A 70,988-nucleotide genomic window follows, 5' to 3' on the forward strand; every position below is an offset into this window, starting at 1 on the left:
GGACTGGAGTAGGAGTGAAATGGGATTAGGTTGGCGTGGCCTGCGTGTAAAGCAGAATTCCAGGCGGGGACTTGGCCCCGTCTAGCCCCACTCTAGCACACGTAGCGATGTGGGAGGGGCGAGGGCACAGCCCCCCCCCCCCCGTGTTAAGAGCCCCAGGTTTAGGGAATTGGCTCAGGGGTGACGCTGCAACGTGCTGACTTGGTGAGCCCGGCCTGGGTTGGCATGGCTGGCGCTGCGCTGGTTTCAGTGCTCTCGGCCTGGCGTGTACGGGATTGGAATGATGTGCATTGGCTGGGACGCATGTCCAATAGCCGGCTCATTGGTGTTGGACCCCCCCCCCCCTCGTTTGCTCTGTCTCTGTCCAGGCTGGGTTGATCCGTTGGTGGAGGAAGAAAAGCTGTTAGAGAATCAAAAACCAGCTCCCCCACGGCCCCCCGTTGTGCAGCAGGGCGAGGGAGTCTAAAGGCTGAGCTGGTCGAAGGACTCGGCGGGAGTTCGATGCCCAGGTGTGATGGGCTTTGGGCACCAAAAGCCATTTGGGGTTTACAAATCCCAGCATCCGTAGGAGCCCCTGTTACTGCATTCTTGTGCTGCTGGGCAGGACCACGCCCGGGGTGTTTAATGAAGACAGATGGGCTGATATTTGTCTAGATGTCAGAAAGGGTCCCAGGCTCTAACCCAGGGCTCTAAGCACAAACGCCAGCCTGTGCTCTCAGCATTTGGCTGACTCACCGGTGCCTCTGCCAGCCACCAAGGAGCGGGAAACCAGTCATTCATTCATTCGATCCAGAGCACTATGCCGTAGTGTTACTGATTCCAATGGGAATCAATTTCCCTGCTCACAGCAGAAACTGTGGGTGGATGTCCGGGGTTGAGGACTGGTGGGGGAAGGGAGGGATTGTGCCTGTGTGTAAAATGAGAGAAACAAATACGAGGCTGCAAGCGTTACAAGACTATAAATATATTCCATCTGGGCTTTAGCTCTGGGGGGTGCAGTGTGGTCTAATGGTTAGGGCAGTGACCTCTGGCTATCAGGCATCTGTTCCTGGGTCTGCCATTGATGATCTTGGGCAATTCTCCGTTCCTTGGCTTTCCCCCACCCCATAAAATGAGGGGTAATGATACTGACCTGTCCTTGTAAAGTGCTCTGTGATCTGCAGGAGAAACGTATGAGACTGTGAGCTGCTCGGAACAGGGGCTAGCTCCTTGTTAAGTCTGGACAGCGCCTAGCGCAGATGGCCTGTTCCTAGCCACCCCAACCTCATAAACGTTATTTTGTCCCCTCACTAGGCTGCTGCGTCACCGGTACAAACAGCAGCGTGTGTGAGCACGGCCGGCTGCATGTCTGTAAACCAAAAAAAGGGGCTCCTTAACACGGAGGGCTCGGTCTAAGGCCCACCCATCACCACAGTGTCCGAGCATCTCACCACACCCTCTGAGATCGGGCAGCATCATTTGTCCCCGTTTAGAGATGGGGAAACTGAGGCACAGCGAGGCTAAAGAGGAAGTGACTGGCGGATCAGGGACCTGAACCCAGCTCTCCTAAGTCCCAGGAACGAGCCTGCACCACCGGCCCTTCATGGACACAGCTCCTTCAATCAGCTGCAATAGCAGCCCGGGCCGACTCCTTGACATGGGGAGCAGGGTTGATCTGGCTGCTGCTGTCCAGGGGAGGGCGGGGAGAGGTTTCCGCTTTGGAATTATCCAGCAAACCCCAGAGTTAGTCGTACTCCAGCTTGTTACGGGATATGGGAACAAATTGGCTTATTCTGGAGGCAGGAGCGTGATGGGCTCAGGGAAGCTGGTTTCCTTTCTCACCAGTGCTCAGGCCTGGCCCACGGGCTGTGGACATCCAGTCCTCCAAATCCTTTTAGGTGTACATGCACTGACCACACCTGGCCACTGGGGGGAGCCTGAAGCTCACACTTCAGAGCACCTCTGCGCCCAGAGGTATAATAGCATCGCCCAGGAATGCAGCCGTGATTTAGACCTGGGCCGGTGCGCTGACTCTGCCACACTTCACAACATGGGCCGAGCCCTGACATTTCCACTTGGATCTGTCTCGGCACATCCTCCAGATTCCTTTCCACATGGTGCTTTGCAGAGGCAAATATTTTCCTGATGAGCCCTTCCAAGAGGAGTGGAGTTTTATTTGTTCTCAGTTCAGCCACAGCATCCTGCCCGGTCCAGCTTCCCTGGCCTTGGATGTTCCCATCCCCGGCCTTGGGCAGATTCTACGAGTCCTGCCTTGGCCTCCAGCCAAGGAATTCAGGGAGAGAAAAACCTTTCCCAACTGAAGCGGCTTCTGCAGAGAAGCAGCGGGGTTTGAAATGTCAGTAAATGGAAGCTTGCAGTGCACGTCAGCGGTCCCCGGGTATTAAAGAGACACGGTGGGGGAGGTAATAGCTTTGATTGGACCCACTTCTGGGGAGTGAGAGAGAGCCGCTTTCAAATGTACACAGAGCTCTTTGTCGGCGCCACAGCATGTCTCTTTCAGCAAGAGAAAAGGGTCCAATACCAGGCGTTATTGCCTCGCCCACCTCGCCTCTTTAGGAAATAAAAGGCAGTTTACAGACGCCAGCCGGTCAAACAACCTCCCGTGCTAGGCGTTAGACCTGTTAGATCAGTGGTTCGCGAGCTGTGGGCCACGGCCCCCCGGGCGTCTGCAGCCTACGCTGAAGATTTCCACCTCCCCTTGACATTTTTTAGAGGGGCGCAGTTCAAAGAAGGTTGAAAAGCGCCGCGTTAGCGCACAGGCCGGCTGCGCCTGGTAACCCAAACAGGGTTGATCCTGCTGTCTGCTCTCCAGAGTCTTGTCAAGAGCCCAATTTATTGTTTCCGCAGAGCCCCCAAGGCAGTGACGTGCGCTTGATTGGACAATGAAAAAGATCTAGGCATTAGGCACCTAACGCCCGTCGAAATTAATTGGATCTAGGCACCTACATACCATTGAGGATCTGGGCCCTAGCATGGAGAGCTTAAGCGCTCAATTTAAGGCCAAATCCTCAGCTAGTGTAATGCGGATTTACCCCAGCTGAGGCTCTGGCCTTTAGAGTTGCCATAAGACGTGGGGATACCAGCAGAGAGGGGGAAGGGTGAGAAGTCAAATCAACAAGTGAGTCCCTCTAGGCTAGGGCACATCACCGTGGTGCCGTCAGCTGTTATTCCTTCCCCCGAGGATGTCAAAACATTAATTAAACTGCCTAATATTTGCCCCTGTCTCCCCCCCATCAGGTGTGTCAGTATTATTCTTCCCAGTGCAGATGGGGAAACTGAGGGCACAGAGCGGTGATGAGCTCTGCCTAAGGGCACCTGTCAAGTCAATGGCAGAAGTGGGAAACCAGAATTCCTGATGTCCAGGCCCCTCTTCTAACCATTAGCTCCCACGCCCCTGCCAGACCTAAGAATGGAACCTAGGAGTCCTGACTTCCCTGTTCAAACCACTAGACATCACTCCCCTCCCAGATCTAGGAATAAAACACAGAAATCCTGTTGCCCAGTCCTATTTCAACCACTAGACCCTGCTCCCTGCCCACAGCTGGGACTAGAACCCACATAGCTTGCCTCCCCCCCTCCCCTATTCTCACCACTAGCCCTCACTCTCCTCCATCCAATCGCCCAAGAGGCCGATACACAAAAGCGAGGAGAAGTGCTTTAGCAAGGGACGCCAGCCTCAGGACCAGCTCCTGTCTTACCACACAGAGCCCCGGCTGCTGGCAGAGACAGTGAGGCTTACAACCCTCCCGTGATCTCATTTCTCAAACTGCCCCTGGCTGCCAGTCCTCTAGGGTCAAATGTGCCAATCCCCCACCCCAAACAACTCGCTGTTTAGTTTTTGGAAATACAACCCTTTTCATTCCCTCTCTCTGTCTCTGAGCTCTGCCGCCCCACTCTGCTATTCAGAGCGTGGTCATTAATCCTCCTGGGTTCATGCACCCTTCATTTCAGAGAGCTTCACACAAACCCTGCTTTGTTCTTCGCTGGCTGGGCAGGAGGCCAAGGGCTTTGCCTGATCCCACCTCAAGGGGGAGCCCTGCACCCAGGTACAGGCTCCCTCCTGTATGTTTGCAAAGCCGGAGGGACTCCACCCCAGTCAGTGATGTGTCAGCAGCGGAGAATGTGGGGCGTTGCTTCTCCCCGCCAGGATTTTCTCCCTCCATCCCTGGTCACGGCAGGGTTGGAGCTCAGAGGGTGCTGGGGTGCGGCAGAGGCAACGATTCACCCAGAACTATGCAGGTGCTTCCGCTGCCTCCATCTCCATAGCCAGATAGGCCCCCTCACACTTGCTGATGGGCCTGATTCTGAAGTCACTTACACCCGTGTAAACCCTGGAATCAGAGAATCGTGGGACTGGAAGGGACCTCGAAAGATCTTCTAGTCCAGTCCCCAGCACTCAAGGCAGGACCCAGCATTATCTAGACCATCCCTGTCAAGTGTCTGCCCCGCCTGCTCTTAAAAATCTCCAATGATCGAGATTCCACAACCTCCCTCGGCGATTTATTCCAGTGCGTAACTCCCCTGCCATTTCCTCATGTCCAAGCTAAACCTTCCTTGCTGCAGTCTAAGCCCATTGCCTCTTGTCCTAGCCTTGGAGGTTAATGAGAACAATTACTTCTCTCTCCTTGTAACAAGCTTTCATGGACTTGAAAACTCTTATCATGCCCCCGGGCCTCAGTCGTCTCTTCTCCAGACGAAACAAACGCAACTTTTTCAATCTTCCCTCCTAGGGCACGTTTTTCTTCATTGTTGTTACTCTTCTCTGGACTCTCTCCGTTTTGTCCACATCTTTCCTGCAATGTGGTGCCCAGAACTGGACCCAGTATTAATCAGCCTCAACTGGAGTTGTCAATCGGGCGAAGTTTCATTCGTCTCCTAGGGAGGGACCTAGTGGACCCAGCACTGAGCTGCGACTCAGGAGAGCTGGGTTCCTTTCCTAGCTCTGTTGCCGGGTGACCTTGGGCAAGTCATGTCCCCTTTCTTGGCCTCAGTTTCCCCTGCTGCAAAATGGGGATAATGAGACTGACCTGCTTTATAAAGTACTTGGAGATCAACAGATGAATCAGTGAATCCCTGGGATGAAACGGTGAATCCCTGGGAGATCAGGAAATATGATTGTGCTACCCCATCTACCAGGGTCCATCTGGTGTCCCTTCTCTTATACTTAGCCTGTAAGCTCTTTGGTTCAGGGACCGCCTTTCTGTTCTGTGTTCGTACAGTGCCTACAGAGAAGAGGCAACAAAAATGATTCGGGGTATGGAACAGCTTCTGTAAGAGGAGAGATTCAAAAAGATTGGGGGTCTGTTCATCTTAGAAAAGAGAGACAATTAAGGGGAGATGCTAGAGGTCTATAAACCATGACTGGTGTGGAGAAAGTGAATAAGGAAGTGTCATGTGCCCCTTCACCTAACGCAAGAATCAGGGGTCACTCAATGAAATGAATAGGCTGCAGGTTTAACACAAACAAAAGGCAGTGCTTCTTCACACAGTGCACAGTCAGCCTGTGGAGCTCATTGCCCGAGGATGCTGTGACGGCCAAAAGCATAACTGGGTTAAAAAAAGACTTAGCCATTGAAGGACCTGTCCTCCATGACCTTATCTATCAGCCAAGATGGGCAGGGATGCAACCCCGTGCTCCGGCTGTCCCTAAACCTCCAGCTGCCAGAGGGATCACTCGATAATTGCCCTGTTCTGTCCATTCCCCCTGAAACATTTGGCACCAGCTACTGTCCAGAGACGGTACTGGCCTAACTGGACCATTGGTCTGACACAGTATGGCTGTTCTTATGGCTGTTGCTGGTATACCGTGGCCAGTTTTGGAGTATGTGGTTCAGGCAGGAGGTTGATAAACAGGAGATGGTTCAGAGAAGATCCACGAGCACGAGGAAAGGATTTGAAAACATGTGTTATAGTCACTGAGTCAAGGAGCTCAGTCTAGTTAGCTTAACATAGAGAAGGTGAAAGGGCAACTTGATGACAGCCTATGAGTGCCTACAAATATTTAATAACGGGTTCTTCAATCTAGCAGAGAAAGGTGTAACGCGATCCAATGGCCAGAAGTTGAAGTTAGACAAATTCAGACCAGGAATCAAGTGTACATTTTGAATGGTGAGAGAAATTAACCCCTGGAACAGTTTCCCAAGGGTCGTGGTGGATTCTCCATCCCCGATCGTTTTAAAATCAGAGGGGCTGTTTTTCAAATACGTCGGCTCTAGGAACTATCAGAGGGCAGGCCTGTGGCCTGTGTTGTGCAGGAGGTTAGACCAGAGGATCGTTGTGCTCACGTCTGGCCTTGGAGTCGATGAAATTTGGGAGTTTTCCCCCCTAAAAATTTCAGCCAATAAATATAACCCAACTCTAGTAAGGCTCAATCCTGCAACCCTCCTTCCCTCTGGACGGCACGCACTCAGGCACGACTTCGGTACAAAATTAAGTGCAACTGACCCCGAGTAAGAGTTGCAGAATTACACCTGTGCTGTTCAGGCAGCACAAGGGCAATACAGGTGTCTGATTTGACCAGAGAGCTAACACCATTGACCAGGGTAGCATGGAACTGGCAATCAGGAGTGCGGGTTCTGCTACTATTTCCAGCTCTGCTACTGACTCATGGGGTGACCTCACGGTTGAGCCATGCGACCTCTGTGCCTCATTTCCCCATAGGCAAAACAGGTATGATAATAACTAGCTTCCAGGGACATTGCTGGTTAGTTAATGCTAGTAAAGTGCTTTGAGATCCTTCCTTGAAAGGAGCTATATATAAATGCCAGGTGTCTGTTAACAACACCCTGATGTAATCACTGGTGACAAAGGAAAATCCAGGGCAGAGGCCTCTGCCCTCCAGGAACTGCAAGGCGATTTTAATGTGTCACATCTGAGTTTTGCATGTGTCACAGGCTTCTCTCGGTCCTACGCGTGCAGAGCTGCAATGAGGACCTTACTCTGGATCCTATGACTCTATATCCCATGTACCTTCCCAGGTACGTCCTGCCAGCCCTGAGAGAGGAGAGCAAAGAATCTGGAGCAACCCTAAGCCAGAGACTGGATGGGGAGATGAAGCCTTTTCAGTAGCGACGGAGAAAGGAAGCTTGGAAGGAAAGTTGGGTTGGCGAGTTGATCCAGTTAGGAGGATATCCCCGGAGGAGACAGGGGAAAGAAGCTCAGACTGTGTGAGTGAGCAGATGGAAGGAATTTAGTGATGGGGAGGTAGATTTGGGAGTCATCTGCATGGAGATGGCAGAGGAAGCCACAAAACGTTACCCAGGTAGAGGGGCCAGGGTAGGGGCTCAGGGCCTGAACCCTGAGGGTGGCTGGGAGACAGAAGGAAGAGCTCAAGAGGAAGGATGTGCTGAAGGCAGGAGAAGAATCAGCAGAGAGGGAATCATGAAAACCAGAACCATGCGGGGGGCGGGACAGGGGAGGCAGCAAATGTGAGAGAAAAAAAAAATGGAGCAGCCCAAGTTAAAACAGAAAGGTGAAAATTTCACAAAGCTCTCCGTGAAGAATGTTCTCCTGCCCATTCTTCTGAAATGAAACCAGAAGGCAGAGGGAGTGATGGACAGTGGCAGGTAGATCGAAGGCGGAGGACAGCCACGGCACCCCTGGACAATAGCACACTTTGGCCTAGATGCTGGTTTCCCTTACCTTGGTGTAAATCAGGTGAGGACAAAGGAGACTCCTAGGTGTTCAGGGGCCACTGGATGAGCTGATCTGATCTGATCTCCTGTATGCCACGGGCCCGAAAAGCTTGCTCAGTAATTCCTGCATCCAGTCCTCCAGGGTGATACAGGTGTGCGAGCAGCATTTGACCCTGCGTCTGCAAGGAGCCCAGCAGTCCGGACAGCTGGGGATGTTCCAACCCGTAAATACAAATTGCTGAAATTCTGGAGAGACCGGCAGAGGGGCTGAGCTCAGGAATGTGTCTTTGTGCCTGCCTTTCAGTCTAATTGCAGCACTACCAGCTCATTAATTCCTGGCTTATTGTTAGCATCTGAGGCAGGGAGACAGCCTGACCCGCCAGCAGCTTGCAACTCCTCACCCATGAATGATCTCAGCCCTCGTTAAGCTTAAACTTCCAGCTGCACTTGCCTAGGCTCTGGGACCTCCCCACTTCCCCCATCTACATTGTAATTAAATGGTCCCATAGCCGGAGCTCGAGTCAGCTGACACGGGTCAGCCACGGGGGTTTCATTGCACTGTAGAGCTACCCTCAGTGCCCTGTCTGTAAAATAGGGACAATGGCATTGCTTTGCCTTGCGACTCTCTCCAGACCGTCTGCTCATCGGGGCAGGGATTGTCTCTCTCGCTCCCCATTGCTGTGTTTAAACGCCATTGCTGTGTTTAAACCTTCCCTCCAAAGCACAGAGCTCCAAAACAGTTCTGGCAAATGCAATTTATACTAAAGACGAAGCAATGTATAAGGACGATCCTGCATTTGCAGAGGGATGGGGGCAGGTGATCCGTTTTTTTTGGTCCATCCTCTTACGGTGATGAGACAGAATGTAAACCTAACATTTTTGGAAGTGGCTAGTGATTTTGGGAGGCCCAGCTGGAGAGTCCTGAAAAGGGACTGAGCTCTGAGGGTGGGTGCTCTGCACTTTCTGAAAATCTGCCCCCGTTGAGGTGTCCCAAATCGTAACCTACTAGATCTGAACGAATAAGTCATTTTTCACCTTCGGGGCTGAACCAAAAGAACCTGGAAAAAAATCAGTTTGGTTCGAACCAAAGCCAATTTTTTTCTTTTTCTCACCAAAACAAACAAAACAACACAGGCAGCAACAACGATGACAACAACAACAAAAGAAGAGAAACAATTTATTTTTGGATCAAATGAAACATTTCATTCAGCCTACCCCTTTTTCTTTGTTTCAAAAAACAGCCACATTTCAAAACCCAAACAATTCCAAACGATGGAAAAGAAACCTTTCGAAGCGAAGTCAAGTTGTTTTGTTTCTGAAGGACTGAAATGAAGCATTGTGACTTTTTTCATTTTTTTCTTCAGCCAAAACTATTTGCCAAATTCAACTTGAATTTGTGAATCATTTGAGTACCCCCAAAATTTTTATTGCATTTTTTGAGGGGGCGAATTTACTATTTACCAAAATTTTCTTGCCTCACTTTATTAGTTACTTTGGAAAATGGAGGCCTAGCAGCAATACGGGAATTGGTTCCAAACTTTTCCAAAGTTCTGGGGAGTTGGGATCTCTGTTTCCTGCATCTCAATGCAACCCCCGTGAGTCCTGAAAACCCAGACACAACAGCCTTTTACTAGGAATGCCACTCACCGTCAATAGGAAATAAAACTGACCCATCTAGCTTTACTGTCCAACTGAGAATAGTGCATGTGTCACCCCAAAATTCAGGAGAAATGGTAGAAAAATAACAGATTTCTAAACTATGTTCAGTTTCAATATACTGGGCTATTATCTGGCAATACAGAGAGGGACATTTACAAACACATGGGGTTATTTTAAGATCTATATTACCCTGGTATAACCTGCTGTGTAAATTATTGGAGTCATTCTGAGTTTAGGCTAGTGTAAATGAGATTAAAGCCAGGCCCTAACTCCGCTGAACCTGATGAAGTAAACCTGTAACTGAGATCAGAATGTGGGTCAGATTCCTTTGTAGTCAGTGGAGTTGCTCTGGATTTACACCACTGTTATTGAGATCAGAATCTGGGTCATGATTTTTTATTTTATTTTTAAAGGTAGAGTCCACTCTGGCAGTAGGAAAAAGCCTATGATTGAGGATTCTGGGACAACTAAGCGATTTCCCCGGAGCAGCCAGAGCACCAGTGGTGAAACATCACCAAACACATTTGGCTGAAAACATCTGCATGCACCACATCACCAGCTCGTTAAAGAGACCCCGGGCACCAGCTGCATGTTAAAACCAGAGGACACGGACACAAATCCACACAAACCAGAGAACGAAAACAAGAAGGAAAGGCAGAAACCTTTCTGCAATACTGGTAAAAATAACTAATAATACTTTGCTCTGATCTAGCACTTTTCATCCATAGATCTCAAACCGCTCGACGAAGGAGGTCAATATCATTATCCTCATTTCACAGATGGGGAAACTGAGACACAGGGAGGGACGTGGTCTGTCCAGAAAAGTCAGGAATAGAACCCACGTTACCTGAGTCCAGTGCTGTATCCATTAGGCCACAGTGCCTCCCCCCATGTGACCTACCATTGTGCCGCCACTATCCTTCAGTTTACCATCATTGAAGCGTAAGTAATGACGCTTTTCCCTTCTGCAGAGCTTTCTAGCTGAAGATCTCAAAGCACATTCATGAATAAAGCACATTAATGAATTAAGCCGCACAAGCCCCCCCCAGTAGGGTGACCAGATGTCCTGATTTTATAGGGATAGTCCCGATATTCGGGGCTTTATCTTATATAGGCGCCTATTACCCGTCATCTCCCGTCCTGATTTTTCACACTTGCTCTCTGGTCACCCTACACCCCGGGGAGGTAGGATCAGGGAAAGTTTGTTGGGGCTGGTATCAGAATTGGGCAAGTTCGAAGAGTGTTGCCGGGATGGGAGTCCCGCTTCTACCCAGTGAAGGAGATGGGAAGAGGTAAAGGAGGCGCTGGAAAGAGCTGGTTTGAAGTTGATTCCCGTTCTCCGTCGCTAAGACGTTGGCAAGAATTGGGCATCAGGCGAGGGCATTTTGGTCTCATTCAGGTGCAGCCGCCAACACGCCCGGCCTCTATTCCACAGGGATCGATTCTTCAGGGCGGTGTTCTGCACCAGACAGCAAGTGAGGCTTCAGAACTGCCCCGCCAGGCTGGACTTCTGCCTCGTCACTTCCTGAGCCACTGCTCTGGCTCCTGGCGAGGGCGGCCTCCGGCACGGCTCCATCTTGGCTCACCCCGTCGGTAGAATTTCCCCTCCCTCGAGCCGCTGCCATGGAAGTCCCCAAGAAGCCGGAGTCAGATGAAACTGCGGGGAAAGGAGATGAGAGATGAGGATTGGCGTTTGCTTTTCCCGACAGCTGCGGCTTTCATCAAGCTATAGCCATAAATGCTTACGGTGCCTCAGTCTGGAGTGGATGCTACTGACAACAGCGGGCGTCGGCGACTCCATGCTGGGAAGGTAAAGACAGACGTTAAGAAGCCGGGGGAGGCCCTTGTGCAAAAGGCTGCTCTCCCCAAACAATGTTAGACCCTTGCACGGTGACCCGAATAACCTCAGTGAAGTTACGGGTGTAGAAATGGAGGTAGGACTTGACCCTGTGTACTGTCCCTATTTCAGTGGGCTGACACGGGTGGAGATGAAGACAGAATTTGACACACTATAACAGAGGATCCCAAACTTTTATTACTGCGTACCCCCTTCCAGATCTACCAGCTGCCCGGGTACCCCCACCCTTCTCACTGATACGGTGTGTGTTCTTTTTAACGCTACCTGTCTTTAGCCATCCGTCCATATTTCACTGTTATGTACAAAGATTGTTATAATGCAGTGTATGGAACCAAACCCCGGCCCCAGATTAAAGTTTGGAGTTCAGTTAGACTGGACAGTTGCTGGGCAACTGAACCCGACTGGACGACCTGTATGTTAGCATCTCTGCATGTCTGTGTTTTCATTGATCCATCTTGAAGTAAATTAACGACCGTGTTTAATGTGAAAACTCCCACAGGGTTTTAAAGCTTTGTCTGAGTAGGCAATAATGAAAATGCAATCAAATAAATAACTAAATAAAATCCACCCTTCCACAATTTTTCTCCCGTATCCTCCAGAGATGTCTCGCCTCCCCACCAAAGGGAACGCGGGCCCCAGTCAGGGAACCCCTGCAACACGATCCCCACCCCAACGGGACTGCGCAGGTGTCGCTGAATGCACAGTTTGGCCCCTTGTGTTAGCCCACCAGCTTCTGTGTTATGTCTAGAGACGCATCCAAGCCACAGAGCTCAGGTCCAGAGGTGAACAGGCTCCACCTTTGGTGGCAGGAGGTTTCAGACCCAGAGGTTTGGTTCGGCCCACAACTGCAGGATGAGGTTCAGGGGCTGCTTGGCCATTGAGTTGAAAGGAGGTCGGGTCAGGACTTTAAAGGTCCAGACTCAAGTGCCGGGGTCCCTGGTTTTCTCCCAGGAGGCCTCACCCTGCATACGTGCGCGTCGGCCTGACCCACCTGCTCTCCTCTCCTTCCACCAGCTTCCTGTAGGTGAGGATTTCCACGTCCAGGGCCAACTTGAGGTTCATCAGCTGGCAATACTCCTTCACCATGTGAACCAGGTCTGCCTTGCCTTTCTGCAGGGCTTCTTCCAGCTCAGCCAGCTTGGCTCTCGCATCCTGGAGGGCGAGCTGGCCGTGTCCCTCAGCCTCTTTGATGTCCTCCTCCAAATGCAGGCACTGGGGCAGCAAAGGGGCATGGAAGGGCCATTAGGTGGGCAGAGGGCGCTGAGCCAGGTGGGCAGCCCTCACCCCGCCCCAAATTGGGATCCTGGCCCACGCTCCTGACTCCCTGCATGGCCTTCCTTAGCCTCGGGTGACCTCTGGGTGCTTTCCCGCCTGCGGCCGCAGCAGGTCAATGGTGGGGGTGGCGAGGGGTGGAGCTGAAATTTCGTCTCGTGGGAGACTGGCCACATTTTAGAAACTGCAGGACGGGCCAGCAGCTATTTTCTCCAAGGGTGTTTGGCCTCCATAAACCTCCCTCCACCCTTTATACACCTTCCCACCCCTCCCTCCGTAACTTCCTGCTCCCCACAACTCCTCTCAAAACACAAACTTCCTCACCCCCTCCTCCATCCCATCTTCCCTCAGAACCCTCCCCCATAACACCCCCGCCCCCACTGTCCCTTCCATAGCTCTCCCCCTACACTCCCTGACCCCCACAAGACATGTACCCGCTCCCTTCTCCCTCTATAACTCCCCAACCCAACCCCCACCGCACCCCCCGTTCTCCTTCCATAATCGTCCCCCACCTCATCACATCCCTTCCCCCCACTCTCCCTCCGGAACCCTCCCCCACCTCCACCCCATGACACGCATCCCCCACAACAAATCATTGGCAAATCACATCCCTATCCCTGCCTCAGTTTCCCTCCCACCCGTAGGCTATTTAGACTGTGAGCTCTTTGGGGCAGGGACTGTCTCTCACAGCATGTCTGTGCAGCACCTGGTGCAATGAGGCCCTGATGTCACTTGAGGCCTCTAAGCACCGGAGTAACACAGAGAATAACAAGAGACCTCCCTCCCTCCCCCAGAGGACTCATCCCAAGTGGGGAGTGATGGGTGTGCATGGGCAGCCGGCTCTGACCCGGGTGCAGCTGCCATTTCTCTTGTGTTATGATTGCCCGAGGCTTCCACTCTCCCAAGGCTCAAGCCTCACCTGGCTCTCCAGGGACACGATGCAGGTCCTCAGCTTCTGAATGTGGATGTTCAGCTCAGCAATCTCCCTCCGACTGTTGAGAAGGTGGTTCCGGTACTTGGTCGAGCAGCTGGTTCCTTCGCTCAGCTGCAGGGGAGAGTTCGGACTGAGTCACACCCCCACCGCGCCTTGCAGCGACGGGACAGCGCAAAGGGTGCTGCAGGGCACTGGTACCCTCGGGGGTGCCGGGAACAAATAGCCAACGCGAACGCATCCATCGAAACTGGGGTGTTAGGTTCGGAGCCACGACAGGGGTCTCTCGGCGCCACTTCGGGAGGTTGGCAAAAGAAAGATACTGGGTGGCTGCGGAGGGGTGAGATGACCCCGCACTGGGATGTCCCACCCTTTTCTCCTGCCCTTTGCTTCCGTCACCTCCTTCTTTGCTCTTTTGCTTTTCCTTTGCTGTCTCCCTCTCCCTTCTTTCTCACTTCCCCTGCCCACCCTCTCCCCGGCCTCCCTTCTTTCCCCACCGCCTCTCTATCGATCTACCTTTCACCAGACCCCATGGTTTCTAGGCAGTCTCTCTTCTGCTCCCCCCACCTCTCCTGGCACCACACGGCTTTGTGTCACGTCTCCCACGAGAGAGAGCGGAGTACCTTGCTCCTGGTAGCGGCTTCTGCATCCTCCCAGCTCCTTAAAGCTAGGGCTTCATACTGAGCCCTCACTTCCTCCACGATGCGGCTCAGGTCAAGGCTGCATCTGTTATCGATCCCCAGGTTGACTGAGACGTCCTTGATTTCTGTCAGCAGCTCCTGCAGTTCCTGGGTCGTGGGGAAGAGAGTAGAACTGAGCAGACACGTAGAAAGTGAGGTTACGGTCAGCTGTGTGTGGCCAGCCCAGTCCTACCCATACACAGCTTCAAGGAGGGAAGTTTTCATAAGTCCAGTCTCACATTTACAAATCCCACAATGGAGTGGTTTGACTCTGATGTCCCACTGATCTCCCCAAAGGTTTGGACTGAGGCTCAATGTAGTAGCTCTGGATTTGGCCCTTGCTGGGATTTCAAATTCCACGCCCCTGCCCCAGATCCTACTAGCTGCCGGGGCAAAATGATGTGCTCATGTTGCACGAGAGCCCTACTGCTTATTGCTTGAGTGGGCAAGAGTTTGTGGTCATGTCAATCCCCAGATGCCATACTCATCTGCCGTGAGCACATGGGGTAGGGCTATGGTGGTGTGAACTAATCTGAGAGCTGTGGAACTCATTGCCAGGGGATGCTGTGAAGGCCAAAAGTATTAAAAAAAAAAAAAAAGGGATAAACTCATGGAGGATAGGTCCATCGATGGCTATTAGCCAAGATGGCCAGGAACGCAATCCCATGCTCTTGGTGCCCCTAAACCTCTGACTGCCACAAGCTGGGAGTGGATGACCGGGAATGGATCACTCGATATTTGCTCTGTTCTGTCCTTTCTCCCTGAAACATCTGGCACCAGCTACTGTCCAAAGACAGGATACTGGGCTAGCTGGACCACTTATCTGACCCAGCGTGGCTGTTCTTATCTTCGCAGCTCACTAGTTTGTGCCAGATACATGCTGATAGGTTGCAGCTGCCCGCAAACTTCATGGCTGACTCTGTACTGTCCAACACGACCAGCTGGGACTTCATACCAAGGCTACAGATAGCACACGGGTCCACATGCAAGGCCCCAGAGCACTTAAGAAGAATCACCATTGTCTCTTGGCAATATACGACCTATGACACACACGGGCAATCCCGTCGACAGCAGTGGGGTGCCTACATACATTGCAAAAGCTAACGTGGCCATGTGTCCTTGGTTACCTGTGCCTGCAACGAGGAAAGAGTCAGTGGCCTGGGGTTGCTACAGTCTCTTGATTCCCGTGTCTAGCAGCAGGATCCAGGACTAGGATGGAAATACAGCCATCTTCCACCACCGCCACCCAAAGGGTGAATGGGGGCTGTGTGTCTTATGCCTTCTCAGGCACTTGAAAAACCATATACGAGCAGGTATCTGACTCCATCCAAAAGGCATACATCAGCCAATATATGCCTGTTGTAACTCCTGATTCTGGGGTGTTTTTTCTTGATGATACAACACTGGCGGAAGTGGCGACGGATGCAGACTTGGCTCAGTACCTCTAAAAAGACTGCCTAATCCATGCTAAGAAACCACACTCCTGTGCCGTCTGTACTCAGACAAGAACAAACCTGAAGGGATCTTAAGTTAGTGGAGTGCCTGATATTCCTCTTTCATGCTACATCTCACTCTAGGTCTCACTCTCCTATCCCGCTGGTGTAAGGCTACTGACTCCAGTGGGGTTATTCCCGATTTACCCTTTTGCAAATAGGCCTTGTCTACACTTGAAATTGACAAGGCTGCCCGGCTCCCGGCTGGGAGTGGACGGAGAAGTCGCCCAGGGCTTCTTCCCTCCTGGTGGGGTCCAGCTGCTTACGGCTTCCCCAGTTCTTTTCCTGGCCACCTGCACTTTGCAGTAGCTGGGGCTTCTTGCCCTGTGCCCAGCCGGGAGCAGCAACTAGCCACCCAAAGGGGCGCAGTGTCTACGTTGACTGCGTTGCCCTAGCTATGCCGACAAAAGCCCTACGCCTCTCGTCAGGGTAGTTTTATTTTGTCGGAAAAACAGGGCAGTTTTGTCGGCCGGGTTGGGGTGGGGGAGGGCGGGAGACTGCAGTGTGTGCACAAGCACTGTTTTGTCGACAAAAGCTGACTTTTGTCAACAAAACTCTCTAGTGTAGAGTAGGCCACACCTGCCTTTTCAGCCTTTCACTTAATGCTTTGGTAGCCCTTTGTATCGAGGGGTTTGCTAGAAGGTAAGACAGTAATGACCTTGTTTGTGTAACCTCTCCCTGATCGGGGGAATAATGGCTGGGGCCCGGATGCATGATTCATCTGTTATCAGTGACAAATCGCTTTCAGTAGAGCGGGATTTTAAGTGCATTTCTTCCCCATTGAGGCTGAATCACTGGGTACATTTATAGGGGTTGTTAGAGGAAAGGTTAATTGCACATGCTTCGGCATCTGTCCTTATACTTTTTTCTTACCTGCTCGTATACGGTTTTCTTTAACTCTGTCAGCTCTCGAAGCCCATGAAGTTTTACCTCCAGCTCGGTTTTATGTATGGAGCTGGCATCTAGATCCTGTGGGACAAAGACGACATATCAGAGCGATCAACAAATGGGCTGTACCTTGGGCTCTGACTTGTGCCTTGGGGTGAGAGATCTTCCCCAGTGTACTGAATATCCAGTTACGGGAGAAAGCAGTGTCCTGTGGGGATACTATCCATCCATCCATGCATGATGGTGGGCGGTGCCAGTGGGACCCTGCACTGCTGCTCCCACTGATGGCAGGTGATCTGAGAAGAAGTCCTCGAGACAGAGATGCTTTTCGTTAGTGCTTGAGTGCATGAGGTGGGGCATAAAAGAAAACACGCAGGGCTGGTCCATAAACAGTCATCTTTGAATCACAAGGAAAAACTGAGATTATTGAAAACACTGATGCAACAAATAAAAACCACCCAAACTGCCCTTACCAGAACATGAGCATGCTCGGGATGAACTTGTAATTAACAATAACAATCATGGATGGTGAGCCTTTCCCCCAGCTCACAATAGCAACCTTTCCTCGTCAAAGGTTCCAAAGCCACAGGCAGAACGATCTCGTAAGTGCAGCTCCCTCTGGGGTGGAACACGGTGGCTGTTTAGCAGGGCATGGCCGCACTACGCTTCGCAGGGAGCGAAGGAGAATACTGTCTGCCACTGGTTTTCAACCTTTTCCATACTGTGACCTCATGTTGAAAAATGGTTCAGGATGCCCCTGAGCCTCCATCTGAGACCCCCTTGCCACCCTACTGGATCATGACCCCCAGGCTGAGCGCCCATGGTATATGCAACTGAAACGGCACCAGAACCTTGCGTAATAGAATTTGCCCAAGACCCTGCAGCTGTTACTCCAAATGCTATGGGGGCTTTGGCAATCACAAGAGTTCAGGGCCTCACTTGTCTAGGTGACCTTTCAAAATAGCTCACCTCAAGACCCAGGTTGTCATCTACTGAGCCTACACCACCCCTGCCTTTAGCTCTCTAGGGAAATGGCTACACAAAAAAAAAAAATCCTATGGCAGAGCCCGGGACAAACAGGGCTTGGCCCACAAGGCTAAAAATAGATGTATGGGCATGGTCTGAAGCCTCTCCCCCCTTGCTGGGTGTCAAAGCCGAGGCCTGAAGGTCTATACGGCTGTTTTTAGCTCTGCGGTCAGTTGAGCTGGGCTCTGCAACTCATGGTTGCTGGTCTTTTTGTGCCACATAGACATCCTCTAGGTTTCCCCTCGGGGCCGGTCTCTCAAGCAGATGCAGATCCATTGTGACCCTCTGATTGATACCTACATGGCCCCGGCTCCTGTCGTATCTGAGCACCTCACCATACCTAGGAGAGGGCTGGGCTCCTATCCCCGTTTCACAGAGATCTGAGGCCCAGTTCCTCAGAAGTATTGAGGCACCTAACGTCCATTGATGTCAAAAGACCTTAAGCATCTAAATATCTTTGAGGACCTGGGCCAGAAAGACCATGTGACTTGCTCAAGGTCACACAGCAAGTCTATAGCAGAGCAGAGAATCAAATCCAGGTCTCTAGGGCTCTAACCACTAGACAATCCTTCTGCTACAGATGCATCTTCTCCGGGGAGAAGAGTAGATGGACACGCCGCCCTTTATACAGTGGTGAAGACTGAAAGCTGATGGCTGGTTACCTTTTTCAGCTCCACGAAGGTGAATTCCATGCTGCTACGTTTATGGATTTCATCCTCGTATCTGCGGAGAGAAAAGGTTGGGGTGAAACCCTGCAGGATTTAGCTAAATGATCTATTTGCGATCCTGTAGCTTGCGTCACTTATTACAGAAGCACCGAGCACCTGTTGCACAAATACATCCGTAAGAGACAGTGAGACCCAGATAGCTTAGAGCAGTGTTTCTTAACCTGAGGGTTTAGAGGGGTCGCAAGTGCAGATCTGGTATTGGGGGTGGCAAGAAAGGCAATTGCTTGGAGCCACAGGGGCACCATGAAACTAAGTTACATGCCTCAGCCCCGTGGGGGTGGGACTCAGGCTTCAGGGGTACAGTAGTTTGGAAAGGTTAAGAACCACTGGCTTAGAGTTTAAACAAACAAACTGTGGGAGGGAAAGTGGCTGGTCCAACATCAGTAGAAGAGCTAGGAATAGAACCAAAGTCTCCCGAAGCCTAGGCTAATGGTCTCCTCACCGGACCACCCTGCATCTTGTAGATGGCTTGGGACAGCATATGATATGATCTCAGACTTTTCCTCTAAGCCTCAGCTAACTCCCACCTATTTCTTCCAGATATCCTCAGCCCTCTTCTTCTCACGCCAGCGACCTCAGCAAACCTGGTGGTTCTTTTCAAACAGAAAAGCTTTGGCCTGGAAGGAAACTGGACCGATGCCCTATTTGGAAAGCCACAGGGCCTTGTGATGCTACCACAAGACATAGCAGTGTAGTGCAAGGAGAACAGGGACCACGGAGCAGAGCACAACAAAAACCGGATGGGGCAGGACGGAGTCTCCAGGCCAAAATACCTGGCAAGCCTGTTTGTAAAGACATTGCCGACCCCGAGAAGGTAAGAATGGGACAGGAAAGATGCAGTCCTGGGGCAAGCACATTTTGTGCAATGGGAGCCACAGAAGTTATAAACTATCCATCGATCAGCTTTCTCCTTTAGGGACAGGGTAGCTCCGGGGGACATTCAGGCCCCAGTTGGCCCTTGGGGCAAACTTTGGGCAATCCAGATGTGGTGAGTAATCTTTGTGAATGCAGGCTGAGGGTCCTTTTTGGATCTGTTGCATAAACCATGACCTTTGGTTTACTCGAGACATGGCTGTGCAGCAGCATCTGTGATCAGAGCAATGGACCTTGTTTGAAAGATCTGCTCAGCATTCTCCTTCCTGGGGCATCTACAAGAGGCACGAATAGAACCATGTTCTACAGAGGGCCAGGCAGGGTAGTCTCTGACATAGAGTCCTCCTTGCTTGGCTTCCAGCCTGTACATTAGTGCTTGGTGCGTGGAAGGCAGATTTTCCCCCTCAAAGAGCAGTCGAACTTTGTCCTTATTTAGTGCTTTACATCTGAGGATCTCAAAGCACTTTGCAAATGAATTAGCGCCTCCCCCCCGACCCCAGTGGAGTATGCTGGTATTATTACCTCCTTGTTTTCGATGGGGGAAACTGAGGCACTGCAAGGCACTTGTTCTAAGCTTACACCTGGAGCCATTAGCAGTAGCTCCAAGACCGCCCGACTCCCAGTTCCACTCGTTAGCCACTAGATGAACGGGATGTCTTCCATTTAAATGCTGCAACATGCTCTCAGAATGTCACCGGGATAGTAACGATGCAATGAATGCCCTTCAGAGCAGCAGTTCTTCTGACCCCTCTGGGGTGCATTTTCCTGGACCCTGCTGATTCTAAAGCATGCTTTCAGGTAGACTCTCACGATCGGCCATTCTAGCAGCCAGGCCAGTCCCTACCAAATGAGATTTCATTCTCATAGCATGAAAACTAGTGCTCTGCGCTTGCTTAAAATCCTCAGTCACCGGTGCGTGGATCTGACAGCTCAGTTTAAAGAGACACAAACCAAATAGCAAGAGGACCAAGTTCCCGTTTGTCTTTCTCTAAAGGGAACAACCCAATCCAGCCCAGCAGTGGCAGCCCTCCTTCAACTTCCATCAGCAGTGAGGTTGGAACAAGTTTTATAGTGAGGGTGCTGAGAGCCATCGAACCAAACTGTAAACGCGGTATAGGATGGAACCCCTTCAGTGCAGCTCCCGTGGTTCGAACACCCATGCCCATCAGTATGGGAAAGGGAATTATGATAACCCTTTATATTACGGGTACCTACATGACTAGTTCATTTGGAACAGAATCAGTAAAGCCAGGAACAGCTTTCGGAGCTTAAATACAGTCTGGAAATCAACAAAATAGAACATCAAAACTAAACCCAAGATCTATCAGAGTTGTGTGCTTTTGACACTAATTTACAGTGTAAAGTAGAACGCTGGGGAATGGCAAAGTCTGAGATGTCCAAGCTGTCTTCATTTCATACAACCTGCCGCAGAAAAATCCTCCGTATCTTTTGGCCCAGAATAATCTCAAATCCAGATCTAGTCACATAGTGTAGCCAAGAAGATATGAGCACCATCATTACTAGGAGGCGTTGGAAATAGATTGGCCATGTGTTTTGGACGGAAGTTGATTCCGTCACCAGAACAGCAATAAGATGGGCCACTAAAGGCAAGCGAAAACGAGGCCGCCTGAAAGCAACACGGGGAAGCTGAGCTGAAAACCCCGGGGCACAGCTGGGGAACCATTGAAAGACTTTCCAGAAACAGACACGTTTGGAGGAACTTTGTTGCTGTCCTAAATGCCGGAGGCATAATGGGGGACTAACTAACTAAGTCATAAACAGTTTACAAAGGGTTAATAAATGCTTAACAGATGGTTTAAGACCCGGTTAATCGATTGTTATGGAGTTCAACAGGTAAATTGGTTGCTTCGTTACAGCCCTGGCTCATAACCACCCACACTTTGACTGATGTGCTTATGGGGAGCGTGTGTCACACTTATAATCTTCTACAGCACATGTTCCTCTCACGTCTAACACGCTTAGTGCATCAATTAACCCTTTGTGGGCTGTTTATAAATGGAGCCTTAATATAAATGTCTAACTGAAATGGTCCTGGATCCCACGGGAGCGCAGCCCTTGGAAAGAAGACAAATCTATATGATAAGAAAGAACCCAAACTCATCCAACAGTTATTGTTGTTCTTACTGATAATTAATCATGCGCAATAATCATTTGCACTGCGGTAAGAGAGCCAGTTTACAGCCCTGGATCCCATTGTGCTAGGTGCTGTACAAACAGAAGAAGATGGTCCATGCCCCAGAGAGCTTTCAATGTACGTGCTAAAATAGCCTGGGTCCAGGGGAAGGGCATAAGGGATAAAAACAGGGACAGTTGTTCCAAAGGAAAAAAAAAAAAAAGGTGATGCCATTATTTCTGCCTCACCCTGGTATTCAACTCTTTCATAAGCCCTGGTAGGAGGATAATGGGAGAAATGATTGTTCTGGTTTTTCTGCTCTTTAACTGGAATGTCTGACATGCTGCCAGAGCACACGTGTTGTGCTTAATTATAGCCTGCCGCTCTCCCACTCCATGCTCACCCCAATCCCTGTTTGCCTCAGCCTGACAAAAATGCTTCACGCATTGCAGGGCGCTGTCATAACGTCACCTGTGGAGCAAACAACAATCCTGACGGGGTGGTAGTAGGGCTTGCCAACAACCTAAAGCTCTTAAGAAGGCTTATCCAGCTTTCAGCAGGAGAAGGGTTGCAGGGAAGCCTTTAGATGTGGAGGGCCTGGGACCAGGGACATGACCCTTTCAGAGCACAAACAGATCACAGCTCTCTTTCGCCTTCAGGATAACCCTGAGGATTAATGTGGTGGCGTGGAGCTTGAAGTAGAATTGGTCTGGCTATTGAGTAGCAACGCAGCACTGTGCCCAGTAGCAAAAACATACTGAACAAGGTGCTCCGGTCTGAGTCAGTGGGGTGGGAGTCAGTTCGGGCTGCTTGGCTAATTGCAAACAAAGCATTTTCCAATCAGGCAATGGTTTTGTGGACATTCTCTGTGGGGGAAAAATGGGTTTGGATGGAATTATCTGTTGGGAACAATCAAAACAAGACCTTTTGTTTGTTAATCGAATGTAAGGATTGCAGGTGATTTGTCAATCAGCAAAGGGGCTAAATTTAGACAGGCATGACTAACTGAAACTAGCGCTCGTTTGCACAACTCTGACTGTGTGGGCTTAGCCTGCATATAAATTAGATTAAATAATTACAGGCTGTTTCATAATAATGATTTTTACAGCTATGCTCTTCCATAGCAATTTTCATGAGTAGATCACAAAATGCTTTACAAAGGAGGTCAGCATCATTATCCTCATTGTACAGATGGGGAAACTGAGGCACAAGGCAGTGAAGTGACTTGCCCAAGGGCATCAATTAGGCCAGTGGGAGAGCCGGGAATAGAACCTATGTCTGCTGAGTCCTGAACCTGTGCTCTAAACACTAGGCAACACTACCTCAACTGTCAACGTGATGTAAAGGAGATAAGAATCAGGCTCAGCATGAATATTAGACCTGATTCTGCTTCAGTGTACACCAATGTAAATCAGAAATAACTCAGCTGGAGTTCATGCAGTTACACTGGTGTAAAATCAGTGTAAATGAAAGGAGAATCAGGTTCATTAATAGTAAAAGCATAATATTTGGACAATACAACAGTTAATTATAGAATTCTAGAAGATGAAGGTTGGAAGGGACCTCAGGAGGTCATCTTGTCCAACCCCCTGCTCAAAGCAGAACCAACCCCGACTAAACCATCCCAGCCAGGGCTTTGTCAAGCCACACCTTAAAAAATTCTAAGGATGGAGATTCCACCACCTTCCTAGGTAACCCATTCCAGTGCTTCACCACCCTCCTAGGGAAAACCTTTTTTCTAATATCCAACCTCGACCTCCCCCACTGCAACTTGAGACCATTGCTTCTAGTTCTGTCATCTACTACCACTGAGAACAGCCCAGCTCCAACCCTCAGCCTCTCCTCATAAATCATGTGCTTATGGTTTATGTGCTAATCTAGGGGTAATGTACTACCTAGAGTACACAGATTGGGAGAACATAACACAAGGAGGCACATTGCACACGGGCTCAGAGAGCGCTCCCTTGAAATTAATGAGGCATTCACTTCTGTGTCAAAATACAATCATTGGTTTGTGGAAGTAGGGCACTTGCTCTAGGGTGACCAGATAGCAAGCATGAAAAATCGGGACGGGGTGCGGGTAATAGGCGCCTGTATAAGAAAAAGCCTCCAATATCAGGACTGTCCCTATCAAATGGGGACATCTGGTCACCCTAACTTGAGCATGCAAAAATCTCACATCTGTTCATGCAAATGTGATGTTGTGTGTGCAAATTGGGTAGCTATGCATGCAAAATCCACACGAGACGCCGGTGGAAATGTGCACCTGTGTACTGCGGCTTCCACTTGGGCATGTGCAAGATTTGCTTATTTGCATGGACTGGAACAGCTCTTCAGCTAGTACAAATCAACCCAGCTCCATGGACTTCTGTTTACACCAGCTAGAGATCTGGCTCTGAGATGGATGCGTGAGCAGGAGGTCCAAATTTGGAGACCCCTGCAGCAGATTTGGCTCAGAGTTTTACAGAAGACAATTAAATGTGAGCAGAGTCAGGCTCTGGCAGGAGGAAGAGATTCCAACCACCATGCAATACCGAATAGGAAACTGATTTAATGAAGATGCAGATTTTGTGATAAAGATAAAAAACAAAACAAGGAGGCCTCACATGTTTTAACTTTGCATTTAATTTGCTGCTGGCACCATCAGCTTTTTTCCCCAAAAAAGCTTTTTCCCTTGGGAAAAGGCATCTCAGCCTGTTTAGAAAAGCTTCAAAACTTTGCCTGGCTGCAGGCAATGATCATTTGATCCAGGAAACCAACTGGGTCCAGCAGGCAGCCCGTACCACCCCTCTTGCAGCGGGCTAACTGGATTCAGCAGTGCAGGCATGGATTGTCACCCATTTGGACTGGCTGACTTGACCTGAATCAACACACCTCTCCCCACAATTCACTGGTAGCAACATGCAACAATACGGAGATGCCACCCACTTGGCCCGGGTGCCATAATTTACCTATATTTGGATTTAGGCATTAATATCTACCCACTGGTCGGGGTGGGTTTTACCTACTTACTCACCCACATCACTACCCACATGTAACGTTCCAGTGCAGGTTGCTAGAATGAAGGAGCTAGAAGAAGATGTATGCATTAAAACAAATGGTGGCGACATGCCGGTTGTAGGCAGTGCATGAGACGCCTACGGTCAGCACAGATAGCACAGGGGGTGACTATTCTGCCCTCCTCCATCTTTTCACCAGCCTACATATCTGGGACACGTTGGCCACCACTGAATAAGCAAAGAGGCACCTTGCAGCTCTTATGGTGTTGGTCCATAGGAGTAGAGTCCAAGCGGATTTCATATTGTACGCTCTTTGGCAGGGACCATCTTTTATGTTCTATCTATGTGCAGCTCCTATAACGGCAGGGATCCGATTCCTTCTTGGGACCTCTAGGAATGGGTGCAATCACCACCAGGAATTTTTACATTATTCCCCAAGGGACATTTGCGACATGCACATTTAACTAGGATCCATGAAAGAATAGATAGGTAGATAGATAGCACTGTACATTCATGGGTCATCAGATATCTGGGCATCACTGGGCATCAGCAGTGGACGGAGCAGCGGTGAAAACTCAGGACCAAGAGCCATATTTGTTGGGATCTAGTCCTGGCTCTGCCACCGATTCACTCTGGTCACCTTGGGCAAAGCATTTAACAGCTGTGTCTCCCAGTAAAATGGAGATAATATTCAATCCCTAATTTATGGGCATGTTGCAAGGCTCATTTAATCCATCCCAGCAAAGGGCTTTGAGATACTTGAGGGAAAGGATCTGGAGAAGGACAATGTGTTATTACTTCCATATCACAGTGTATTTGTGGGTCATTGTTCCTTTAGGGTTCGAGCCCATGAGTTTCTGTGCTCAGCACTTAGTTATCCTGAGCCACTTCCTTCTCCGACTGCGGTCAATGGCAAACTATTTACTGATTTCAGTGAGACTAGAAGCCGGGCTTTTTCAGTCCAGAAGGCCAGCATAGAGCCTATGCATGACTCAAGACCTGTGTAAGCTTTCAAAGAAGCACTTATGTGGGCCATGGAGGCATAGACTTGGCATACCGGCAGCATTCAGTCATAGAAGATTAGGGTTGGGAGGGACCTCAGGAGGTATCTAGTCCAACCCTCTGCTCAAAGCAGGACCAACCCCAAGTAAATCATCCCAGCCAGGGCTTTGTCAAGCTGGGCCTTGAAAACCTCTAAGGATGGAGATTTCACCACCTCCCTAGGTAACCCTTTCCAGTGCTTCACCACCCTCCTAGGGAAAAACTTTTTCCTAATATCCAACCTAGTCCTCTCTCACTGCAACTTGAGACCATTACTCCTAGTCCTCTAAGTCGGCCTTGTGTTGAAAATAACAGACGCATTCTTAGTTCTAATGTAAGCTGATGGCTGTAAGTGCTTAGGAAAGTATTTAGTTGTGTCTGGATCTGTGCAGCATGCAAACAACAATGAAAATACCACCACCACATCTCAAGTGCTTGCATCTGAGAATCTCAAAGCACTTTGCACAGAAATTATGTGCATGTCACCCAGTCCTTGCTCCTCTCTCTAACCTATAGCCAGTCCAATGTTTTCCATTAAGAAAATTTCTTCAACAGAAAGTGAAATATCTGCAGGCAACGTCCAATTTCAATGACGTATTTTTGGAGGAGTTTGGAGAGCCCTCTAAACAGAAAATATTTTTGGTGTTGGCTGAAACATTTCGGTTCGGGGTTTTGTTTTTTTTTAAATAAAAGCCTGAACATTTTTGGAGAAAAAATAAAGAAAACGTTTGTTTCTGTCTAAATTTTTCACAGGAATTATTTTTACCCCAGCCAGCTCTACTCTAACCATGAGCTAGCTCTTCCATACCCCACTTCTCTTAGGCTTTGTCTACACAAAACACAGAGAGTCAGAGTTTAAGGCCAGAAGGGATCACTAAATTATCTCGATTGACTGCCTGTCTACCAGAGGCCACCACCGCCGCCTGCACCCACACACTAAACCCAGCAATGGAAACAAGGCCAAAGAAAATGCAACCAACAATTGACTGGAACTAGACTATTATTTGCCAGTAGCAGAAAGTCAGAGGGACCAAGAAGAGGCACCTAGTTTGCAGCATGTTGGGGTGTCAATCTGCCCCTCATTAGTCTGCCATGTGCTAGCATCAGGATGGACAATGCTGCAACATACTCAGATTCCCTAGTGTGCTTTAATCCATTCCTCTTTCAAAGCCGGGTAGATCAAACCTCAATGAGGGACCATTAGGGCATGGCAGCAGGGTCCATAGGGGCACTTCATGCACGGCAGGCTAATGTAGGTTAGATTTACGCTCCAGCTTGCCAGGAACTAAATGTTTGTGTAGACAAGCCCTTGGTATCTTGCTCTCTCTCTATGGATTTCTATTTGTCTGTCTTTCTAATTTCATTCAGGAGGAAAAAAGTCTGAGCCTGATTTTCAGAACCTGCAATTCCTATTGAAAGCTCATCAACCCTTCCCCATCCCAAATCAGACCCTATATGTTTGTGAGTATGGACAACATGAAAATAACTCCAGATTATTCTCTTTGTTATCCACAGTCCATACTGTTGTACCGGTAACTAACAATGGACCGCAAATTAATCTCTATATTTCCAGAGGCCCCGGCAAATTAGGAGAAACTCCACCTGCTTCGGATGTCATCCATGGAATTCAACACCTCAGTCAACACGGACTCCAGTTGCTCTCTCTCACAGCTGACCGTTCTCATCTCTTGCTTCAGTCTGCTCATGTACTGGTTGTAGAGGAGTTTGATGTCCGTCTCGGAGTGAGAATTGTTCTGATCTTTCAGGAAGTTCCACCTGGTAGTGAGAACCTGGTTCTGCTGCTCCAGGCATTGGACCTGCACAACGGAATCCAGAGACATTAGGAACATTGATGGCAGAAGGCTGAGAAGAACCAGCTCAGCCAACTCACCGGACATTAGATGGGGACCTACAGAGATAAATGCACGAACCTTGACAGCTTGAGTGACACAGCCAGGTCTCAAGCAAGGAGCCCATGCAGAGACAGGTATGCAGTGGGTTACACTGGCATTTGGAGGCTTTTCATTACATACGCAGGGGTTTCCTGACAGACCATCATTCAAGTCAAATCGCAGCTAATTAGCACGTCCTAGAAGATGTGTCATCAGAAACTGACAACCACCCCTGGATAGGCTCCATCTCTATTTGAATGCCTGATCTTTCTGTTCTCTGCCCACCTTTGCAATCTTTCTTTACAAGTAACAACTTGACTTTCCATCTCCTAGGAGATCCATTCTCCCCCTCCCCATTTCAGCATGCGCTCCATAGAGTCTGGCAGCATCTATTACATACACTGGTAGCTCTTTGATTTATGTATGGTCTTCTACAGCCAGGTTTCATGCACCTGTATATTGGTTTGATGAGTGAATGTGACCCAACACACTACATTGAACTGCAGAACAACTAAGCTCTGCTACTGACACCCCTTGCTGTGTCTCAATTTCCTTTCTATACAAGGTACTTATTTGGCACCCATTAATATAGTATCTGAGCACTTCCCAATCTTTGATGCATTTATCCTGTGAGTTAGGGGGCTGCTATTATCCCCATTTTACAGTCAGGGGACTGAAGCACAGTGAGAAGTGACTTGCCCAAGGTCACAGAAGAAATCTGAGGTAGGGCAGGGAAATGAACCTGGATTTCCTGAGTGGCAGGCTCACGCCATAGCCACTGGACCAATCTTCCCCCGCCCTCTGACCCTTTAGACTGTAAGCTCTTTAAGGAAGCAGTTGTCTCTTACTATTCGTCTGTGCAGCACCCGACACAAAAGGGGCTATAAATAACAACACTATGTTAAGACAATTCCTCAACCTAGTTGGCCTCGCCTGATATTCGCTTCCCTGCAGGTACCAGTAATAACCGTTGGTCCTAAATCATAGACATGGGCCCAATTCACTGCCGCATCCTTGCTGTGTGTGCCAGTGTCACTCCACTGAAAACCATAGGGTTACGTAGATTGTTAGCCCTTTGGGGAAGGGACTATCTTTTTAATCGGTGTTTGTACAGCACCTAGCGCAGTGGAGTCCTGGGCCGTGACTCGGGCCCCTTGGTGCTACAGTAATACCATAAATCAATAATAGGTGTACACTCGGGCAAAATTGGAGTAATGTAGTGTGAATCAGGTTTGACGTTTGTACCGTACAGTGCTGTGCACAGCTGTGGAGCTGCATAGGACCATCACAATAAATACAGACCTAGATGCACGCACACTCTGTGTGCGCATGTGTGTGTGTGATATTGTCTACCCTCCATTCTGACTTGCCACACTCCCATATTCATGGGGATGACCATATTCCTCAGCAACTATGCAAAGCTGGTGCGGCTCCTCATCAAAGTGCTTGAATTAATTATTTAATTGCCAGCTCTCTCCTCTGTCTGCTCTGTGCATGAAACAAAGCACTTTAATCGCATTTAATTCGGCAGGTGAGACCTGCCAATTGCCTCCAACACTGCAAAGCGGCCGTAAGTCAGCCGAGCAGATGGCTCATCCTTGAGATGCTGTGCGTCCTCTCTGAAAGGGTAGTAACGGCATCTTCTGTGCAAAGCCACCAGCTCCCTGCCCATCCAATACGTTGAGCAGCTGAGGACTGATCTAACTTCCTTTGCCCAGGTTATAGACTCAGACTGTAAGATCAGAAGGGACCATTATGATCATCTAGTCTGACCTCCTGCACAATGCAGGCCACAGAGCCTCACCCACCCACTTCTGTAATAGACCCTAACCTATGACTGAGTTATTGAAGTCCTCAGATCATGGGTTAAAGACGTCAAGGTACAGAGAATTCACCAGCAAGTGACCCGTGCCCCATGCTCCAGAGGAAGGCGAAAAACCCGCAGGGCCTCTGCCAATCTGCCCTGGGGGAAAATTCCTTCCCCACCCCAAATATGGTGACCAGTTAAACCCTGAGCATGTGGGCAAGACTCACCAGCCAGACACCGGGAAAGAATTCTCTGTAGTAACTTAGAACCCATCCCATCTTCACAGGCCATTGGGTGTATTTACTGCTAATAATCTAAGATCAGTCAATTGCCAAACTAGGCTGTCCCATCAGACCATCCCTCCCATAAAATTATCAAGCTCAGTCTTGAAGCCAGCTAGGTTTCTTGCCCCCCACTGCTCCCCTTTGAAGTCTGTTCCAGGACTTCACTCCTCTGATGGTTAGAAACCATCATCTAATTTCAAGTCTAAACTTCCTGATGGCCATTGGGACAAGATCTTCTAATAGACTGTGTATTATCTACTTAGTTTGTTCATGGTCTGGTGTCTGTTTGGCTGTCAGCAACCAAGGAAAGATCCTCATGATCTGCCTTCTTCTTTACATCCACATGGCAGATCCCAAAGGCACATGGCAGATCTCTCTTGACTGGCAAAGAAGATAAAGGTTGGCAGGGAGCTCAGGAGATATCTCGTCCAGCCCCCTGCTCAAAGCAGGACCAACCCCGACTAAATCATCCCAGCCAGGGCTTTGTCAAGCCAGGCCTTAAAAACCTCCAAGGATGGAGATTCCACCACCTCCCTAGGGAACCCATTCCAGTGCTTTACCACCCTCCTAGGAAAAACGTTGTCCCGAATATCCAACCTCGACCTCCCCCACTGCAACTTGAGACCGTTGCTCCTTGTTCTGTCATCTGCCACCTCTGAGAACAGCCTAGCTCCATCCTCTCTGGAACCCCCTTTCAGGAAGTTGAAGGCCGCTATCAAATCCCCCCTCACGCTTCTCTTCTGGAGACTAAACAAGCCCAGTTCCCTCAGCCTCTCCTCATAAATCATGTGACCCAGCCCCCTCATCATTTTTGTTGTCCTCCGCTGGATTTTCTCCAATTTGTACACATCCTTCCTGTAGTGGGGGGCCCAAAACTGGATCCAATACTCCAAATGAGCAGGGGGTTGGACTAGATGACCTCCTGTGGTCCCCTCCAACTCTAATATTCTATGATTCTATGTGCAATGATCAATGCCTACCTCCCAGGTAGGGCCATAGCCGCCACCCCGGGGCTTCGCTGGCCTGCGCAACATTTGACTGAGGTTATCTGAATTCCTGATAAAAAGACCCTCTCCCCCCCGTCCCAGTGGCACATACACAACGGTGTGTTACGTTTCTCCGCCCCTGGGTTGAAATTCACCCCTCTGCAGAGGGCCAATGGGTGATGGCCGCCATCTTGGCTGACACACCAGAGATCTCCAGAACTGGAAGCCTGGGTTGCTCGAGTTTGAGCTAACAAGCGGGTTGTGCCAGACCCGCTGTGGATCTGGCACTGAAGAGGACCTGTGATACACACTCGCCAGTGGGATTCACACGCGCCGCTTGAGGACAGTTGTGAGGGTTTAGGTGGTGCCCAGCTCTTGTGCTGGCCTCTCTGCCCCCGGGTGAATTTCACCCCCTCGGCCTTTTAATTCCTATTCCCCAGATTTCTCTCTCCAGGCTGGCACCTGAAAAAAGTGCAATGCACGGAGCGTCACATTTGCACACTCAGGCGGTCAGCCGCGCCTGCCCGGATGCTCGTTTGCACACGGAAATGCGGGCTGCGCATGTGCTGTTGAGGCCGATGCTGTTGCAAACAGCCCCACGGTGCTTATTCAGACCCATATCTGCAGTGGGGTTTTTAAAAAAAAAAAATCACCACTTGGCATTAGCTGGCTACATGATATACTCCAGTGAAGCAATCCTTTCGGGAGATTACCATCTGTTTACAGAGTCTAAGAGCTTTGTAGGAACCTGCCTTAGGTAGACGAATTGTTTAGCAGATGAAAGCCTCTCTGTAGGAGAGTAGGAGACTTGCTTAGCTGATCCAGCAACCCTTCCTTTCCCCCCCTTCACCTGCCACGTTATCGACTGGTTAGTTTTCTCTCATTTTAGCCATTAGAAAACAATCCTAGCAAGAACGCCACAGGCAATTTGACTGATTGCAGCTGCTGTGCTGGTTCTCTGCCCGCTTGGTGAGCTACAGGAATGAAACCAGGGTCCTTCTGCTCCATCCTTTGTCCTCATGGCCCCTGTCTTTTTTGCTGACTCCCTATCAACTTCCATCAGAGGCCAAGTTTCCCTTTTCCCAGTGAACAAGGAGGAAGATTCCTAGCAGATGGAGAAGGACAGAGTCTTGAAAGCGGTGGACCGAGGTACTTGCCAGAGTTAGCTACTAATCATGCAAACTTTTGGGAAAATAGTCAGCACGGGAGGGAGGGAAGAACTATATACCCAACTGGGAAATTAGCTAAGAGCCAGGGAATGGCTACCCCTGCAAATCTCTCCTGCTACAGCTGGTACTCCTCTTACCTTGCCAATTAAGGATGCAAATCGGTTGTTGAGGTTCTTGATCTCCTCTTTCTCCTGCTTCCTCCTCTCCTGGAACGCAGGGTCAATGTCCAGGTGCAGTGGGGTCAAGAGATTCCTCTTGATGGAGACAGATGGGGAAGAGGGACAGCTGTATCCATCCAGACTTCCGGTGCTAAAGCTTCTGCTGGCTGCACCGCCAAAGCTGCCGCCGCCTTCGTATTCAGAGGATGTCATGAAGGAGTCTCCCCTGCTCCTCTTCCCCGACGCCTGCCAAGACGCGAGAGAGCTGCTGCTGCTGCGGGTGCTGAAATCGGTGGAGCGGCTGGTCATCCTGGCTCTGCAGGTGGTGGGGAGGCAGCGGAAGGTGTCTGGACTAAGCTGCCTGCTGCTGGTGCTGGGAAGGCGAAGTGACACGCTGGAGAGTGTGTCTGTTTAATTCCTGCCTCCCCTGAGCTCGGGTTAGCTAATGCCTTACAAACACCTGTTCTGCTATGTTCATAAAACGAGGAGGGTGTGGCCGTTGATGTAATCCAGATCAACCTGTTGGCGTGTCTTTTATTTATTTATTTCATTCCCTCCTCTCATTTGTAGCTGGTTTGATTGGTAAGCGAGCACACGTGCACAGACACTTTCAGAGAAATGAAATCACTTGCATCCAGTTCACACGTGCCCTGAGCAGGCAGCTTCCTCAGCCTTAAATGGTGAAGAAACGAACAAGCAGCGCAAAGATCTGCCTACCTCAGACGGGGTGGGTAAGCACGTCATTTAGGGAAGGCACAGGGATTCAAGAGGTGGCGGTTCAATTCCTGGCTGTACCACAAGCTTTCAGAAGAGACTAATGATTTTGGGTAGCCAGGTACCTCCAAGGGCCTGGTTCTCAGAGGGCAGGTGCCCCGCGCTTTCTAAAAATGAGGCCCCTTTAAAGTGTGTTAAGTCAGGCACCTAAAATTTAAGGCATGCAAAATCACTAGTAATTGGGGAAAATCTTCGCCCCTCTGTGACCTTGGGTACGAATACACTTTTCAGAATCGCCTAAGGGTGTGTCTGCACACTAAGCCCTGGCTCCGATTCAGGTTTGAGCCCAAGCCCTGTTTCCGTCCCCACACAGATCAGTCTGGCTCGGATCAGAAAGTGCTCAGGATCCAGATCCTAGGCCCTTGCTGTGTGCTGGGGTAGGTTAGACTTCAAGTCCTGCTGTGACTTGGGACCAAGCCCTGTCATTTTACAGTATGGTGGTAGCTCAAGCCCCAGATCCAGGTCTGCGTAGCGCAGCGTGGACGTGTTAGCACAGCTGTGAGACCTGGGTCCAGCAACTCTAAGCCTAGATTTACACAGCAGCATGGACGCTCAAGCGCAGGCTCGGAAATATCGAATCCACAAACCCGGGTCCCACAGATGCAGGCTTATAATGCAGTGTAAGTGATTTAGGAGACTCAGTCCCATTTTCAAAAGTGGCTTGAGCACTTATGGCCAAATTATTAAAGATGTTTAGGCATCCAAATATGCAGAGAGGAGCCCAGTGGTACTTTTGAAAGCAGCTAAGCACCCAATGGGAGTTAGGCACCTTGATGCTTTTGGAAACCCCTCTAGGCATGTTTTTGCATCTTTTGGTGCCCAAAAATCTTTTAAAATCTGGCTCTGAGGCACCTAAATCCCATTGGCTTTCAATGACACAGGCTCCTAAATCACTTTGTCATTTTTGAAAATTTTACCATTTATGGTTCCCATTTTCTCATCTACAAAATGGGGCTAAAACAATATGTTCTTTTCCCCACCCTTTGCTCAATTAGGTTCAGGGAAGAGATCATCCCTTACTATGAGGTTGTTAGAACTGGTTGAAACTCACAATTTCCATTCTGCGGGGAATTTTGACATTTTGGAAATTTGTTTTCATTCCCAATTGGAACAAAACCAGAAACATTCCACATTTCCTACTCAATTGGCTTTTCTAAAATATTCCATTTTTGGTCCATCCAAATATTTCATTTTTAAAACATATATCATAATTTATAATGCAATGCCAGATAAAATACATTTTGAAAGGGAAAAAATCAAAAGGATCCATTCTGATAAGTCTGACTTTTCTTTTTTTAATCAAAATTGATGCAGTTTTGTGGAAAGATTCAAATTTTCAGTTTCATTTTTGACAAACCGGCATTTTCAAAGGGGACAAACTTTCCCTTGAACAACTTACAACCATCGTTGGTGTTTTTACAGCCCCTCGCAGAATGGGTCAACAATTTCAGGTGGGGCTTTTAAGTGCTACCATAATACCAATCATTAAAAAATAATGATAAGGTGCAAAGCAAAATTCACACATAGAAGATGGAGAAACTAAAGGCTCTTGAAAGATGAGGCAAGATTTTCTCTCCTGCACTATTTGTGGGCTGCTCATTTGTGGTTTGGTTCTAACAAGAGCATCATTATCCATGTGGGGAACTAACCACTAGAATGGTTTACGAAGGATTGTGGTGTATTCGCCATCACTGGCAATCTTTAAATCTAGATCGGATCCTTTTTTTTTTTTTCCCCTTTCTCTTTTTTTTTAAACAAGATACGCTCTAGTTCAAAGGGAATTATTTTGGGGGAAGTTCTTGGGTCTGTGTTATCCAGGAGGTCAGACTAGATTATCACAATGACGATGAGGATCTCTTGGAATCTGTTAATCCAATGAATCAGTCATCAAAATCCCATTGCCAGGTCAGCAGGCTAGCTTATTTCATTTGATATGGGGGAAGAGGTGGTTCCTTAAGAATGATCAGTCCAAAATAAAGAGAGATGGACTTAAAGTAACTCAATAGGGGGTTGAAAGTCTCTTTTACTGCAGGGTCTGGATCAGGTACTGAGTTGGCACAAAGAGGGTACAGCAGTTCAGAAGGGTGTAGGCCACTGGCATTGGCTGGGCACTGCAGTTCACAGCACTGGAATCCCAGCAGGGCAGTAGCAGGGCACTGTTGCAGGGAAGCTCACAGCGCTGGAACCCCAGCGGGGCAGTGGGCTGGGTTGTGGTGCGGAATTCACACTGCCGGAGTCCCCACACATTTTAAACTCCTGGTCCTTGCTGTTAAGACCCTGCACTGCTCAGCTCCTTATTTTCATTTCCCCTCATCCCTATCCCTGCTGTTGTCAAGCCATGTACCTCGCCACCCCTCCTGCACCTTCTTCCACAGTGCGGCCTAGCGGATAGAGCACAGGACTGGGACTCAGGAGAGCTGAATTCTATTCCTAGCACTGCCTCTGGTCTGCTGGGTGACCTTGGGCAAGCCTCTGTGCCTCAGTTGCCCCAGCTGTAAAATGGAGATAATGATACTGGCCTCCCTGGTAAAGCACTTTGAGACCTACTTGATGAAATTATATTTCCATGTGGAGGTCACTGGCTTGTGCGTGTTACGTTTCCCCCGCTCTGCCAGATCCACAAAGGACATGGCTTGCGCCTGGCGTCTTAGCTCCAACTATTGACATTCATGCCTTTAAGTTCCCCGTCCAAGCCGAGATGGCAGCCAGCACACGCACAGCCTCCCACATCTCAATGCCAGCCTCCTGTCCTCCCCTCTCTCAATCCCTCCTTGCAACGCGTTTCTCCCAGGAGCCCTAAGAATTCCCGGTCCTTCATAGAATCATTTATTATTATGTCCCTTGACCTCTCTTCCCCCGGCTGCCTCTGGTCAGGTGCTGCAGTGGGGAAGCTCGCGCTGGCAGGATCTCAGCCCGTGTTGCCAGGCGTCTGCTGCAGGAGAACGGCGGAGGGTTCGATAGCGCCAACAATGCACGGGACGGTGGAAGGGGTGGCGTGGAGTTCCGTGGCCGCAGGGGAAGCACCGGGAGGTGTTCTGCCATGGAGAGAGGCCAGGACGCTGACGGTAAGTCTACACGGCAGCTTGGGCGAGCCCCCCGCTTGGGGGAACCGACTCGTGTTAGAGGGGCTCCGGCGAGGGTGATAAAGACAGCAGGTGTGGATGCTGTGGCTGTCTCCCCCTGCAGCACCTAGGGGTGGCCAACTCTACTGGCTGGTTCAAGGGTATGTACCCACAGAGCTGGGGCTCTACCCACTCCCCCATCCCTCCCAGCCTGGTCGGGGGCAAGCGGCTCCAGTGCCGGGGGCGTGCAATTTGGTAACAGCCTGTGCACAGAGTGGGCAGCCTCTATGCAGGATCTGCAAGGTACAGGCACCTTATTCCCTTCACCCCACTCTACACGGCTGTCTACGATGGGGCCTGAGCTGGCCCTTTAAGAGAAGGCATGGCTGTAAGGAAGCTCACACCGCTGGCGTCCTGTCTGGCGGAACTGTTTGCAGGCTGCTATGGGGAGCATCCAGCCAGGGCACTGCTATGTGGAAGCTCCCACCAGTCCCATCTGACATTGACATGACACTGCTGTCGGGAAGCCCGCAGCCACCCTGTGCCTACCAAGCCAGCAGCAGGGACTGGCATCTCTGTATCTTACTGCAGGGACGGAGGGGATGGGGGTAGGCCGAGCAGCATCGGCATGAATCCTGCTGTGTGTGTGTGTCTCTCTCAGTGGGAGAGGCAGCTCCGTTTCAGGGTGTTCCTTTCCTTCCTGCTGATGATGTCCGTGCTCCGCCTTGGCCAGGTATGTGAAGCAATTTACAGTGGGCTGGTCTCTGAAGGTGGCAATCGGCAGTTCCTGGCTATAACACTTGGTTGTTATAAACCCTCTGGGCTGAGGTGCGGGGGCGGGGATGGGGTGGGGGGGCCGGGCAAGCTGACAAACAAAACTTGCTCTTGCATCACTGCACAATGTGACAATCCAGCTAGTTCAGAAAAACCACTGGGATCCTACATGCCTCACCGCCAGCCTGCAGCAATTCACTCCCACCGCACTAGAACTGACCTCTTCCTGTTCTTGGCACGGGTTTATCCTGCCTAGCGGGGTTTTATTCCTTAGTTCATTCAATGCTGTTGACCGGGCCGTAGGCCGGCGAGGTGCGTGCCACAAATAAACAAGCCATCCCTGCCCCAGGGAGTCTGAACAACAAAGGGCAGGCGACCGAGGAATGAGAAGAGATCCAGAGCGAGGAATAGGCCTGGCTTTAGAACATAAAGCAAGAGCATCGTTACACTAACGTCAGTGCCCACACAGAGGCCAACATCTTCAGCGTTGAGGCCCTGATTATCCAGCACCAGCACGGCCGCTGCACACCTACCAAAACAACCGCTCTCCGCCCAGCTCACAAAAGGGGAAAGGAAACAGGGAGGCCCAAAGAAAGGCTTTGAAGACACCCTGGAGACAAACATCCAGAGACGTGGCATCGACCTCACACCCTGGGAGATAGCGGCCCGAGACCGGGCTAACTGGTGCCGACTTGTCAGAGAAGGAGCGGCCGCTTTTGAGGGAAATGGCCTTGTGCTGGTCACAGAAAAACGCCAGAAAAGAAAAGGACAGACAAGGGTCATGCAGCCCTCAGGGCCCGGTCCGGCCTTCCACCACCACCTGCAACGTCTGCCCACGAATCTGGATCGGGCTCCGCAGTCACCGAAGGACCCACATTAAATAAAACCCGTGAAAGATCATCCTCAACCGTTGAGGGGTCGCTAACCACAAACATAACGGCCCGGGTCAACGGGCTTCTTTCGAGCCAATTCAGGCATGTGAGGCGTATATGAAGTGGCGATGCAGGGGGGTAACTGATGCAGACACGTGGCAATGGCCCAGTACCATGGATCTATCTGGGGCAGGGCAAATGAGACTCGGAACAGATCCAGTCCCTTCAGTGCAGTGTCCCGTCTCTGACCCGGGCCGGGGGCGGATGGTGCACAGGACGGCTTAGAACCCCACAGCAGGCAGATGGACCCCCCAGATGTCTCGGGTAAAGCTTTGGTCCTTCCTGTTGGTTAAGCCCTGAGGTGAGAAGGGCTGTATCAGTGTGTAGCTCTCTCCCGCAGAGATGGCAAATGCCACCGTAATAAGGTAGGTAAATTAACAGAGGCCCACGTTGTGCCCCCACTAATGCCCCCCCAGGAGCCCATTGTATAAGATAAGGCTGCACGGGAGCGTGTGAAAGCAAAAACTGGGGTGGCTTTCGAAGCTAATTCTCTTCCCTAAGACTACGTCTACACTCGCGGCTGGCCCGTATCAACTGGCTCGGCCTATGGGGCTGTTTTATTGCTGTGTAGACATTTGGGGGGATGTCCCATGACGGGGGAGGGTCCCAGAGCCTGGGCTCCAGCCCCGGCTCGAACGTCTACACAGCAATTTCGAGCCCCGCTGCCCAAACGCGAGTCAGCTGACCCGGGCCAGCCGCCGCCATGTCGCGGGACTCCAGTGGAAACGTACCCTGAGAGGCTGACATTCATGAATGGAAGCTGTGCATATCCTGTGAGGGGAGCACAGAGCCGTGGCGCCCGGGAGGAAGCCCGGTCGGGCTCGTTTTTTCAACCCCACATCGCCAAGCACATCAGACGATCCCACCTCATCTCTCCCGCACAGTGGCATAAGACAGGAATAACTCCCCCAGTTAATTAGCAATGTAAACACCAGGAGAGCCAGTTCCTTTCTTTATCCTCCAGTTGGGTCTCTGCCCAGTCCTGTTCTTCTGATGCTGTCACACTTGGTTACTTATCTAGCCTCCCTCACTGAAGTATCTGAGCACCTCACAATCTTTAAACCTCACAACACCCTTTGAGTGGGGCCCTCCCAAATTCACCGTCCATTTTGGTCGATTTCATTGTCATGGGATTTTCATGCCTCCATATGGGAAAAAGGGTCCCAGTATGGGAAAGTTGGAAACCACGGCTCCAGTTTCCTTCCCTGTCTCCTACCCCATACCACTTCTCCTCCTACCATCCCCCTTCCTTCCTTTCCCCCCCATCACTCAGATTTCTGGCCATGGCCATGAGCTGCCAAAGCGGACACAGCTACGTTTAAAAAAAAAAAAAAAAAAAAAAAGACGTCATCCAAAGAGAATTTTACAAGGAGTCTTAAAAGACAGGCTGGGACAAGACCATATGCTTCCCCTTTCACACTCAAGGAGGATTGCAACCCATTCACTGCCACCTTAGCCCACGTAAGCTCCTAGAAATTTCAGGCATTAAAGAATAAGGAACAATAACACCAATTAAGTGGTGACGGAATCATTTGTCTCTTCCTGTTCTGCCCGCCTTCCTTGGCAGACACCGCGTCTCTTTCCCTTCTGCCCTGCCGGGAGACCAAAAGAGACTCCCATGCTCCCCAGCCCCTCTGGGGCAACTTCCCAGCTAGCCCTGATTGCGGATTTTCCCACTAAATGGTTTTTCATCTGAAAATGCTGGTTAGTTGAAAACAAAACTTCGCCCCGGGAACATACCAGCTTCAGTGTACTTCAGTCAGGAGCAGTTAATCAGGTTCAGGAGGGAATTTCCATGCAAATCAAGAGAGCCCCACACCCCGGTGGTTAGGTCATTCACCTGCAATCAGCATGCTAACAGATTGCAGCATCTGGTATGAATTAGGGAGACCAAGGAGCTGAATCTGGGTCTACCAGCTGCAAGGCAAGTGCCCTGATCACTGTGCTATTGACTGTCAGGGGTGCTCATTTTTTCATGAAAAACTTTGAGTGGTCTCAGCTTCATCCCAGTGCAGAAAAAGAACATTTCTGAGAGATGGGGAAAAAAACCCAAACAAACTCAACCCCATTCCTCACCCAGCTCTACCTGCTGCCTTATTGTTCTGGTCTACACTAAAGGAATTTCAAAGGAGTCATTTGACTGTGAATGGGATTTGGGTGCTTAACTCCCTTGGTCTCTTCTAAAAATTCCAGATAAAGGCTCTAGAATGTGCATGGGACACTTTGCATTCACACACACTCAGACACTGTAACTGGTCAACAACTGGCCCAGTTAAACTGGTTCGGTCCAAACCTGTTTCGTGCCAGTGTGGATGCAGATAAGCTGAAACTTGTCCTCCTGGGGCTATTCACTGCTGCACTGGTGGCCTTGCAAAAATCTCCCAAAATGCACTGCTTTGGGCAGCTGAGCTGGAAATTATGGGATAGGTATCCAGCCAACACTGCTGCAGCTGAAATGAATTAGGGTCTGTCTTCATTGCCAAGTTAATTCAGACTCATACCTGCCCCTAACCTGCCACCTGTCCACACACGAAACCTTCTCCTCCCAGTTTAGTGGTGCTTTCAACCTGAGCTAGCTGGCCTGGCCTGGGGTGGGTTAGAGCCTGGTTCTGCTTTCACTCTGGTACTCTCTACACTTACACCACTTTGCAGTGAAGGCTAAATAACTCTGATGCGGATCCCAACCCAGTGCTCTAAGCCCTAAATCACATTGCCTCCCACTAGTCATGGACCAGGAGCCCCATGGTGCTAGGTGCTGTACAAACACTGAAAAAAGAGGGTCTCTACCTCAAAGAGCTTCCAATTTAAGTATGAGATAACAGAGGGAGACAGACAGACTCACCTATCCCAGTGGCGATGGGCTGGGATGGCAACATTCACATCAGATTCTGGGTTACCCTGAGGTTGGTGTTGGGGGTTCAAGTCAGACCAGGAGTTAATTTCCAACCCAGCAATGCTAAAACCTCACGCGCTTCTCCAGTGCGATGTTGGGCCAGATGGTAATACTGGTCTCTTACATAGCACTGTTCCTTAGTAGTTCTCAAAATGCTTGATAGAGGAGGTCCATAGCATTATCTGCATTTTACAGATGGGGAAACTGAGGCACGAAGCAGGGAAGTGATTTGCCCAAGGTCTCCCAGCTGCAAAGCTGGGAATAGAGCCCAGCTCTCCTTAATCCTAGTTTAGTATCCAGGAGGCCACACTTCCTGCATCAGACTAAAGGCTTAGCTACCGAAAGAAATCTCTGTATTTTACCCCATGTTGCTCTCTGCTCCATTTTCAAACTCAGTGTTGGCTGGTTTGTTTTTATTTCTCGCCTTCTCTACTCCTTTTTTGATTTTCAGTCTTTCCTAATCTAAATTTAACAAGAAGCCAATACTGTTTGAGTTCTGCTTGGCCTTTCAAACCTGCAGCATACAAGGAGGTTCCAAATTAGGCGTAATCGTGACTAATTCCCTTCTATCCTAGGCCGGATTCATCTCGGATTTATCATCAGTGACTTCAACAGAGCTACGGCAGTGGTGAACTTTGGCCAGCAGAGACAACTTCGGTAATAATTGTGGTGCATTGAAAACCATACTCAAATTGTGTGCTACTACTTTCAGTGATCGGGATTTTTTTCCTGACTCTGCTTGCAGGCTAGGTCGACTCTGGAGGGATGTATGAGTTCTGGCCACCATCGTGCTAAGAGGCAGCCTAAAGTATGAGCAGGTGAGCTGTGTGCTTTGCCTTAGCGTGCAGCTTGCTTTTTCTCTCTGTTTTGGGGTCTTGTGTGTTAACATTCTGGATCTGAAGAAATAAAGTAGTAACGCTTTTACAATGCTGCAACTTTTGAGAAAAACCATTCATGTTTTTATCTAACGTCTCCGCTTGTGTGTCGTGAACAAAGCAATACAAAAAACACATGGCCAAGTTGTGATCTTTCAGTTACCGTTATGCACGGGGAAGCAGTGTGGTTCTGTGACTAACATGCAAACCCCCAAATCTGGGTTCTGTTCTCAGCCCTATGAGTTGTATGTAGCCCCTCAGTTCCCTATCTGTAAATTTGGGATAATACTTTTCTATCCGGTAGGGGTGCTGTGAGGCTAAAGATATTAACAATTGTGAAGCAATTTGAGATCTCCTGAAGAAAAGTGTTATATAAGAACTAGATATTGCGGTGATTCTCTCTTGTGTTACTTTGAGAAAGTCACATGTCCGTTCTGTGCCTCAGTTTCCCCATTGGGCATAAGGGATACATACCTGCCTTTGCAAAGTGCTCTGCCATTTGTTGCTGAGTGTGATCCACAGTAAGGCATTTACAGTTCTCCACAATATATTGCTGTAACTGAGATTAGGATCTGGCTTGTTCTATTGCATCATCTTTAATGAGATATTATGGTTTTATATCATGTGTCATTAACTCAACATTTATGGCATCAATCATCACGTATTCTATTACAGTGGGCAATGCAAATCTTTCAAAGCTAGCGGTTTATGAGGCAACGTGGGTATGTATAAGGTTGCGTGCCTGCTTGCAATAGATGGATTGTGAGGCTAAAATGCACTGAAACCTTTGTTTGAAAATAACAAAACATTTACCTTCTAATCTGCTGGTAAGGTGTAATTCTGTTCCAGGGTGGTACTGGGACACAACTGTAGCGATATGCTGAGCTTAAGTAGGGTTACAAAGGGAGCCTTATGTTGGAAAGAAACATCAGAGGAAGGAGGAGGAGTCATGACGGGAAGACAGAGTGGCTAGCTAGAGCCATTACGTGAAAATGTCGAAAAATAAAGCTGTGTCGAAGGTGAAATTTTTCACAGGAAAACGTTTTCAGTTACATTTTTCAGTTGGATGCTCTGAAGACCAAGTGTTTAGTTTGGTTTTGTAAATAATAACTTTGACTAAAAGGGTTTAATAAAGAACATCGGATACAGGTAAAGAGTAACAAAAAAAACTACGTTTTATTTTTATAACAGGTTTGCAAAGCTGGGCACAACTCCAGAACAAAAATCTATTCTGTAAGGAGCGCACCCCCTTTCTTTGTTTAACAGTTTATATTCCCTATCCCGGCCGAGAAAAAATAAAAGGTTTACAACTTTCGCGACCGCCTATTACATACATTTTCTTCCACATACAACATATATAGATCCATGTTCATGCTAATGAACTAATTTTCTATGCAGGGTGTGCGATAATATTCTATTACCTTATTACGCATGCGCCTTTTACATTTACCTCTTGCTCTCTGTCTAATGGTTTTCTTCAAGCTGACATTCTTTCACTTATCAGATAAGAAAACTTTCCCTCCCTTTTACCCCTCTCTGGTGCCTAGATAAGTGCTTCTTCCTTCAGCAGAGGGTGAGAGAAAAACTCCCTTTCTTTATCAGAGGGCGAAGAAAGACAGACTCCCTTTCTTTAGCAGAGGGTTTACCCATTGTTTTCCTAAACTAATTTCCTAATATTGGAACCATGAATTCCTTTTCTATTACTACAACTATTTTATTTCTTTTAGACTCTTAACTCTTTCAGTTTTAACAACGAGAGGCCTGTAGCACTTTAAAGACAAACAAATTTAATTTCTGCAGGCATAAGCTTTCGTGAGCTGCAACCCACTTCGTCAGATGCAAGAAACAGAAATCAGATAGGGGCTATAGATATACATCCAAGGGTAAAGGAACAATGGGGAGGGTAGGTGTTAGCAAAGTCCATTCAGTTAGAGTAGATGAGGCCTATTCACAACCATTGATTAGAAGGTGAGAATGTGTGAACAATGACAATTACTTCTTGTAATCAGAGAACCATTCCAAGTCCCTATTCAGACCCAGTTTGATTGTGTCAAGTTTGCATATGAGTTCCAGCTCTGCAGTTTCTTGCTGAAATCTGTTTCTGAAGTTTTTTTTGTAGAAGTATGGCAACTTTCAAGTCAGCTGCAGAGTGTCCTGGGAGATTGAAGTGCTCTCCGACCGACTTATGGATGTTACCATTTTTTATGTCTGGTTTGTGTCCATTTATTCTTTTGCATAGTGACAGTTTAGCTTTGCTTCAAATTGAATTTTTTGTTTCACTTTAGTTTTCAAAAAACATATTTCCCCCCCCTGCTCCCGCCCCCTCCTTTTGCCACAGAATGTAACCGCATGAATGACGTCCGGTTTTGTTTTGGTTTTTTCCCTCCCACCTTTTCTTTTTTCCCATGCCATGCAACAGTAAGAGGAAAAATGAAATTCTGTCACACTCCACGTGGTAAGTTACAGAGTGGGAAAAGGGGAAAAGTGCATGAGGGTAAAGGACCCCAGAAATTATTCATTTCATGGCACTCAGTGAGAAAAAGGAAAAGAAAGAGGGGGGAATAACAATTGAAAATTGTGAACATTACAAAAGTAACAATTTAGAAAATTCAAAATGTCAAAAATTCAAATTTTCAAACATTTGAAATTTCAAACGTTCAAAAATTTGGTTTAGAATTTTTTTTTTTTTTTTTTGCGAACAGGAAAAAAAGCCACTAAAATGGTTTAATTTCCTGCTATGCCAAAAGGAAACAAATTCAGAACTTGGAAACCGCTTTTCTACGTTTTGCACTCTGCTCTTGTGTTTCCACCAGATCCCCTGAATTGAACTCGCTGCTGCCTTGGTGTCTATTCTCTTCATACTGCGCTTTTCTCACTTAGATGGTGCATTTTTATTCATATATCATCATTGCTTATTTTATTTATTATTCTTTGCATTTTTTTTTATTTCTTAGTTGTTTTATCTAAAGTATTTTATGAGACAAAGGGCCCGATTTCCTGCCACTTACGCTGAAGTACCTTCCTTGGACCTGATTTTCTGATACGGCGTGCCATGGTTAGCAGCTGCTCATCATGAGTGCAATACAGGGGCTATGTGCCACCCATTGCTTCCCAGAGCTCCCCCCCAGGGCTGCATGGCTCCAGACTGTGAACCACCTTGTAAATGATGCAACCCAGCCGGCTGTGTAGCAGGTTGAGTTTTGCAATCCCTGCACTACTTGTTGGTCAGTGCTTGGTCAAGCGTTTAATGGGTATTTGTCAGTGGTATTGTAGGCAAGAGCTAATTCTGTATGGACAATTAACTTCTAGCATCATCCCTTTGGAATGGTGCCACCTGCTGTCCTAGCCTGTCTGTATGGGAAATGTTGGCACTGAATTGCACGCTCGGCAGTGCATTGCACAGCAAGCTGTCCCTTGTGAAGGAAAGAGGAATTACATGCTTGCTTTCCAGACTTACGTCCTTTAATGAGTATAGTTGCAAGCCGGTTTAGTCAATGTGTGTGTGTGTGTGAGAGAAAGAGAGAGAGCAAACTCCAAATCAAAGCTCTCAGAGGAGTATTTAATCTACTTTGATTCTGATAAATAATCTGATTCATCCTACTTTTAGTTCCTGGGGCCAAATTCTGGGCTGATGATTCACACCCCATACAGTGCCAGTGAATCTTGCCCTTCGAATGCAATTTAGATGGTGTTATCACCTCCATGAACACATAGGATCTTGTGCTATCACTGACCAGTCTGAATGACTAACACCAGGTGCAGTGGAAAACTGGGCCCACACACTCCAGGACCTGATTGTGATCTTACACTGTTTTCACACTCATGTAATGCCCATAGACACTGATGGAGTAACTGTGTTCCCGATTACACTGGTGTAAGTTGGACTGTCATTCTTAACCCCGTGCCTGACAGAGATCAAAGCCACCCTACGCTGCTACCAGCATCAGCAAATAAATCTGGTACCAGCATGCAGGCTGGGAAAGGAGCAGTGTGAAGCTTTCCTTCCTGCTTAGATAATACCCTAGAATCATAGAAATGTCGGGCTGGAAGGGACCTCAAGAGGTCATCTAGTGCAGCCCCTTGCTCTGAAACTGGACTGGAGCAAGTAAACCTAGATCAGGGGGTTCCCAACTTTTTTGGCTCGAGGGCCACAGGTATCATTTTTATAACCCTGAAGGGCCACCAGTCTCTGCCAGCAGGGTCCCACCCCCGCTGCAGCCAGACGGAAGGAGTCTCGCTGATCTCCCATCTCCCTGGCTGCTGCAGGGAAACTGCACCAGTGACGGGGATTCCACAGCCTCCCTTGGAAGCTGTTCCAGTGCTTAACTACCTGTATAGTTAGACAGCCTTTCCTAATATCTAACCTACATTTCCCTTGCTGCAGATTAAGCCCATTGTTTCTTGTCCTACGATCAGTGGGCATGGAGAACAACTGATCACTGTCTTCTTTATAACAACCCTTGAAATATTTGAAGGCTGTTATCAGGTCCCTTCTCAGTCTTCTCATCTCAAGACTAAACTTGCCCAGTTTCTTTGTTTTTTTTTAATCTTTCCTTACAGGTCAGGTTTCCGAAACTTTTGATCGTTTTTGTTGCTGTGCTCTGGATTCTTTCCCGTTTGTCCCCGCCTTTCTCGAAGTGCAGCGCCCAGAACAGGACACGGTACTCCAGCTGAGGAACCAGAGCTGAGCAAACACGGCAATTGTCTCTCTCTTCCCCACAACCACCCGTCCATGAACACTCGGTCAAACTTTTAAGCAGGACGTTTGCTTTGATGGTTTCGATTTGCAAAAAGATCTCAGCACTCACCATTGGGCTGAGATTTTCAGAAGAGCTCAGCTCCCATGTAGGCAGCCAAATTATTATTGTTATTATTCCTATTACTGTAGGGCCTCCTAAGAGGCCAAATCATGGACCAGGACACTGATACGCTAGGCATTGTACAAACACAGACAAACACTACTGTAAATGGTAGATTCTCTGTAACTTGAAGTCTTTAAATCATGATCTGAGGACTTCAGCCAGAGGTTACGGGTCTATGACAGGAGTGAGGGGTGAGGTTCCGTGGCCTGCAGTGTATGTGCAGGTCAGACTAGATGATCATGATGGTTCCTTCTGATCTTAAAGTCTATGAGATTCTCTGAAGTATCCCTCGTATTGGGGGCTGAGTCTTTTTGAAAAATCAGGTTTCGAATGCATTTACACTGCTTTAAACATGCAGGGTCAATTGGTGTAAACTGGCACAGTGCCATCGACTTCAATGGGGCTACACCAGTTTATGATAAGGCAGATTGGTTCTGATTCACGACTGTGTTAACTTCATTTGTATCCTGGTGTAACTCCATTCATTTCAGTTGAGTCACCTTGGAGTAACACTAGAGTAACACAGTGGTGTATCAGACCCAGAAAGTACTATAGAAATGCTATTATTCTCTGCTGGTGTAAACTGGTGTTGCTGTCTTGGCTTCAATGGGTCGACGCCAATTTCGGCCACCTTTGGATCTGGTACACTTATTATTCAATGTAATTAAAATACATTTGCATTGCCCCAGACCCTCAGCCAGTATAGATCAGTATGGATTCACTGACGTCCGTGGGCCAGATCACCAACTGGTGTAATTTGACGTAGACCTAATGAAGTCACAAGGTAAAGGCCTTTATTTTCAAAGAGAGACTAGTGATTTCTGGGTGCCTTGAGTTCCCAATTCTCAGCTGACACCTGATTTTCAGAAAGCACCGTGGCCAACTTTCAAGATTTTATCACACATCTTGAGATCTGTAGTGTTTTTCTTAAAGCCTCCGCTGCTGGAATCATGACACTGCATGAAACGCTCAGCTGTTGTTTGAAAAAGAAAAACTGGTGATTTTTAGTCCCGTCTCGTGTTTTCTGGGGAAAGGACTCGCGATTTATGAATGTTTGGGGTTTGGCAACACCGGCAGCTCCTAGCCTTGAAAAATGAGGGCCTTTTAATCTGTCTCATGTTGGGCGCCCAGAAATAGAGGAACCCCAAATCTCTATGGAAACGTAAGGTCTGCACTGAAATGAACTTGAAATAGCGCCGTTCATAGAGATTTAAAGGTGTAGGACACAGAAGGAAAAAACCAAAACAAATACATATCGGTTACACACCGGAGAGTCACTACACAAAGAGGAAGGACAGCCCAGGAGGAATGTCCTTTGCTTATCTATATATCAGTTACAAAGAGATTTGTAATGATCTTGCGAAATGCAACACCTTGCTGTGTTCCAAGATGGACTCCCTAGCGAGTCACTCACGTCAGTGCCATTCATCTGCATATTTTAGTCACTCGCTGGACAAACAGAGTTACCATGGCAGCAGCCACAACACAAGGTATAAACTCTGCCCGTGCAACCCCGGGACTAGATCTTCTCTTTGGAGTCAATGGAGCTGGCGTGATTCACACCAGGTGAGGATCTTGGCCCAGGGACTATATGAACTGGTAGCAATCTCGGGGGAAATTTGCAAAGTAATTAGCAATTAGGTGCCTAACTCCCATTGGCCTTGTGTCTTTGCGAATTGCCTTATTTATTTAGAGGTTTTGCTGTGGCATTCTTCAGTGTAAATATCCAGGCACCCCAGAAACGTGAGGCCTCCTCAGATGCCCAGTTTCACTCTCCCCATTCTACAGAAGGGGAAAACTGAGGCATGGAGGCACTTGCCTGAGGTCACACAGTACCAAGATCTGTTGACTAGTCATGTGCCCTAATTAGATGACTCTCCTGCCTCACATGTGCTTCTCTGTTTATAAGCAGTCATACTGCACTGTTTATACAAACATTTTATGCTCTAACACCCTGGCATCCACCCATTGTGCAGGTGTATTATGCAGGACATATCTGGACTTGCACAATAATTGCCCATTATTTCAGATCAAGACTGGATGCTTTTCTGGAAGAGCCGCTTTAGCCAAAGACAAGTTCCTGGGCTCAACACGAGGGTAAATGGGTGAAATATAATGACCTGTGATATGCAAGAGGTCAGACTAAATGATGTAATGGTCACTTCTGGCCTTAAAAATCTATGAGTCTGTGGCCAGCGTACACCTCACAGATAGCCTGTGCCCACTTGCATGGTCAGTGTGTTATATATAATCCCACTCGGTGCTAAATCCAGAGAGGAGTGAGTGTGTTACAGGCCTTGATTCTGCTGATGGCTTGTTTAACTCAAGGTATAGCAGCCCGTGCTTTTAACTCTGGAGTGACATAATTTACACCGACATGAGTGTTAGCGTGCACAGTGCTCGGTCGGCTTCTCCTGCCCACATAGCTTCTGCCGCTGATTGAGATGGATTTTTTAATGCCGACGGAAGAGCTCTCTCCCGTTGGCATAGAGCATCTTCATCACGTGCGCTGCAGTGGCACAGTTGTACCGGTACCGCTGCAGCGCTGTATGCGTAGACATGGCCTAAGGTCGAAGACCCTGCATTTGTTAACCTCAGGATTAAGCATCTGCACTCATTTGTAATCCTAGGTTAGGAATTGTTGCACCCTGAGTCCCGTCCTGGGGCTGCAGCATCCAGCCTTATCCCAGACTTCCTAACACTCTCTCACAATGCGGCTGATCTAGTCTTTTGTTTATGGTGCAGTGTGGAAAAACTCAACCGTCCAGCGGACAAAGGAAGTCGGCTCGCGGGATACTTGTGCTGCTGGACTCTCGGAACGTAAGTCCAGTGGGCTGCGTCTACACTACAAAGCAATAAGGCTTGAAGCCTGGGTCCCGGCTTGTACTCTCCACCCCAGATCCAAGCCCTGGGTTAGCATAATCTGAGTGCAGAAGGAAGCGGGGTTAGGCTCGAGCCTGAGTTCAGATCCTGGGCTTCCCTTGCTGTGTAAACGCAGCCTGCGTCATTTGTTGTTGGGCTGTTTATTGTACACTGGGGTTGTGGTACTGCTGGAAGGGGAGTTGCTCATGGTAATTATATCGTTATTAGCTCCTATTCTCAGAATCCTTTGGGAAGGTTGTAGTTAATTATGAGTTTAGTCTTTTATTAAGGGACCCAGAAGCCTTCAGGCATGGGTGTAGGTATATTAAAATTCCTTCTGTATTGTTACTGCCCCCTTCTCACCCCACTTGTACAGCCTGATTTTCCATTGCCTTACATGGGCACCTTCGATCTGGTGCACATCACCCCTCCCTTTGCACAGCTGTAAATAGCATTACAAGGTGCAGAGCCGTGGATAATCAGACCCACGGGGCCAGATTCTTGCTTAGGAAATGAATTCAGCTAAACTGAATTAAAGCCACTTTAATTCTGAGTAAAATTGTCCACAAAGGAGTTTAATGTGCTTCTAAATATTCCACTTTATATTCACACCTGTAGTTAATTTGGGTCAACTTTCCTGAGTGTCCCCATGTAGACAAAGCCTAAGAATCTGCCGGAGATGGATGCCATTTTGTGCATAGCTCCACTGCAGCCTCTTGCAGAGGCAAACACACTGTGCTCTCTCCCACATACTTTACTTCAATCTCTTCTTTATTGTTTTCTCTTACTCTAAAATAGAAGACATCCCTATGGAAAGTGGAGGGTTTGCTCAAAACATAACCAGAATCCTGGCCATATAGATGGGATCTAAAAGATGGCAAATGAGAAAGAACAAACAAAGTTTCCAGGAGAGAGCATGGTACGTGTGTTTCTCTTCTGTACCCATCTGCATCAGAACTGAATGCAGTTGCAAGTCCATAGGCAATCTACAAATCAAACACAAGAGAGGAAAGCTGCCACTGACGTGTACTTTGAATGAGGGAGCCAGGAAAACCCTCTTGTGTTCCCTGTTGTAGTCTGTAGTAGCTTTGAAGTCTGTGTGCAATGAGGGTGTGTTACATATTTACTCTGCAGAGCTTGGACTTGGTCAAGCTGTAGCAAGCCATGCTTTTTTTACCTCTGGAGGTCCCTGGTTCAATCCCGTGTGTGTTCTGGTCAGATCCAACTCCCCCTGAATTCAAAAGGGGTCAGTCCGTTGACTGGGTCAGGCCCTAAGTGACAAGGTGATATAATGCTGTTCTCTCCTTTCAATGATTCAGTCTTGGTGTACACGACTGCCAAGCTGTGAGATACAAGAGGCAAAGGGTGGAGGAGAAGGATGTGCCTATTTGAAGATGAATGAAGAGATGATGGAAGTGATCAAAACAAACAAGTTTCTCACTTGGTGGCGATTGTGGAGAATGTGTGGGTCAAAACAGCCCCCAACCTCCCTCCACCCCGGGCAGGCTTAACCTGCACAACCAGCCCTTCTGCAGGAATTTCTCAGTCATGCTGACATTGGCAGGGGTCATGTTACTGCAGAGCTTACTGCTTTACAGGCAGACCTGCCATGCAGTGCATGAGGGAGGGATCATGCCAGGGCTGAGCCCTGGCACCTCTAGACATGGCAGTTCATAGCCGCAGCACTGCTGGGCAAGCTGCATCAGTTATGAATATACAAAAAATTGCTTGAGTCCCGGTGCCTCTTTCGTTACAAATGAAGCACTAGATCTTTCGATCTGGGCCATTCTGGGAATGTCTAGCTGGCAGGTAAATGTTGATTTCACTGCACACACACCCACCGATGGAAATGTCTTTCCACGGATAATAATAAAAAATGAGAGAGAGGCAGAATAGCAAAAAATGCTGCTTGAGAACTTACTAAAGTTTGATTGCAGGCTATTTCCTTTGTATATTTTGACATGTGGCCTGGCACTCAGTGTGTCAACTGCTGTAAAGCTTTCACTTCTTCGAGCTCAGTGTCGACTGTCATTAAATAATTGTCGCCTGACACCCCCCCCCCCCCCCCCGCCACTGCCCGACCCTCCCATGATTTCCCTCAATTGTGAAAATTGAAATCAATAGAAATAAAAAAAAAAGCTTAAACCCCCTAATGCTGTGCAACCGTGAACATTTAAATGGATTTAAAAATGTTTAAATGTAAGAATTAATATTATCCATCGGAAATGATAAAAAAGAGAAATTGCATTTTGCCAAGCCTAAAAGTAAATCGATGCCGGGGTAGCTGGCTGAAATTCTATGGCTTGTATTATACAGGAGGTCAGACTATATGACCGAACCGTCCCTTCTGGCTGGAAAATCAAAAATCTAGGAATCTGTGGTACATAAAGCACTTGTTTGCATGATGAGAACCATCCTTAGCTCTATGTCCGTTTCCGCCCGACACGGTGTCTCTTTCCTGCCCTCCATTCTTGACATTAGCAGCCCAGGTTCACAGGAGGCTTAGATTCAGGGCTGCTTAATGCAGAGGGCTGTACTCCGACACTGGAGTGCAACTACAAATGAACTATGCAAGGACCTGCAGAAATGAGGCCGTATTGTACATGCCCATGTGTTTATACAAGGACTTTGTATTTACTGAGAGATTTGTCTTTTATGACTCATTCTATTTCTTTCTCTCTGTTTGCACAGCGGAGGGGTTGTTCTCAGCCCTGCGTTGGATGGGTGTTCTGACTCCTTGCAGGGAAAGATTAAGTTTGCAAACAGGCAACCTGAACCAGCACTGTGCAAATAACTGATTTTTCAGTTCAATGGTTGAACTGTAAAAAAATCAGAGGGGGGAGAGGAGGATCGTTTTGGATCGACCTGAATTGAACATGTTTTGAATTTTGGGGCGAACTGCAAAAGTTGAACATTTTTTGTTTCAGGTCAAATGACGTTGTTTCATTTGGAATGAATCTCTCCCCCCCCACACACACGCCTTTTAAAAGGTTATTTAAACAAACTTTAAATAAAACTCAAAGAAAAAATTCATTTTGAATCGAAAAGTCATAACTTTTTGTTTTGAAAAAGTTTAAATGAAACATTTTGAGCTTTTTCGGAAGTGTTTCCCCAGCTCTCTCCCAGAACTCCAACGCTTTCACTTACCAAAGGGAAGGTGTTTAACAGGTTCATATTGTGTTTTGTTGCAGAGCCAGTAAAGGTCATTCACATGGATTTGAAAGCATTCATTAGTCCAGCAGTTGCAAAACTATGCAGAGTTACCATGGTGTCCACAACAACAAAAAGAAACCTGGCTTCTAATCTGCTGGGACTGCCAAAGAAAATGTACGGAGCCAAATCCTGCGCTCACTTTCCCTAGCGTCAATCCAGAGTCAACTTCACTGATTTCAACTGCGTGAGTTATTTGGATGTAAATGAGAGTAGAAACGGGTTTTTCATAGACCCAATTCTTCTCCTTTGCTGATGTAAATCAGGATTAAGTCCACTGTAATAAATGGAGTTATGGGATAGAACTGGTGTAAGTGACATCTGAATCAGGGCCATTGGCTTCATGACAGTAACTCTGGATTTATACTTGTTTAATGGAGATCAAGATGATCTTTTAATGGGTCTGATTCCCTCCTGCCTTGCTCTTTATGTCATCCTTTTCAATCTGTGTAAACTGAATGTGAAACACGCCCAGATATGGTTGGCTGCATTTTATCCTCATTTTGCACCTGTGTAAATGATAATGCAAAGGAGCCAAAGCTGAAACTCAAACAGCTAAAATCCAGCACCAAGGTACTCTGCTAGCACGTGTTAACTAAATCCAACATAGCCTTGATCACTTGTGCAAGAAAAGGAAGCATCAGACCCAGCATGTGCCAGTCAGTAAAGCTCATGTCTATTTCCCCTCCCTGGTTAACAACGAATCCTCCTGGGAACAACTGGGATCCACTCCAGCCACCTCCCACTTTGCCCACATAGGAGCGGGCAACTATTTTGGATGTGATTTAGCAAGGACATGGTGCTCTCATTCCCTGCCCGTCCCCTACCACCCACCCTTGCCCTGCAGAAGAGCACAAGGGGTTAAATATGATTTTCAAATGACAGGGCTGGGCTTAAAGAGCCCAGAAGGGACATACCCCTTCGTGTTGCAGACATTCAGAAGCGGGGGAGGCTTTTAAAAATATTTTTACTTTGGGCCTCCTTCTGGGTGGGAGGCAGATGAATTATCCCGGGATCTGACCTTGCGTGTTCCCTCGCACAGAGTGTAAAATATGCATCTTCCGTCTCAAATGGCTTTTATTTCAGATCAAGGGAAAAAAGAGGAAAAGGAAAGAAGCCAGGCGACAACATAGCATTTCAGCTCTGTTAACAGGTGGCGGCTACTCTGAGTATCTCTGTATTAGTGTCCTTCCTCATTTCCCCTGCACTGTGTAGTGTAATTGGGATCTGCCACGTATAGGGATGGAGGGGGCGCAGGGTAAGAGGACGTGGCTGTAGATTTCTTGCTTTATGTTACTTTGTCTGGGCCTGATTCTAATTTCCACTAGGATTCCTTTCCCCCATTCTGGCTGTGTAAAGGGGATCCGCCCTGGCAGTGTAAAGGGGCATAGATTACCTTCGCACCCTTTTCAGGCCCCTGTGCAGAGTTGGAGCAGTGCAAAGGGGCTCAGTGTAAATGAGAATCAGGTCCAGTGGGTTTGAAATTACGGCCAAGGGAGCCGACAGCGAGGGACCGCTGCCCTGTATGTTTGCTCATGTGAGCCTAGAGGAGATAAAAATTAAACGCTGATGTCTTGAGGCTATAAAAGTTCTCTCCAAGCCACAAGGAAACAAAGGACGGTTCAGGCGGTACAAGTTCCCTTTGCCAGCAGCTGTGGGGAGTGATTCCAGTGATACTGTTTCATGATGGGTGCATTCCCCCACCCCTCCTCCCTCAGCAGGTTGAATGAGGTAGGCCAGCTGCCAGACACACCCAGCCCTCGGTAAAATGATCCTTTCTCTGCCCTCCAGCCAAGCCCAGATCCTCTAATGGATAAAAGGAGAGGAAGGTTCAGAGGGACTCACTTGCTCTCTCCTGATCTCCCCTCCAGCCGAGTTTGCCTGAGCTTTCTCAGGAAGGGAAGGACAGAAACCCAGTAGCCATGTCAAGGTCTGTAAGTTTCAGCTCTCGCTCCGCTGCTGGCCCAGGGGGGATTGGCCAGATGCGAATCAGCACCGTCTCCTCATCCCGTGGAGTGGGAGGGGGTGCTGGCTTTGGAAGGGCAGGTAGCTTTGGCAGCTCCAGTCTCTATAACCTAGGCTCTGGCAACAAGAGGATTTCCCTCGGCGGAGGAAGCGTCCGCTCTGGATATGGGCTCGGTGCTGGAGTCGGCGGTGGGTTCTCCCCTGCCGGCATCCAAGAGGTGACCATCAACCAGAGCCTCCTGACGCCCCTCAACCTGCAGATCGACCCCACCATCCAGAAGGTGCGGCAGGAGGAGAAGGAGCAGATCAAGGGCCTCAACAACAAGTTCGCCTCCTTCATTGACAAGGTGAGACGCAGCAACCGGTGACCATCCGTGGGATGCTTCTTAAAGAGAGGGCCTGATCCAAACCCCAGTGGAACCAATGGGAGGGGAAGGGTCCTGCTAATCTTCAGTGGGCTTTGGATCAGGCGCTAGAGCTCTAAAGAAGGATGGGGTAATTGCCTGCTAGTTCTTACTCATGTTGATTTCCACAACAATTTTTGCACTGATGAAGGCCTCCGTGCTCGTTCCCTGGGCCGTTCAGGGAACCCAGGCTTATGCTGTAAAAGAATCCCAGTCATTGCAGATGCCCCAAAGGTCAGCTCTGGGTCCAAATCCCACATTCAAGGTGCTGCTTGGAGCTGGGTCTTTGAGCTGCCCGGTTCTCAGGGCTTGGCGGACCTTCAGTGGAGCCACGCCCACTTAGCACGGCTGTTTTACACCAGCTGAGCGGCGGCTGGCCCATTTTCAAAATTTGGGCCAGAACTCCAGCTTGGGGTTTTTAAACTCCCTTGTAGGGGGATGGGTGTTCAGATCTTGACCTGTATGATCCAGTTACCCTTGAAATCATTGGGTCGATTCCTAGGGGAAGCAGAATTTGACTATCAATAAAAAGCTGCATTTTCATGGTGAATCAGTAGTAGGAAAAGTGGGGTGTTGTCTCCATTGAGAATCTCAAAACCTCTCCCTGAGGTGATCTGAATGGTTCATAGCCCCCCCCCCTTCCCCCCCTCCCCCCACAGACCTAACACAACATCTAAAAATCCTACAGCAAAAGCTCTTGCAGTGATCGAACGTTCTCCCAGTTGCATGCCAGTCTAGCCAGATCACTCATGAGGTTTGATTCCCCTCCTGGCTTGCAGGTCCGATTCCTGGAGCAGCAAAACAAAATGCTGGAGACCAAATGGAGTCTCCTGCAGGACCAAAAGACGGCCCGCAGCAATATCGCTCCCATGTTTGAAGCATACATCAACAATCTGAGGAGGCAGCTAGATGGGCTGGTGAATGACAAAGGGCGGCTGGAGGGCGAGCTGAAGAACATGCAGGATCTTGTTGAGGATTTCAAGAACAAGTAATGTATAATCTTATTGTCTAACGGTACGCTGAGCCCAGGAGAGTCATCTGGCATCTTTTAGGATCTTCGATGGGGGAATCTTTCTAAGGCAGGGGACTATGACCTAGTGGGTCAGACCATGCCAGCACAGTGATTGCTTTCTGTTGCCTGTACACACAGCTGGAAGCACACACAGCTCTGTAGAACCTATCTAATCTAAGGGACGTGGTTTGTATGCGCCCAGGCAATTTAGATGGCTCATTCGGAAGTTTCCCAGCCCTGTAGTCAGAGGCTGACCTTTGTCTGATTTATTAGAACAGGGAACGGAGGTACTTTCAGAAGGAAAGTCAGATAGATTGTCGCCAGGGAGAAAGATTTATTTGCAGAGATAATGTACTAAAGCCGGTCAAGAAACAGAATTCCCACCCCAGAGGAAATGCTGATGTTTCCGAATGTGTTGTGGTTCCGAATTGTAACGAAGTGGTGGAAATTTCTACTTTTTTTGTGAAATGGCAATTTCAAAACAGTTCTGTCGGAGAACATCAAAACGTTCTGTTTTGATAATGTCACACCATAATCAATCATATATATATCAGCTATGAAAGATGATAATACGTAGCTCTTATAGGTCACTTTTTATCAGTAGATCTCAATGCACTTTACAAAGCAGGTCAGTATCATTACTCCCATTTTACAGATGGGAAAACTGAGGCATAGGGCAGCGAAATGACTTGCCCAAGGTCATCCAACAGGCCAGTGGCAGGGGCAGGAATATAGCCAGTTGTCCCATGTCCCAGTCCCGAACGCTATCCAGTAGGCGACACTGCCTGTAGTGTAGGTCTCTATGATTCATAAGCTTACATACCTGTTGTTGAAATAGTCCCATGGAAACAATGGGGAAAAAAAGATGACTTGCAATCTCTAACAAAGGGCTTCTCTGTTTTAATCAAATCCCTTGGGAAAGTCCAACTCAAAGCACTCCTTACCCCTTTCACCACAGGCCACGCCCACATGAGGAAGGGATGTTTAAAGAAAAAAAAAAAAGAGTTGGGCAAACTGAAGCAAACAAGAACTGCAAATACTGCAGATAAATCCCTAAGAGAAAAGTCAATAACTGATCATTCCTTCCCAGGTGCAGCTGAGGGATGTGTAGATAAAACACAAAGAAGCAACCTCACTGTAGGGCTGTTGCATTATTTCCTGGCTAATGGATGTCCCTGTGGCCTTGATTTATTAATGTCTCATCCCTGGTGCAGTTCTCCACATCTGTGCAAGGAGGGGGTAAAAAAAAGCTTCCAATAGCTGGGCCAGGTCCTCAGCTGGCACAGATCAAAGTCATTGGAGGCATGCCAGTTTACACCGGCTACGGCCCTCATTTCGTAGCCTGGTGCACCAGGGCAAAGTGGATGTAAATGCCTGCACTGCTACAAAGGCAGTGGAGAATCAAGTACAATGCTCAGGCAGCTTGAAGGGGCCTTAAACTGAGTGCCCGTGTAGTTAATGTCCAGGCAGGACAGTGTGAAAAGGTCTAAGCGTAAATAAGAATCAGGCCCTAAGAATTTTGAAGCATGAAACTAACCACGATGGCTGTGATTCTTCTCGGACTCGTTCCAGTTTTACACCAGTAACCTCAGTGCAGTTGCTCCTGATTTACACCAGCACGTGTCAGATCGGGCTCAAGTCATATGTACTAAGTTCAGTGCCTGGACCGTGGGCCTGGCTCCATTGCATTGTGGGACCTGGCCTTGTGAACTTGGAGTTTCCAAGCCTGCACTTGAGCATTCACACTGCATTGTAAACTTGGGTCTCCCAGCTGTGCCAACGCGTTACATAGTCCTTCTGACTCGGGTCTGCGGCCTGAGCTGTGTCCACACTGCAAAATGACAGGGCTGGAGTCCTGGGAGCTGAGGGCCTGCTGACCCATGTCAGACTGATGTGTGTGTGTGGACGGAAGGGGCTTGACCTCAAACCTGCAAACTTATGTGCAGTGTAGACATACCTGCCTCACCCCAAATAAGGGTAGGTCCTGAGGAATTCCACTGTTCATTTATTTCATTCCCTGCTCTCTATACTGCAGGTTCTGTGCACACAGTATGACAATGTAAAGGTCAGATTATGCAGTGCAGTCAAGGATGCCAGATCCTCGCCTCCTGTAAATTGGTGCAGCCCCATTGGTTTCAATGGCGCCACATTGATTTACCCCCCCCCACGGAAGATCTGGCTCTGTCTGTGCAACGTTCTGCTGCAGGCAATATAAACGAGAACTGGCGCTTACAGGGCGCCTGTCAAACTCAAGGTACTGCAAAGCACTTTGGAAAGCAACAGGTTACATGCTAGCTGTGCAGCTGCTGTGTGAGCCAACAGAGCCGCTATTATGACCTCAACAATAGCAGCTCACAAGTAGCTACTTGGCTCTGCTCAAGTAGAATGAAAAGCACAGTCGCTGGGCTGGGGATTTTAGGGAGGAGAAGGCTCAATTTCAGGTATTCTAGGTTGCATTTTCCACTCTGCTGTGGGCTCACTTGGGCAAGAGACTTACCTGGACCTGCATTTCAGAGATGCTGGGGTCCAGCAGTGCCCGTTCACATCAGCGGGAGTTACCAGCGTTCTGAAAAATCAGGTTTTAGGATCCACAATCTCAGCTAGTATGAATTGGCTCCAATGAAAACTGGGGAGCTATGCAAAGGATCTGGCCCACTGATTCTAAAGATACGTCTTTTTGTTCTATGTTTGTACAGCGCCTAGCGCAATGGGGTCTTGTTCCATCGCCAGAACTCCTAGATGCTACCATCACATCAACAGCTAGAAATAATACTGCATAGCCGGAAACTGATGTACCCCGAATTAGAAAGCACTGGAAAATTTGAACTATAACCTCTCTATGACTCAGTTTTCCCTTGGTACAAGGGGAATAATTACACTTGCTTAGGTTTCTAGTGGTGTATTGAGGCTTAGTCAAGGGCTGCAAAATGCTTTGAAATCCCAGCATAAAGATGTGCCTAATAATAGTAGTGATAATGAAGAGGAAATGCTGCCAGACAAGTTCTCAGTCTGATGTCTGGATGAATTTGCTGGAACTGTTCACACCCCTTTTGCGCTTGTATTTGCTCTTGGTGGAGACCCTGGGGGAAAAATTGTGCCTATTTGCACCAGAAACCTGATTCCAAGAGTTACATTCATCCAAACAGGTACCTGAAACAATAGCAGGTGACCTGTGTGTCTAATCAAAGACAAATAACAGCATGGATTGCAAATACTAAACACTTGGAAGGAGCTGTTTGAGCAGACCGAGGGTCAGATCCTCAGCTGATGTAAATAGGAGTAGTTCTATCACTGATTTACACCCGGGTGTGAGTGTAGGGGCTCATGGGCTGGGAGTTCAGGCTGCTGGTGGGAAGCCATAAGAGAAGAATCAGATGAGGTAGGGGGCAAATCTATGAGACCCCCCCCCACACACACTTTAAATGGTGCACCACAGTCATTGAAGCAAATGATTTAAAACGACAAACACGTGGTGGGAAATCATATACTGATTGGAGATGAACAAGAGGCTAAATTGATCAGATAAGTTATTCACTGTGAATTTTTGGCTGGGCTCTCACTAGAGGTGGGTGGGAAATGGTTTTCCCATTCCATGAGAGCTTGAGATTTGTCTTCCCCCCCCATTCCCGAATCAGAACAAAAAGTCAAAATCTTGAACATTTTTTGTAAGACGATAATCTGAAAAAATATTCAGATTGGGCCAATTGAAGTGTTGTGTTTCAATGTCAACGTTTTAACCATTTTGTAAAAGTAAGTAAAATGAAGTAAAATTTCAAAACAAAACATCATTTTGAACTGAAAACTGAAACTTTGCGTTTCTAAAATGTTGAAGGGCCCTGTTTCTACAATTTCAAACACAACCCCTCCCCCCAACCCACATTTCTCAAATCGGGAGATTTATCCGAACCAACCCTGCCCCATGAACAGTTTCAGTTCTCACAAATTGGCATTTTTCACTGAGAAAATGTTTTGTTTGAAAATTCCTGCCCAGCATCAGCTCTATCTAATCTCACTTCCTTTCCTCCCAACAGGTATGAAGATGAAATCAACAAGCGCACGACAGCAGAGAATGAGTTTGTCGTGCTCAAAAAGGTGAGCAGCACAATCTTTGAATGAAATCGCAGAGGCTGATTTTCAAAGGGGCTGAGCAGCTGCAGCTCCCATTGACTTCAGCTGGAGTTTTGGGGTCTCAGCACCTCTCAGAATTAAGCCAGTAATTTAAACCAGGAAAATCTAATTGTTACTGGCCAGATTCTGATGGACTTAGGTCTTGTTTTCACAAGTGAAATAGGTGTGTTTTTAATTTGAGTTAGCTGATTGGCTCCCCCATAGTTTTTAACTTGGCCTGCTAACCCATGGAAATATCTGAACAGCTGCCTTGTTTTCACTAGGATTTGACCTCATATTAGTTATTTCATGTTAGTTAACAAGAAGTAAGGACACACCTGTTTTTGCAGTGAAGATGCACTCTTAGCAACAATGGGAGTAAGGTGCTTAAATACCTTTGAGGACCTGGGCCATACTCTATGGTTACTCATTGGGCCCACATCTCTGAGTTACACTAAGACCCACTTACACCACTCTGGTTGTGTAAAAGGGCTTTGAAGGGCTTGTGAATGCAACTGCTGCCCATTATCTGAATTTGTGCTGAAGTAGCACCTAAAAGCCCTGTTGCGCTAGGTGCTGTACAAACATGTAGTAAGAGAGACTCCCTGTCCCAAAGAACTGACCATCTAAATAGGAAAAGAGAGGAAAAGAATGGGATGGGGAAAATGACTTGCTCAAGGGCGTACAGCAAGATGGCCAGGAAGAGAACGCAGATCACTTGATACCCAGTGCAGTCCCCTAACTCCGGGACAATGCTGGTTCTTATGGAGCTGGTGCAAAACTATTCAGTGTACGGTATTAGAATCTGGCACCGTGATTTTTTGAACAGCTCGGCGGTACCTTTCTCTGTAAAGAATTAAGGCTCTCATTTTCAATTGAAAGGATGCCGGAGGCTTGGTCTACACTACAGCTTACTAAAGTATAACTTACATTGCTCAGGGGGGTGAATAAATCACCCACCGAGTGACCTAAATTAAACCGACCTACCCGTCAATGTGGACAGCGCCATGCTGGCAGGAGGTGGAGTTATTATGCCAACGGGCGAGCTCTCTCCCATCAGCATAAAGCGTCTTCACCAGACACGCTGTACAGCGGCGTGCCTAGTGTAAACCAGACCTGAATGGAGCTGACACCCAAATCCTTACCTGGGAACCTGAACAAACAGCCTGATTTTCAGAGACAATGAGCACCCGGGACTCCCATTGAAACCAGACATGGTCTCACAGTATCTCTGATTATTCTTCAGGATGTGGATGCTTCCTACATGAACAAGGTGGAGCTGGAGGCAAAGGTGGATGCCTTCACCGATGAGATCAACTTCCTGAGGGGTCTCTACGAAGCAGTAAGGACACTTCTGTCTAAATCATAACTACTATTAAGTAGACAGACTGATGTGATGGTGCATAACTCCGTCAGTGATTGCTCTTTCCAAGGAGATGCATGGAGATTAGTGCTATAGTATGTAAATATCATGGGTGGTTGGATGGATAGATCTTGATTCTTCTCTCCCTTAAACAAGGGAGAATCAGAAACAGCTTCCTGGAAGATAGAGTTATACTGATGTAAGGAGGAGAATCAGGTCCTATGCATATGGACAGGAGGGTCAGACTGTGAGGAACTGTTCAGTGATGCTCAAAAATGAAGTGCTAAACTTGGCCCCTGGTGTCATAAATTGCAGCCCATGGTCACCCTAGCAGCAGCATGAGGATCAAATGAAGTTTGCAGTCCCTGTGATCTCGTGCAATGATTTCTCATCATCTGTGATGAAAGACGCAAGAGCGGAAGTAGTACTCCAGTGATGTGAATTTAATTTTTGATTACATTTCTATTGGAGCTGGTTGGAAAATGGGGTGGGGTTCTGGGGAAAAATTTTGCATTTTAGGGAAAATATTTTGGCTAAAACTCAAAATATTTTGATTGTGAAATGCCACTGTGGTGCCTCATGGGAGTTGTACTTCAAATGCCTCATATTCTCCTCTTCTACAGACTAGAATCCCTGGTTGTACTACATCTCCCGTGATGCACCAAGGTCTTTCTTTGCGGTGGGGGGAAGGCAGTGTAGCACAATATTCACATGCATCATGGGAGATGAAGTTCAGCTGGGGACCCTCGTCTATACAGGAGAATGGGGGCACAAGGCATTTGAATTATCTATGAGGCACCACCATGGCATTTAATAATAAAAATATTTCAGTTTGCAGGCTTTCCATTTCCTGACAAAAAGTTGAAATCTTCCTTGGAAAGCAGACACGTCCCACAAACATTTTTTTGCTTAGTTGACTAATCCAATTTTCAATAGAAAAAAATGTCAAGGGAAAATTTTCAACCAGCCTTAATTTATATCCTTCTTAGGAGTTTTTCCCTGTGGGCCCTGGACAGTTGACAATGGAGCCCGTCCTGTGGTAATGTGTAGGGTCCCCCTTGGTTGATTGCAATATGTAAGGACAGCTCAAACCCCTGCTTAGCAAATCCAGCTCTTTGTTTTGTGTGAGCTTTGGATTTAAACAGATTTGAGGCCCGGGGATCCCAGGTTTCCTTCTGAAAGGTATTTACTGCAGAAGATGCAAGTGGTGCAAACTAATATTGATTTTCTTGTGGCAAAAGGAGTTAACTCAGTTCTGGTCATCATGCCAGAAGAATCCACCTGAGGTCTCTCTCCACTTCTCATTGGAAAGCCTCCAATAGCCTTTTCCATCAGGATCGGAATCCTCACAGTAATCGGCTGCTGCTCTGGGGTCATCCCTATGTCCCCCTGGGCCCTCTCTGCCCTAATCATTCTATCCTGTAGTCCCTTTTCTCCTGCCTCACTGGGGTCCCTGCCTTCCCCTTTGCTACCATGTCCTCTCATAAGAGGCCACTGCTTTTTAAATGGCCAACCCCCAGGCACCCAAAGCAAACCCTTTTCTTTGCCTTGTCAGCAGGCTTCCTTTTGGCCATCTCTTGCCCAGCCCCTCACTTGTGCTAGCCTTCATCTCACAGCTCAGCTACAGGCATCTCCTCCATAGGTGCCCCTGCTGACCACAGGCAAAACACACCCCTCCTTATCCTGTTCTCCTCACAGGAGGGGCTCTTGGGGGCTTTCTTTTCTTCCAGCTCTCCAGTAAGGTTTCTCTCCCCCATCCATCCTGGGAGGGTATAAGTGCCCGCTGCAAACAAAGGTTCAAACAAAGCTGCAAACAAACCGCAGGATGCGGTCCCATTGTTGCTTTGCCTCAAGTGTGTCCCTACTATAATCTTTCCCACTCCCCTTGTATATTGCCTAATACAGCCTTTCACAGTCCATCACCGTCTCTGAACCGCTCCTTGTATCAGGGGCAACCGTGTGCCTGGATTGTCCATCAAATTGTCCCGGGGTGTACTACTCACCACTGGTCTGGCGCCTCCTTCTGGTCACTCTGGGGATTAGCTCTGGAGATTGATGCCCCCTTTTGCACTTTGGACGCCGTCGCTCTGTCACTCCCTCGGGTCCGCTGCCCCTCTCTCAGCCCCAAGAACCGCAGCGTCCTCTTTGTGACTCAGCCCTCCAGCTAGGTCAATTCCCCCCCTTCCAGGGTAACAAAGTCTTTCATCTCCAGCAGTCCTAAGCATTCTTCCCATTCACTGTCTCAGTGCCACTGGCAACCACCCCCTACTCCGGGTTCCAGTCTGGGGACCCTCAGCTCAGCAGTTCTGGGCTTTCCTCTCTCAGCCCTCACTGCTCCTTCCCTGAAATGCTTCCTACCACACCTGGTTCCCCTGCTCTCTCTGGGTGTACCAGCTCCAAAACCCTCCTCTTACTGCCTAAGGACTGCCTGCTGCAGTCTTGCTCTGCTACCTGGCTTTATAGAGGCCCCGCCTGTTCCTGCACAGCTGGACCTGCTTCCAATTAGTTCCCTGCTCCCTGCCTCTTCCTCCAGGTGCAGCCTGTGGAGTTAATTGACCTGCCTGGCCACCTTAACCCCTTTCAGTCCTGTGTGGGGTGGTCACCCCATCCCAGCAGCTAGGGAGGGCTAGTAAGGGGAGCCCTCTCTGATTTAGCTCTCTCTGGCCCCTGACTTTAAACCTTGCTTGCTCAGATAGCAGCCAGCAGAGATAGTCAGCATTACATCCTGGGGTAAGAGTGTAGCATCCAGCCCCTAGCTTGGTCCTGATAGAACACTCGGGATCCAAACTTAGAATACATTTGGATGGGGCCCTTCACATCACAGCTGGGATCCTCTCTCTACAGTGGGGGCAAAGCACCTCGATCCCCTCAAACTTTGGATACAGGGGCTAGCTCCATCTCTGCTTTTTTTTCCTTTCTTTTTTCACTTTGCAGCATTGCGGTTGGGGAACCATAAAGGATCCGTTACGGTGGCAAGCAGCTACTATGTTGCGACTTGGATTTCCTCCTGGTTAATGATTTGTTTGACACCTTTTCTCTTATCTCCCTTCCTTTCCTTTGCTTTATTTTTCTGATCTTAATTGGTTTCTCAAAGTAATACCCTAGAACAGGGAGAGAGCTCAGGCAGCTGAGATAGAAAATAAGCCAACAGAGATTTTTTTTTATGTAACTTATAGGAACTTCGTGAGCTGCAGACACAGATCTCCGACACCTCTGTGGTCCTGACCATGGACAACAGCCGAAACCTGGACCTGGACAGCATCATTGCTGAGGTCAAAGCACAGTATGAGGAAATGGCCAACAAGAGCCGAATGGAGGCTGAGTCCTGGTACCAAACCAAGGTGAGCAAGGATGGAAGGAGGGGAGCTAGAAGCGTCTGCTATTCATATGTGTTTGGAGAGGCTAGTTTGTGAAGGGCCATTCTGAGCAATCAGCTAAGCAACTGGCTGCTGCTGATGACTGTCCTTTATGGAGATGTTGTTGTGTATCTCAGTTTGAGACGCTGCAGGCCACTGCTGGGAAACATGGGGATGACCTGCGCAACACCAAGAATGAGATCACGGAGATTAACCGCATGATCCACAGACTGCAGGCTGAAATTGACAACGTGAAGAACCAGGTGAGGATGTGGCTTTGCTTTTCCTGCTGCTTCTTCCAGAGAGATTTGAGTCATGACTGTAATAGAAATAAGCTTCAGAAATACTGTGGGAGGTCTTAATGTTAGTGCCTTTTAAAAGCACTCGGGGAAAGCTGCAGTTATGATGCCAGAAGATGAAGAGCTTGCTAGGGAAGGCAAAAGCAGCTTCCAGAAATTGGCGTCCCTCATTTATATTGGTCCCAGTTTCTGACACCTTGACTTCCTCTGGCCAGTCCTTTACTATGGGTGTAGTTCCACAGCAGTCATGCACAAGGCAGCATGGCCTAGTGAATAGAGCACTGTAGTAGGAGTTGGGAGATGTGGTTTCTATTCCTGGCTCTATGTCATGATGGGTCAGCAACAGTGAGGTCCTGCAGTGCATCGTGGAAGATGTAGTCCGACCGGAGAGTCCAGCGGAGGGCAACAAAAATGATGAAAGGGCTGGAGCACATGACTTATGAGGAGAGGCTGAGGGAACAAGGCTTGTTTAGTCTGCAAAAGAGAAGAATGAGGGGGGATTTGATAGCAGCCTTTAACTACCTAAAAGGGGGTTCCAGGGAGGATGGGGCTAGGCTGTTCTCGGTGGTGGCAGATGACAGAACAAGGAGCAATGGGCTCAAGTTGCAGTGGGGGAGGTCTAGGTTGGATATTAGGAAAAAGTTTTTCACTAGGAGGGTGGTGAAGCAGTGGAATGGGTTACCTAGGGAGGTGGTGGAATCTTTAGAGGTTTTTAAGCTGCGGCTTGACAAAGCCCTGGCTGGGATGGTTTAGCTGAGGTTAGTCCTGCTTTGAGCAGGGGGTTGGACTAGATGACCTCCTGAGGTCCCTTCCAACTCTAATATTCTATGATTCTATGGAGAGCTGGGCCCATAAAAAAGAAGATGGCAATGAGGTATGTAGAACTACAACTCCCATGAGGCACTGCAGCAGCACCAATTGACACACAGGTTAATAGCGAGACAAGGCGAGCCGCGAGTGTGGTAATATCTTTTATTGGACCAGCTTCTGTTGGTGGAGAGAGAGAGAAGCTTTCAAACTACACAGAGCTCTTCTTTAGATCTGGGAAAAGTACCTAAAATGTCACAGCTAAATACAAGACAGAACAGATTGCTTAGCCTAGGTAGTTAGCACATATTCTAAGGGATCATTCAAGGTGGATCCCATGAGAGGGGAAGGTCCGAACGTCTACCACGCAATTTTACAGCCCCACAGCCTGAGCCCCGCAAGTCCACGTCAGCTGACACGGGCCAGCCATGGGTGGTTAATTTCAGTGTAGACCTATCCATAGGAAGCAATCCTGCATGGGTTAGAGAGAGGGACGTGACATTCCAATTCATTGCCATCTCTGATCTTCTATGGTTCATCCATCTAACTTCTCCACTCCCTTTCTGTATCAGGGAAGAACCAGCTGTGCACATGATCAACTCATTCAGCCAGGCTGGGAGTTTTCTTCATTTCATCCTGTAGCTTTCATCAGTTCCTCAAAGGGATGTTTAAAACCATGTGAAGTTAATTGTTCAGTCATTGCCTAAGGGGCTTGGATATTTGCAGTGAATAACCAGAGTACACACAAAGCAGGAGATAAGCTTTTGTGAATCACTGAATGATATTTGTTTGGTTTCAGGGCAGGGTGGCTAGAACACATATTCACAAGTCAATATTGTAATGTGATCCAGTAAGGCTGCTTTTGAATAATGAATGGGAGTTTAAAAGTCGTATGTTCAACACTAAGCCCTTTCAACCAACATTTGTGCTATTCTACAGACGTGTGTAATACTGATACAGTAAAGGGTGCATTAGAAATACAATCGACTGATAGATAGGCAGGCTATGTGCTGCACTGGGAGTTTTTTGTCATCCTCTGGAAGTTCATGAATTGCTTATTGCCCAACTATCATGGATGGACCCAGGTCTGATCTGGAATGGCAACTCCAGCTGGAGTGACTTCTGAGCAGAAGTCAATTAACTCATCTTCTAATTAGACATCTAAATATTCTCATTAAGTGCTCCAATGGTGTCTTGATACCATGATAATGGGTGTATTAGGAATCCATAGATAGATAGATAGTCCATCTCTCTCTCTGATTAAAGGTGTTGTGAATAGATAGATAGATAGATGGATAGGTCTATATCTTTGTCTGTCTGTCCATCCAGTACAAAGATGGATGGATGGATGGGTACCATAGATGTCACAAATGGTTGACTTGAATGGGTACCATAGATGTCACAGATGGTTGACTGGATGGGTACCATAGATGTCACAGACAGATAGTAGAACAGACATGCCACAGCCAAAGGCTGAAACAGGCCCTGAAGTCCTGTGTTGTGCACTTGTAGCGTGCCAAGCTGGAGGCAGCCATTGCTGAGGCGGAGGAACGTGGCGACCTGGCCATCAAAGATGCCAAGGCAAAACTGGAGGAGCTGGAGGCTGCCCTGAATAAAGCCAAGCAGGACATGGCACGGCAGCTGCGGGAGTACCAGGAGCTGATGAACGTCAAGCTGGCGCTGGATATCGAGATCGCCACCTACAGGAAGCTGCTGGAGGGAGAGGAGAACAGGTGGGTGCAATATACATGCCTAAAATCATTGGACCAGATCATCAGAGCTAGGCCAATGTACATCAGCAGAGGACCTGGCCCATGATGTGTAAAGGATGCAACATTGTTTCTAGACAGAAGGACCCATTTCTCCTTTGTCCTACACTGTGTACAGCTGTTTACGCCTGTCCAAAGAGGGCGTGTAATGCTCCCAGGTCAGAATGGTGGCATTTCACATCTGCTTTGCACATGGGGGTGAATGGTGACGAGAGGAAGGCAGTGAGGAATCAGGAATTTCCCACGAGACATCATTTGCTGGGGTTCAATCCTACTTCCTTGGAAGTCCATAAAGTTTTACCAGTGTTTTAACTGGAGCAGGATTCAGGGCTTTAAAACTAGTCTGTAAAGGTGAAAGATGAGACCTATAGGGCCTGATCCTGAGAGATATGGAACAGCGGCAATAACCATAAGTGGGAGGGGCAAATTCTCAGCTCCTCTCTGGATTGGGGCATTACCGCAAAGGTGGGTCTGTCAAATGGGGATATTCATGGGGATGGGAGGGAGGAAAGGTAATCCCAGAGGCAGGGAAAAGCAAATGAACCGTATCAGCCCCACTTGAGTCCAGAACAGGTGTAACGGTCCTGCTGTGCTTCTATTGACGCCACGGGCAAAAGTCCCATTTACAGCTGATTTTTTTTTCTCTCTGAAAAGTTCTTTTTTCTCCAGTTCTGACAACATATCCTTTGAACTATATCATTTTTTAAAAATGAAATTTGTTCCATTTTCTATCGCAGAAAAAAAAAATCAGTTTAAACAGCTTTTGGGTCGTGGAAAAAAAATTCTCTCTTTTTTTCTTATCCAAAATCCAAAAACATTTTGACCCAAGTGACATTTTCCATGGAAACAGCCATTCGGCCCCAAAAGCTGTTTTCCATGAAAAATAACACATGGTGATGGAAAATTTCCAACCCAATGTACCCCCATGAACGCCTGTCGGAGTAGAATGTGCCATTAACAATGCATGTTCTGAAGGACTAGCGCGTGTTAGTTGTTTAGTAATGGACAAAGTACCTGATGACACAGCTGTCTCATATTAATTATTTATAATAGCAATAGTAATGCATTTCCATTTTGCTAGTCTTCAAAGGCAAAAAGCCTCTGGGTACCATGTATGATGAGAAGACTAATCATTCTTTTTCTTCTTTGCCTTTGTTTTCCTCCCCCCAACAGGTTGTCAGGGGATGGAGTTGGGAACGTCAGCGTCTGTGAGTTGACTTTACAATTAATTCCTTCTCTAAAGAGGTTTAAAAATTTGCCAGGGGAATCTGCGATTCAAAGTTTATAGGCTGTGTATTTTATTTTATCCCTATAGAAAATGAATGACCATTAAACCTGTAGTATCCTATAGGCCTTTCTCTATAAAGCATATCCTCAAAACATATAGAACCCGAGTCTCATCTACGCGGCTATAAGCTAGGGGTGTGATTCCCAGCTTGCTTAGACATACTCACACTAGCTCTCATCTAGTAGGGTAGCCATGGTAATATGGACAACGGCAACACTGGCACAGGCGAACACAGGCAAACCCACCTGAACCCTGCTGCCTCTGCTCCCACACAGTGTGTTAGCTCAGATGAGAGCTAACCCGAGTATGTCTGTAGGAGCTGAGAATCACAGCCCTAGCACGTAGTGTAGACGTAGCCTATTTACATTGTTCCGGCAGTGTAAAGGGGTAAAAATTAGTTCCACTGACTGTAAGACTTTTTTACGGTGCCAGGCTGGTGTATAACTACCTTAGGCAGTGTTTGTATCAGTACAACTATTTTAGTGGGGAGGGGAGGGGGTGTCATTTTTGACAGCCATGGTTAGATTAGTACAAACTAGTGTATGCCAATATCAAGATGCCTTATACCAGCATAGTTTATTCCCTTTCTTTTATGGGTATACGCTATACCGGTGTAAGCACTGTTATGCCCACATAACTGCATCCTCACTAGGCAGGCTGCACCACTTTCAGTATGGGGTATAGTTCAGATGGTATAGCTTTTGTGTATAGGCAAGTGAAAATAAGAATTAGGCTCCTGGAAATTAATAGTGAATGAGAGGATTTCTCTAGCTTATTTTTAGAATGATCCTATAGGATTCCCTAGCAGGGTTATGATTCTCTAATAAATTCTTTGGGAAGGTGCTAAAGGATGGTTTGAAAATGATATAGACCAGAGGGTCAGTCTTTATACTGAGGTTCCATCCGTAAATGGTTTACAAAGCATTAACAAATGGTTAATAGATGATTTAATAAATGGCTAATCAGTAGTTTCAAATTCTTATTGATTCCATAAGATCAATAGGTTGCTCATAATCATCTGTAACGCCTGTGCATTTATAATTCTTTATGACACACACCACTCTGGACTGTGACGTTCTTCTGACAGCTATTAATCATTTATATAATTCTTTATAAACGGCAACTTCATATGGAAGTTTGCATGAAAATCAGATTTGATAGGACTTTCCCATAAGGATTATTTATTTATGTATTTATTTATTTTGCATAGTCTAGTCCCAGCAAATCACTTAAACCCATGCTTAAATTTAAGCACATCAATAATCCCACTGAAGTCAATAGGGCTGTTGGTATCGTGAGGTGGAACTCCACTGATTTTGATGGGGCAGTTTACTCATCCATCAGATATTCTGTAAGTGCAGTGTTAGCACTGGGGAGGATCAAACATTTTCTGATGGAACACTTTTCCATCAGCAAATGCCATGTTGCTGAAATCAAAACATTTGGCAGCAACATGTCGATTTCAATGAAGTTTCATTCAAAAAATCTGATCGGTGTGTTCCAATTTTAAATTAATTTTCATTTAATTTTTTTTTATCTGACAAAATGTAATTTCATTATTTTGAAAAAGCCAAATGTGGAAGGAAATGTTTTGATCCATTGGAAACCATTTACAAAAAAATTTAAAAATATTTTTTTAATTTTTTGTTTTCGTTCTATTCTGGAGCAGAAATTATTATTTTTTCGAATCATGGAATTTCCTGTGAAAAGGAAAACCCAGTTCTCACACAGCTCCAGTTAGCACCAACATTTGCACAATTTGCCGTGCGATGGCCACCATAGGCCCTGATGCTGCAGTGAGATACAAAACTAGTGCAGACTCCTGCTTCCTTACGGGAGTCCCGCTGTTAATGGAGAATACATGGGTACAGGGGTGGGTCATCTTAATGCAGGACTGGGGCCTAAGTTGCCAGGTCGTGCTCCTGTTCCCATGACCCGATCTGGGGCTGATTCTCCATTATTCTGCACCTTGTGTTGTGCTTTACACCAGTGGAAAACGAGTGCAAAGTGCATGCAAAAGGGCTGCTTTGTACACTTCGCAGTCTCTCTGCACTGGCGTGAATCATGACCCAAGGAGCAGAGCGACGGAGAATCAGGCCCTCTGTGCACCAGCTGGGCCCAATTGCAATTGCACTGTGCTCTCCTGTCTTCAGTGGATCTGCCAACCAGGGCATTTACAATGGTTTTGTTTTTGCACCCTAGCTGTGGTCAATTCTAGTGCTGGGGGCGGATACGGCTTTGGAGGAGGAATCGGCTTGGGAAGCGGAATGGGCAGCGGAGGACTCTCCTTTTCCTCCGGAGGCAGCCCTGGTGGCATGAAAGCCTACACTATGACAACGACCTCCTCCAGCAGAAGAAGCACCAGGAACTAAGTCCCAGAAGCCAAGCTCATCACTGCCTGAATAGAAGTAAAAAATACAAATAAATTGCGTAGAAAGAAAGAAAGGTTTTACTGTTTCCTGACAGCCAAACTGGCTGCAAAATCTTGCAGTGATGAATGAAATGCCAATGACACCTCACAGGACATGACCCCACCTCAGACAACCTAGGGTTTGACCCTGCCCCACTGAGCTTTGCCACCAATAGCAGGATCAAGCCTCTAGGGTGAAATTCACTCCTGTGTAGTGGACAGAATAATGCCTACATATGACTTAAGTCCCACTATCGCCCTTGGACTGGCTCTCTGCATGAAGGTGAATTTCACCTTCATGCAAAGGCAAAACCATCTGAACATCAAGTTTTTCTAAATTTCTGCTGGGATTTTTCAAATGAGCCCAAGTGAATGAGGTGCTGAACTCCTATTGAATAGGATCTGGGCATCTAAATCCCTTAGGCTGTTTTGAAAACCCCAGCTCTTTATTA

General features: G+C 47.9%; 2 protein-coding genes across 5 annotated transcripts in view; one reads left to right on the forward strand and one right to left on the reverse strand.

Moving 5' to 3' along the window:
- Positions 1–10,717: 10,717 nt before the first annotated feature.
- KRT80 (keratin 80) lies at positions 10,718–31,821 on the reverse strand. Its single transcript, XM_067529638.1, has 9 exons — positions 31,492–31,821; positions 26,819–27,033; positions 18,104–18,164; positions 16,401–16,496; positions 13,978–14,142; positions 13,343–13,468; positions 12,143–12,363; positions 11,040–11,095; positions 10,718–10,950 (listed from the first exon to the last, which is right to left on the reverse strand). The coding sequence occupies exons 1-9, from the start codon at positions 31,819–31,821 to the stop codon at positions 10,718–10,720; spliced, it is 1,503 nt and encodes a 500-aa protein (XP_067385739.1).
- A 15,357-nt stretch (positions 31,822–47,178) lies between these two features.
- The window catches only part of KRT7 (keratin 7), a 26,173-nt gene continuing 2,363 nt past the window's right edge, over positions 47,179–70,988 (forward strand). Inside the window, exons 1-13 of one of the 4 annotated variants that reach the window (XM_067529774.1) lie at positions 47,179–47,250; positions 48,430–48,504; positions 49,345–49,465; positions 51,738–51,943; positions 52,843–54,068; positions 54,905–55,113; positions 59,169–59,229; positions 60,491–60,586; positions 63,784–63,948; positions 64,101–64,226; positions 66,582–66,802; positions 68,012–68,046; positions 70,329–70,988. The exon at positions 70,329–70,988 is cut by the window's right edge and continues 2,363 nt beyond it. In XM_067529774.1, coding sequence (XP_067385875.1) covers positions 53,679–54,068; positions 54,905–55,113; positions 59,169–59,229; positions 60,491–60,586; positions 63,784–63,948; positions 64,101–64,226; positions 66,582–66,802; positions 68,012–68,046; positions 70,329–70,498 — 1,473 coding nt within the window. In that variant the 5' untranslated portion in view covers positions 47,179–47,250; positions 48,430–48,504; positions 49,345–49,465; positions 51,738–51,943; positions 52,843–53,678 and the 3' untranslated portion in view covers positions 70,499–70,988. Of the gene's footprint in view, positions 47,251–47,596; positions 47,782–48,429; positions 48,505–49,344; positions 49,466–51,737; positions 54,069–54,904; positions 55,114–59,168; positions 59,230–60,490; positions 60,587–63,783; positions 63,949–64,100; positions 64,227–66,581; positions 66,803–68,011; positions 68,047–70,328 lie in introns of those variants that run through there. The other 3 variants (XM_067529773.1, XM_067529775.1, XM_067529776.1) reach the window with 3 other exon arrangements.

Source organism: Emydura macquarii, unplaced genomic scaffold (genome assembly GCF_026122565.2).
Source record: "Emydura macquarii macquarii isolate MOO-44397 ecotype Brisbane River unplaced genomic scaffold, CSIRO-AGI_Emac_v2 contig_2994, whole genome shotgun sequence".
Taxonomy (NCBI): Eukaryota; Metazoa; Chordata; order Testudines; family Chelidae; genus Emydura; species Emydura macquarii.

Coding starts and splice junctions, on each gene's coding strand:
- KRT80 (XM_067529638.1), bottom strand. CDS start 31,821: ATGACCAGCCGCTCCACCGATTTCAGCACCCGCAGCAGCAGCAGCTCT. Junction 13,469..13,977: donor AAGCCGCTACCAGGAGCAAG/GTACTCCGCTCT, acceptor TCTCCCCTGCAG/CTGAGCGAAGGAACCAGCTG. Junction 12,364..13,342: donor TCGTGTCCCTGGAGAGCCAG/GTGAGGCTTGAG, acceptor TTGCTGCCCCAG/TGCCTGCATTTGGAGGAGGA.